This window comes from Prosopis cineraria, unplaced genomic scaffold (genome assembly GCF_029017545.1).
Source record: "Prosopis cineraria cultivar Desert tree isolate PC_DT_omini unplaced genomic scaffold, ASM2901754v1 PC4, whole genome shotgun sequence".
NCBI lineage: Eukaryota > Viridiplantae > Streptophyta > Magnoliopsida > Fabales > Fabaceae > Prosopis > Prosopis cineraria.
Window position 1 is genome coordinate 2,215,597 of NW_026555335.1, and position 51,320 is coordinate 2,266,916.

Genomic DNA, 51,320 nt, shown 5'->3' on the forward strand with positions numbered 1-51,320 from the left:
CTGTTAGCTCGACCATAATGCACATGTGTCGTAAATATGTAAAAAATCAATAACACCTCCATTTCAAATATGAACCAACACTTCCATTTCAAACCTGAACTAGTAAAATCTTCCTTGAGTGAGTTGAAAAATTTTACTCAAGAAAATTCTCATCTCATCCATCATCGCACGCATATTCGATAAGCATGGACGACACACTTTAAGCTTCCCAAACTCTTAAAGTCTAAAGATCAACGACACTTCCATCATTAGAATTCCTACCCACAATTTTCCGTTGACCGAGTCACCAACTAGTCAAGCACTACCTCTGATGTCGTAGCTTCTTTTGGTCAACATTATTCATTCCTTAGTTAAACATTAAACCAATATTTGAAAAGCAGTCAATATTGTAACAAACAAGTGTAATGGGGAAATTAACAACTGTTGTAAGGCAATTAACCACACACATTGAGACGACAAATAAGTCATTCAAATATAAAATCATACCAGCATGGTCATATTTTATCGATATGTTTTACTTGAAATTCTTTTAAACACGTACCGGTATATCAAAGACTAGCTGGTATATCATAAACATACTGATATATCATAGACTTATTAATATATTTTGCTTGAAATTATTTTATGTTGTAACAAACAAGTGTGATAAGGAAATCAACAACTATCATCAAGGGTGGAATCATACCATAAGGATTGGGGGGCCAAATTAAAAAAAATAATCATGGATATTGATATCTCTTTAAAAATATATATTAAAATAATTTTATAAGATAAAAATAATAAAATAAGAATCATTTAGAATTTTATAATTTTGTAAAAATAGAAAATAAAGTTAAGTCCTAGTATATATTTTATACATATAATAGAAACTTAAAAAAATTACATGCTTAATGTACTTAAGCTAATATTAACCTAAAAAATAATATTTTATGTCTATCCTTATTTAATAGAGTATCTTATTTAAAATTTTTATTAATTATGGATATGTTTAAAAAATATTATTAATTGCACATTAAAAAGTTCAAAATATCTTATATTTTTTAACATTTTATCTCACGAAAAATGGCTTATATTTTTAAATAGAGGGATTATATTTTTGTTTAATATACATACAATAGAAGAAATTATATATATGTTGGCAAAAAAAATAAGAAATTATAGATGTGCAAGGGGAGTAATAATCTTTTTTTAAGAAGGGATGGAACACTACATTTGGGCACACAATACACCCTCATGCATGAAAATTGTCATGAGTTGCCATGAGATTGGCCCCCCTTAAGGTACAAGTAGATCCATCCATGATTGTAGTAAGATAATTAACCACACGTACTAAGATAACAAACAAGCCATTCAAACATGAAATCACATCGATATGATCATGTTTTACTGATATATTTTACTTAGAATTCTTTCAAACACATCAATATATCAGAGATATATCGGTATATTATAGACATACCAGTATATCATAGACTTATCGATATATTTTGCTTGGAATTCTTTCATGTTGTAACAAACAAGTGCAGTAAGAAAATGAATAACTGTTGTAAGATAATTAACCACACACATTAAGGTAGTGAACAAGTCATTTAAACATGAAATCATACCAATATATCAGAGACATGCCAACATGAGATGTATATTTTCTCTATCATTTTTTTGCACATTACCTATAGTTCTTCTTCCATCAGATGATTCTTGTATAGGGACTCCAATAATAGAGATGTCGCTTTCAATGTCTTAGATTGAGTTCTAGAGAGATTTAGATCTCTATTCATATATTAATTTAGATTTTAAGTCATTGAAATATGTTAATTAAATAATAGATAACATGCATTAGGTTCATGCAAGAATTTTTCCCTGTATAATTATATTTTCACTGAACGGAACTGGAAGATTTATTTATAATATTTATTTATTGTTGATCTAAATAATTATGCACCTTTGTTAGTCTCCTCCCCACTGTATTTGTTTACACAATATGTTTTTATTTTTTTTATCATTTGTTATATTTAATATGCATAATTAATTACTAACAATAATTACACATTCCCACTATGCATATAGAAGGACACAAATAAGGTATTTATTACAAGTTGTTCTTTTTAAAGAGGATTTCCCTATAAAAATTTGTTATAAAACAATGAATGACGCCTATTTTAAAAAAAAATGTTTTATATAACGCATGCGCGCACGTAATTTATTAGTTATATTTAATTAGTAGTAATATTTCTGTATGGCTAATCAATGGTGATAATATGGGAAACAATAATTGCTTCCATGACGATTTAACGTAAGAGTTATATGTATATATGAGTGATTTTTTATTATTTATTTTTTATAGTAGACGTTTTTAAATAGATTTTTTTAATTTTTAATTTTTTTGTTTTTTAACTAAAAACTGTTTATAAATTAATATAATTAAACATATTTTTGCTTCATTGCATGTCTAGGAACCTTTTGAAAAAGCTGCGGAACATTCACAATGTGTGCCTTTTTAATTGGCATAGTTTAGGATGAGGTGTTCAATTTTGTACTCATCTTAATTAGTTTAATTTTATCTTAAATTTTCAGTCGTATCAAGACTAGTCCTTCTTGACTCAAACAAAAAGAAGACAAGGGCTTTGCAAGATTAGGGTGAGACTTGGGACGTCTCATCCCGTGTAATATTCAATTTTTATTTTTAATTTAAGTAATATTGGGATGAGATTTTTTAAAAATAGAATTCATCATGTAATTAACTAGATGAGCATGGAAAATTAAAAAAAGAGGGGGAGTTAAAGGTATACATTTTAGAAGGAAAAATATAATTATCGGTTTATATAGTTTCATTAAGTCTTTTTTAGTTACTATAATTTTTTTAATATTTTCAATCCCTATAATTTAAAAAAAATGGATGATATATATTTTTTAAGTCTCTATAATTTTAATTTTTTAAGTGTTTTTAGTTCTTCTAATGAATGAAAATTCTGAAAGATTATAAAAATTAAAAGCAAAATTCAATAAAATTAAGGAACCATAAATTATGCCTTTTCTTTTTAGAATAAGAGAAAAATTATAAAGTTAGGTGAGATTAAATAAAAATAGTTAAAATAATGTTTCAATTTATTATATTGTAATTAGTGAATTATTAGAAAATTTATTTAACAAAACACATAAATTTAGTCCAAACTTTTAATTTTTGAGATTCTTGAGAAAAAAATATATTATATATATAAACAAATAATTTTTAATAAAAACACATGGGAAAAGGGAACGATTAAAAAAATAACAAATGAAAAAAGCAAGACAGCGCAAAATCGTGAGAAAGATCGAGATTGAGAGAGAGTGACACATGTGAGAGATTGATTTGATTGTTGTTGAATCCAACAAATTAATTTGATGGATTTTGAAAGTTCTAAAAATTAGACAAGTACTTTAAATCTCCCCTTTTTTATATATTTTAGGGATCTAGTAAGGAAATTTTTTTTAAATTAGATAAATTCTAAATTTGTTAGGTATTTTTAACTTATTGTTGAGCTATTAAAAGAGCTAGCAAGATTAGATTAAAAGTTTTTATGAATGGAGTTTGTCCAAATCATTGATTTTTAGAACTTTTTTAATGTTTTAAAAATACTTACAATAAATAAATAAAGATTTGTTTGTGAATTAATAGGCTATAAAATTTTTCCAGAAGTTAAATTTAATTATAAATAAGTTAAATATAAGGATTTGGATTGAATATGTGAAACTTGAAAATTTGAGGATAAACTTCAGAGATTAAATTTGAGTCTTTTGGAAAAAATTTAAATATAAAGAGGTTTTATTAATTTTATAGACAGAAAAATGGGCAAAATTTATAAAAATTAATTAAATTAAAGGATAAAATAGTTTAGAATTAAATATAGAATGATGGGAACTACTAGAGTTAATGTTGGGACAGAATAAATTAATGAGACTTGTTAAATAACATATTTCTTGTTTTTAATTTTTGTAAAGTAGTATTTGAATTGGTGGTATCAAAAATGTTTTAGCACGTATAGTTTTAATATGAAAAAGAGGCAACAGTGGCTATTCTTTTTATACTAAAAAACTATAAACACTATTAGTCACATATAAATGGTTATGAGAATGTTATGTATATTGAGGGCTCATTTGATTAATTTAAATTAGAAATACATGTTTTGAACTTTCTAGCATATTTGTGTGATGTGTGTTGTGTGTGTTGTGTGCAACTTTTATTCCTTGCAAGCATACTAGCTTTTGTTGAGTTATATCTGAATTATAGAAATAAACTCTTATGACTATTTAATTCTGTCAAATATGCTCAATTGCATTAGAAATTAAAAATAATATGATTTACGAGTATGTGTTTAAGTTATTATTTTTATTAGTTTGAAACATTTAATAAATTATAGTTTTTTTAGTCTTACAAGCAGTGTATTTTTAGCCAGGTATATCCTCAACCGAGACTCTTGTTAGCGAGATAAGGTGGATGGGAGTCACAAAGGAGGGCCAAGAATGACATCACCTATATATAGGTTGGTTTTTTTTAAATGTTTTAAAAATCAGAGTGAATCGACAGGTTGAACTAGCTATTGATCTGATTTGATTGACCTTTCAAAATGGGCCACAAGGGAATTGATCAATGACTGAAAAAACCAATCAAAAACTTGAACCGATTTCCTTAAAAACCAGTATGAATTATTTAAAATTAATTAAAACAAAGAACAACCAAGAATAATTAATATTAATCATATATTCATCAACAATATATTATTTTACCAAGCATTTATTATTTTCTTAAAAAAATATAAACATTTGCATACATTTCTTATTTATTTATGATACATAAATTGAAAATATATCAATTTAATGTCAATTGGTTCAATCATGGTTTGACCAATAAACCGTGAACTAATAGTTAGTTCGATTTAATGATCGGTCTGATTTTTAAAACTTAAATTTTTATATGTACTCCCTCCGATTCCTATTAAAAGTTAGTTTTTATTCTTGATATCATAAAAAAAAAATTATATATACTTTTATTTTTTCCTTAATTTTGAACAATAATATAACAACATTAAATACCTTCACGTTAATCGAGAAATGATAAAATTAAAAAAAGTTGCTTAATTATCATAAGTATTTTATATTTTGGAGCAAGAATTACGTTTAGAAGGTGTCCTATAAATATAACCAGTGAGTATTTGTAACTTGTAAAAAAACATTTCCTTTTGTGAACTGGTTTTGTGAAAAATATTATTTATGTAAATACACATTGTGAAATGAAATTTTGAATTTATTCATTAATATATTTAAAATTCTTATTTGTTACTGAAATGGTTGTTCACACACACGTTACCTCTTGCAATTTTCAGGTGTAGTTTTCAATAAGTCATAAGGAAAGGTGTTGGATAATTTAGCAAGAACTCAATTGTTCTGTGGGTGCCGCACATGTTCAATTCACACATTGCTTATTGCCATGACTTATAAATGTATATTTAAGTTATTATTTATTGGGCTTGAAACATTTAATAAATTATGATATTTTGTATTCTTTGAAGTTTTTTGGAAGATTTATTTTATTTGATTTTGGGCCAAGCCTTGTTCTTGTTTATTAAAGTCTCCTTTTGTTTTTGTTTAATTTATGGAAAACGACTATAAGTTTAAAAAGCCTTCATTATTTTATTGGAATCCCAATATTTAATTGTCAAGTTTTTTATTATATTATATGATATATTTTTTATAAAAATAAGGGCGTCACATCATGTCCCATATATATATATGTATGTATGTATGTATGTATGTATGTTTTTAAAAAATAGGCGTTAAATATATAATTGTATTAATATAGAATCAATTATATTAATTATAATTTCAAGGTTTGCAATCCCTATTCAAAACTAAAATGTGGTGATACTGACTATTTAATGATACATAGTAAGCAATATAAGGTAATCTAAATTTTTTATAATATATTAATTATATTAATATGATTTATTCTTATATTTATTTATTGAATAATTTTTATTCATATTATATTACTTACTTTCTTTTCTAAATAGTCAATGCCTTCAAATATTTCAACTAAATGAGAAGAATAATAATTTAATGTTATATCCAGCGTGTTTGTTGTTGTTAAACTTGTAGTTTGGAAGTTATTAGTTGTTGTTGTTATGATATGTTGTGTTTTATCTTGTGTTATTTTAGTTTTAAACTTTAAGTTACATAATTTAATATTTTAATGAATGTCGAGTAAAATACTAAAAACCGAACATCACTTTATTTAGTCTTGAGTAAGGTAATGAAAACAAAAATGGTCATTGAATTGGTTGATGCAATGGTTTAAGTGTCAGCGGTCCAACTAAGAGTTCAATCCGAAATCAAATTGAGCATAATTAAATAATATATTCTAATTTAAAGATACAAAAAATATTCATATTTAATTATGGAAAACAGTAATATTCAAATAAAGAAGTCTTTAATTCTTTTTTGGCCAAGAAGAATTCCTTAATTCTCAAGTAAATGAAAAATATGTCCACAAAATTAACACCTTATACATGTCCTATAGTTGTATAAGTTTTTCACAATGATAAAATGCAACAACATTAAAATATCGTCTTTTCTTTTTTTTTTCTCCTTGGTTTGTCTTTTGATTCTCTTCACCGCTTCACTCTACCCCTCTTGATCTTGATACATTCGTCATCCAATTCAAGTTATGATCGGTTCAAATAATCCATTCTATGTCTGATTGAAAACCTCCTCCTCCATTCTACAAATTCGTCTTCTTCTCTACCACATTATCATCACCAAATTTCTTGCTTGGATTGGAGCTTGTTTGGAGTTAAAGATGCAAGGCTAGATCACTTAAAATCCAAGGGGCAAAGTGGCTGTGCATGAGTCTTTTATCTTTAAGGAGGCTAAGCAATTTTAATCCTAGTTTTCTTTTCTATTTTAGGTGCAATTTTCCTAAATTTCTTAATTTGGTTTGGAAGATTGTAACTAATGTCCTTTAAGTGTTTAATAAAATGCTTGAAACATTTGATTGAGAAGAACTTGTATTTTGACTATTGGAATGTTGGATTCTTTGTTAAAATTTTGATCTTTATTGTTATATTCACATGCTTGCCTTGTTTTAGAATTGGTCCAATGTATTAAATGGATTGATTGCATAGTTAAATCATTGAAAACTTGATTTGGATTTAATCAATTATTTAATTTCAAATTAGGTACTGTTTGTGGCTATTTTTAATAAGTCCAATGGCAACTTACACATTAGGAGTTTAATGAAGCAAGTATAATTTATCATATGATTGCTAAAATTTTAAGATTACATGATAACTATGTTTGCTAGATTCAAATGGTTGTTTAGGCTATATAAGACTAATAAGAATGAAAGCTCAACCAATTAAATATTTGTGACAAGGATTGCATTTCACTAAACTCCAAGGAATCAACCATCCTTAATTGAACACATTTATTCATTTTTTCTATAGAAACGGAAAATCACAAAATACTAATTTAGGTTAATTTTAATTGCTTTTTTTGGTGATTGAATCAAAACTCTTTGTCACTGTTTATTCACTTAGGAATTAGTTTTAAAATCAATTTCAATTTAACTTGTTGGGAAAAATGATCCACATTGCACCTTATACATATTTAGGTTTTAGTTTAGTTAGTTTGAGGCCGATATAACGTTGGCTTATCACAAGTTCAACTAGTGAGTTCACTTTTTTATACCATGATCTTGGGCCCAATGAAAAAGAGTAGAAGAAAACTAAAAAAGAAAGAAAGATAGAAAAAAACATTCAGGAAATGCCTTAAATTCAAAGAATGTTTATAACCAACAAGCAATGGCTAAGCCACATATAAGTGACGATGGGCATGTGAAAATTACATATAATGGATATAAGATTTTATATTTTACACCTTATCTTTTTAATATTTTGAATATCAAATCTATTTGATTCTTTCTCTAAATTCGAATCCAAATTTTTCGACTTTTTAACTCAAAGTTTTGTAATATAATACTTCATATAATTGACTTTTTAATTATTCAATTATTTCTGAAGTTGTTATTTTTTTTTAAAAGAAAATTGCCCACAAGGCCACTGGTTCCGTCACTGCCAACGAGGTCATTATATTGGCTGGAAGATTTAACCCCACAAGCTTGTGATTATGGTCAAAATTCTTATTAACCGGACCCATCTTTGTCCGGAGGATTGCATGTTGAGATCGTGATTGATTGGGATCATTCTCTCGATTGTACCCGGACACCTCACAGAATTCTTGTTATCGTTCTCATTAACCATGCTTAGACTACGAGGTGTTCAAATTTGACCTCTAATGATCAAGTGTTCAACCCATCGCACTGGATTTTATACAATTTATTTGCCGCTACCACGGGTTGGTAGATTTTAGCCTCACGTACTAAATGATGTAAAAATCAAATATTTTAACAGATTGTTAAAAGCCTTGAAAGAGCAGCTTACAACCTGGCAAGCATCAACCTCCATCTAGGTCAGAAGAATAAATAAACAATATGAATCTGAAATCATCATTGTTCAGCTAAAAACTACCTGAAGCTAGATATGTCATTTACAAGTGTAAGAATGAAACAGAGGGATCATCAACTCAATTTTGCAGAGCTATTGCTACCCATAACTTCAGATTTCAGCTTGTTTTGCACCTCCAATCGCCTTTATCAATAGCCCAAAAACTAATTATAAAGCTGTATATACTACTGCTTGTTACTGTCAAATGAGATTTCTTGCTGACAAAGCTTTCTATTGTTCTGGACATCATACGAGGATGATTTATCACTTGTGAGTCGCATTTTCTTCCTGTAACAAGACTGATAATACAACCAATTAATCAGCATTGTCAATAAGCAGCACACTTGCAGGGTCAGAGGGCCCATTCTCACTCTGCAGTACTTTTCCTTTCCATTTCATATGACCTGTTATTCTCTTTACTCTGGCAATGATGTCTGTATGATCTCTGATAATAACAGTTCCTCCAGGGCGAAGAATGCGATGCATCTCAAGAAGTATATAAGCAATGTCGCACCTGTCAATTGACATCAACATTAATGAACGTATCAGAAAGAAGTTACATGGATATCTTCATTGGTTAACCGATTGTTCTAATCATGCATTACCATGAGAGAACTGTGAGCATTAGAAATTGTAAACAGGCTCAAACAATCTGTTGAAATATGAAACTTACTTGTCCATGTACATACTGAATATGCCAGAAGCGTGTATCAAGTCATATGTTCGAGGGTATGTAGAAAAGGGTTCACACCTGCAAACATGGAAAAAATTAATAATTCCATTTTCCAACTCTAAGAATATATACTCAGATAATATGAACTAACACATGGGAGAGTCAAAATGAATCATGAATCAGCCATTGTGATGTCCACAAGAGGGAAAAAATAAAGTTCAGTAGGGCTGTAGGAAGTACATCAAGGAAAAATGAAAACGAAATAAAAAAAAAAACTTCATTCTTGTCACTAATTTAATTAGCTTGTTCTTAAGTATTGGTCACAAGGAACAACAATGTCATGGCCTAACACAACAATATATTTTATTTTCATAACTTACCATCTGGAATGACAGTACTATAATTCACCATAAGACTCCGTATAAGCATTTAGCTTTCTTAGTGGTCAAAAGGAATAACAATGTCATGGCCTAACACAATAATATATTTTATTTTCAAAACTTACCATTTGGAATGACAGTACTATAATTCACCATAAGACTCCGTCTAAGCGTTTAGCTAACTTAACTTTATACGATTTCTAAAACATCCTAGATTTGCAATTATCTCAGCAACAAAATACGTATTTAAAACTCTGCCTTGCATGGACGAAGATTTTCCAGCGTGATTTTATGACAAACTGTAGAAAGCATACTTCAACAAACTAACTAAATTAAGGAAGTACAGCTAATTAAGAAGCTGTTTATACCAATCCATGTAAGTTCCAATCAGGCCGCGCTCATAGACAACACCAAGATTGCCGTGTGTTGCATCAAAGGGAACAACATTCATAACCCAAACTGGGTGTTCCACCATTGCAGCTGCAAATCCTCCTAAGTCGGCGTTCATATCCATAACATTTCGATACTCACCAGAAGAGAAAGATTTCAGCATGGATTTGTAATACAATAGTCTCCTTTTCCATGTCTGTGTATCTTCATCAAAGTCTCTGACTCTGATCCCATCATTAGCTTCATTCTTAATTCTAGGTGAAGCAGTGTTTAACCTTGCAGGCCATTTCTCAAGAGCACCACCAGATACTTCACGAATATCATTCACGTCTGGAAGAGGAAAAATGCATGCAGTCATTTTTGTATACCTGTTGAATAATTCATTCCTATGAATCAAGGGTTTGAAAACATAGCACAAAGCTCTAAATCCCAAATTTAATGCAGTAAGGACGCTGAAAAGAAAAATGCAAAGTATGAAATTTAGGTGTGACTTGTAAATATTTCTCTATCAAATTTTCTAATTAAAAGTGATGACCATGACAAGCAAGAAGTGTTTACTACTCAACACTAATTGATTGGGCTTTTTAAGTTTTAAAAAATGCTTTTCCAAGTGATGTTTCTTTTGAAAACCTGATAACAAATAGTACCTAATTAATAAACTTCAGTTGAGTTTTTATACATATAAGAAAACTCAATGTGCAGAAAATTAGCTGAACGGAGGATTTCCAATTTTTCCATGTCATCGTCCCTATTCCAAGAATACAGTAACTTGAAATAAAGAAACTTACCAACCAGCATCAGCATCAGTAGAGTTGCAGAAAGCAGGGGATGGCCATATCCTCTTCACTTGGATGCAGTGGACATGATTGGTGGGTTTTTGCCACACTGCAAAACCATCTCTCTCAGCAACTTTTTTCCAGCACATCCTCTTAGCAAGGTCTTCCAAAATGTTCTGTTCCCTTTCAAAAAACTCAGGCTCTCTCTGCCACGCTCTGTAGTTTTCTCTCCAATTTATGGGTGGTCCAGACAGTACCCAATAACCCCCAGGGCGCAAAAGCCGGTCAATCTCTAAGAGATATAGCCCATCTATGATGAATTAAATATCAAAGTATCAGACATCACAAGGCTTGATAACATAGTTAAATCTAATAAGATTCTGTTCAAGCAATAAATACCATAAGCAGCCCATTGGACAAGGCATCTGGAGCAGTGAGCCATATCAAATGATCTTGAAGGGAATGGTAGCCTGTGAACGCTTAGTACTCCAAGCAAGGCCGGAAGTCCCCTTTCTAAGGCAAACTGAACTTGTGCTTCATGTTCATCACTTGGGGCAACTGACATTGTCAAGATATTGTAGTCCATTAACGATGCTCCAAAGCTTGCAACCTGTAATCAGGCACATCCAATATACAAATAGAATAAATCTAAAACCTAATCAAATGCTAAGGCTTCATGTGGCAAAACCATAGAAATAGAATCCTCGATATGAAACAAAAAGAGTAAGCAACAATAGAAGTCATATCTTCTATGTTTCTGCATATATATAAGTCATTCCTTCGCCATATCTGTTTTCTTCCCAGTCTAATTCACTTCATATGATTAATTGTATAAAGAAATTTCCAAATCTATGAGTGATAACAAGAACAAGCAACGTTATCGTTCTTTCAAGATTAGCTGGAATTTGAAGATACAGTAAGTTATTAGGATGGAATATTAAATCGAATCAATAGTCATTAGGACAGGACAATTTTTTTGCTAAAGTACAAAAGTTGCACCACCACAAACCCCCCCCCCAAAAAATATTTTAGTTTAATATTCCTATATTCTGCCATTAGCAATCAACTCGATTGCTCTCCTCTCAAGTTCAAATTCTGAGTGTATATGATTGCGCATTGAGGTAGGTAGTTGTTGCGTGGATAAAGAAATTGTTTTGGCAAACGGGTAGTCGAAGAAATTTTTATATGTTATTCGAAACACCTCACATCCTCCTTCAGTTTCAATACTTCCACAAAGCCGTAAGAAACATATGAATAACAAGTGACTCGTTTTAATATAGTTTATATTGTCCTCATTTGTCAAAAGCGTGGAACCAAAAAGCTTCAATAAGAATCAAGAAGAATAAACAGCAATACAATCATTCAATGAATTTCTCTTAAATAACTATTTGTTTAAACTTCCCGATCCATTAAGGAATAACAACAATACGCAACCTTATCCTTCGCACACTCAACGAAATCAAAGGACGTAGAAGAAAGAAACGTAAAAATCAAATATATGGACTTGGAAAAGTTGTCCCAAAAAAAAATTGAAGAAGAAAACGCAGGACAGATAAGCCAAGCTTACCCCACAACCAACATCAAGAGCTGTTCGTATATCACCAGATTCCAAGGGCAGAATACGGTTCAGAGTATCAACATAACCCTTAACTCCTTCAGGAAACGAAGTGCCGCCACCGGGAAACGCAAAACGATCACCTTCCAATCTGACCCAATTCTGAGACTTTTTATATTCCGCAAGCTTGGGAAAAGGGACATTACTGAACCAAGCTGTGTCCTTACTCTCAGGCCATGTAAAAGGCTTTTGGTAATCCAATGGCTTAGGAATCAAACAGCGCAATCTTTCACTGATGTTTGGGCAATGACGCTCTTTACGAAACCACATGAAATTGGAGAACCGCTTTTGCCTGCGCGGATCCTGACAGGGGCAGTAATTTGTGTAGTTATCAGGGCAGAATTCGAAGTCAACCATTTCTAAGAATTGTTGAGGATGTTCTTCAGAAACACCAAGACTGAAAAAAACAACGTAGAAGAGGGAGCAGAGGATGAAGGCTAAGAAGATTCTGATGAAAGGTCGTCCGACAAAACTGGAAGCTAGAGATTGAAGGGGTATTAAGGTGGAAGCCATTGCTGTTGGGTGTTGAAGATTGATAGGGTTGTGCAGCGAAAACGCGGGAAAGAAATAGCTGTTTGGATTACTGTAACACTGTGGTTCTTGAACTCGTTGGTTGATGGGCCGGTACGTAAAAGCGGGTGGCTTCTTGAACGTAAGAATGGAAGAAAATGGAAGGAAGACGCACGCAAGCCAAGGGATGGTGCATTTTTATAGTGATGATGAGGTCTGTGATTGATTAGTGAAATAAAGAAAGAGGAGAGAGGTAGAAGATATATCGGTTGGTCGGAGGGAGAAAGATAAGGAAAATTGGCTGTTTGCTTTATAGAACAGTGGAGGTGTGAAGTGTCCTTGGGAGAATGAAATAAGGGTGCTACCTTTCACACGATATCATAAATATACTATATTAATTAAAAATTAAATTCTACGTCGAATATATTTTCCAAAAAAAAATATTTAGCTGAGGTATTATCGCAAAAACTTAAAAAGCGATTTTTCTTATAATCTTATACAATACATTAGTGGAGGAAATTAATATTAATATTAATAATTATATAAACGCTCAAAAGAGTCCTTTGATTTATCTGGTATTTATAGGCATAAGATTATACTCCCTCTAATTTTATTGATAGGGTAGAGAAAGAATAAATTTTTTAATTTTATTTATAAATCATGTTATTGAGCTTTCAATATAAGTTTTTTTTACTCTTCATTAGGTGTTAGAGAAAAAAATATATTATTAAAATATGTATATTTAATAAAGATAAAGTTTAAAATTTATTAAATTTTAAAATTTTTTTATATTAATAAAATATATTAAAAATAATTTATAAATAAAATTAGAGTATCTGACCAGCTGTATGTTTTTGATAAAAGAATCGTTCCTAAATTAAAAGCGTCTGCCTGTTACTGCAGAGCAGTCTGAAATTCAAATATTACTATAATAAAGTTTTGTCAGTCTCAGATGAAAAAAAATCATGAAGCGGACAAGACATGTGTGGGGTATTTAAAATTATGCAGAGGATGCATTTAAGTTATGAAAATAAATAAGAGGTGCGTGTGAGGAATAATAAAATTGAAAGCCTTAATGGCTGTTTGGATTGAGTGATTAATTGATTTTAGGGGCCAAAAAATTAATTAAAGCAAATTTATCCAAACACTAATTTTCTTTTAAAATTGATTCAGCTTCTGCGCTTCTGCGTTTTTTGTTTACAAAGTTATATGAAAAATTACATAAAAAGTCTAAAAAATTATAAAAAAGGCACAAAATTTAATAAAAATAAAATAAAACTCTCTTCTCTTTTTTAATAAAATTTAAACTTTATATTTTTAGAAAAATTACTAGCATAAATATAAAAATAGATTGCATTATAAAATAATTAATTATAATTAAAATTTATTATTGAATTAATTATTTTTATAATTTATTATATCTAATTAAAATTTAAACGAGTACTGTCTAAATGTGTATCGTAAACTCGGAAGGAGGGTTTGTGCTGGACAAATATAATTTCAAGGGCAGGCCGCAGGTGTGTCACGAAAGAAAGAAAGAAAAGTACAAATGATGTTACCCTGTAAGTACTTGGTAGCCTCACAGGTTGTGAACGGAATCCCAATTAATGTCATTTTGTTTTTCCTAGGCAATTAAGGCATTAATTGCTCATCCCTGGCATTTATAATTTATAATTACATAGTGCAAGCTGGTAAAAAAAAAAAATCCCACTTTCAAGATGAAATTTAAAAGTTTTTAACTTTTTTAAAAATACAAGATAAATTAGAGTAATTAGTATGGAAATTTTCGTCAAAGATCTATGGATTAGAGATAATAATAAAAAATTTAAATTTTTAAAACTTCATTGCAAGTTTTGAAAAATAAATTAAAATTAAAATTCATTAAAAATGATGAGATTGTCCCTGTTAAAAAAAATTTAATGAGAACAAGTGAACTTTAAATATATAGGGTGATAAACAAGTAAAGTATGATGATGAACAACAATTTGAAGAGTAATGAATAACATACATTAAAGACACAAATAAGTCATGCTAATATGAAAGAAATACTTAAAATTAATTTAAGTGAGAGTGTTGTAATGAACCAATGAAGTACAATTTGAAGGATAATCAACCACATATAACAAGGATATGAACAAGTTGTGCTAATATGAAAACAACATTTGAAATTGATTCAAGTAGAAGTATTATAATAAATAAGTGAAGTAAGATAATAAATAATAGTCTAAACTTTAATAGATAATGAAGCACGTATGGAAGGAACACAAAGAAGTTGTGTTGGGAAATTTTTATAAAGACAATCTTGTCATTTTTAAAAAAAATTTAATTTTAATTCAATACCTTTGACTTGTAGTGAAATTTTAAAAATTTAAATGTTTTATTTTTTATTACCTATAGTCCAAAGACCTGTAGTGAAATTTCTCTTAATTAATATGTTTTTAATTTTATCCTCTATTTATTTATTATCATTTGATCTGTTAACAATAATTTATTATAGCTATTAATAATTACCAAGAATGATATAATTCAAAAGTTACCATTTTTTTTTTTACATTTTCAAAGCCATGCTTAACATTTTTTAATAAGCATGAATTATATTAAGGATTGGAGTGGTACATACTTTCAGATCCTTAATATAAGATAAAGTTTGAAAGTTTTCTTGTCCTATATATCAGACAAAGCTAAGGATAATTAATTTTTTTAAATCTTTTTCTTTATTTATTGTTTATTATTTAAATTTCAGACAATAATTTATTATGGTCATTAATCACAAAGAAGGGTGGAAATTAAAATTTACAATTTTAAAATTATAACTGGCATTACTTAAAAAGTATAAAATTTGTCAACTTCCTCCTACATTAAGACCCCAAATAGCAACACAAATACATGAGTACTCCCTCCATCTTAATTTATAAAATATTTTTAAATAAAATCATACATATTAATAAAATTTATTAAATATAATTTACAATCTTATTTTTTTAAAATAAAAATATAAACTTTAAAAAATTTATTCATTTAATATTATATTCATAAAAACAAATTAAAGAGAAAATATAATGGAAGGGTAATTTTGGAAAGGGTAAACGATCAAATTAGCCCCTAAATTACAAGTCTAAAAGCATTTGAGATTTGAACTCATCTTTTATCTAATGTACTCTTTCAATTTTTGAATACAATACAATCTAATTAATAAAAATTAACTTTAACTATCAATTGATCAAGAGGAACCTCAAAAATTTCAAAAAAGATCACAAAAATAGCAGTAAAAGACTTAAAAATTATCAAAAAAAAAAACTTAAAAATTACAAAAAATGACTTTCCTTGGTCCTTTTCTCTAATTTTTTGTCAACTAATGGTTAAAACTAACTTTTATTAATGATAAAGGTCAAATTGTATTGTTTTTAAAAGTTGAAGGAAGGTGTTACATAAAAGATAAGTTCAAAATCCTAAACAATTTTAAGCTTACAATTTAGAAACTAAGTTGCTCATTTATCTTTTTGGAAAAGCATTATTAATAAAACATTATTACTGTCAAAATATTATATATTTTAAAAAGTTAAATTTATCTCAAAAATATCGAGACAGAAGACAATAGGTAATATGATGAAGCATGAGCTGAAGACCTTTCATCCCCCTGGCCAGAAAAAATAGCTGCAAAACTTTCTAGAATACAATTTTTAATTATTAGTATATATTTTTAATCAGCCAATTAAATGAGTTTAAATAATAGATTTTAATTTTAATAAAAATAAAGGTATTTAACTTTAAATACATTTGTTTCCAATCAAACGGTGACAGGTATGTTTTCTCAGGCATAGCTCAATTTTACAATTAACTTTTATTATTAGTATTTTAAACTATTTTTAAAATATATCTTCATTAGAAAAATTATATTGAGTTTAGGAGTTTAAATCTGAGTTTTCTCTATTTAAAAAAACTATATCCTGGATTTATTGTCGAAAATTTCACGAGAACTTGGATTTACCTTGATAATAAAGCAGGAATGCCAGCATGCCTCAGGCGGAAAAGATAAAAATTGACTCTCTCACTGTTTCTGCCTTTCGTTCTCTTCATCTGCACACAGTAGTCATTCTTCGAAGCATATGCTCATATAGTCATATGATCAGATCTATAAATTTGACCCCAAAAGAAAAAAAGATCAGATCTATAAAATGTTGCACTTCACTGTTAATTAAACAACCATGAAATAAACGAAAATAAAGAACTCTATAATTTTCTATAAACAAAATGAGGTAGTAATTGTTAAGTGTGTCTTGCTGATGGTCTTCTTTGTTGCTGGCCCTGATTCTTCGCTTAATAAATTAAATAAATATATTTTTGTAATATATTCTACACTTTAGAAGAGTAAATCGCACTGCTTTTTCAAAAAAGGTGAATTATCTCTAAAAAGTTGGTGCGATATATTGATTAATGCACAGAAAAAATTCTTAAATGGATCTAATGCAACATGTCATCCATAATTCATTCAATAAAATTTTATCTATACAGTCAAATAAAATTATGAGTTATTATTTTTAATAATTTTATTTTTATAATATAATGCCTATTTAATTTCTTATATTTTTTTCTTTACTACCATTATATTAAAATTAATTTATATTTAATATTACTTTACTAATATATTTTTATTGAATGGACAATAGATGATATGATGCATGGAATCTATCTAAGAATTCCTCAATGTGCATGCCGGGGGGCACAAAGCACATAATCAATTGCATACTCCTCCCATTTAAAAATGTAAAGTATTTTTTAAAAAATTAGATGTTAAAAAATATAAAGTATTTTTAATTTTTTGAGATATAATTATCATCTTTTTTTAAAAGTGTCCCTATTATTAATGACTTTATATTTATTGAATGATGTTTAATTAAAATAAATATAAAAAGATAGGACTAATTAAAAAGTATGTAAGTACTTTATTAAAGGGTAATATTGAGTTAAAAATACTTTATATTTTAAAAGAAGGCAGTATATTTTTAAAATCAAGTTTCAATATAATACATTTCCAATCCCATGCCTTATACATTGGTTCCATTTTTTTTTTTTAATACTCCATCTAACAATAACTATGGACCAATATTAATACCCGCACATATAATATGTAAAAAACTGTCTTACCTCATAAATTGCACTCAATTAATACGCTGCACGAGAAACAATTAATATGATGTTAATTTATATACATTGATTGATTGGTAATGGATGGTATGTGACTTCCATCGTTATTCTAGTGACCCAAAAAGAAATAATCCCAGCCTTCTCTCTGGGTCGACCTTATTTTATAACTCCAGATCCAAAAAGTTAGCTTCACCACTATTGTTTTTTTTTAACCCACAAAAAAGAAAAAACATAAATATGATATGTCAGAGATCAGTGCGTAGAAAGAGGTGGGCGACCACAATTATTATATTTTTAAATTTTAATTTTTAGCACGTTCATCGTATTTTGATTTAAGAATAATGGCATGTTATCTATTCTTAGATACAGCATGCTCCATAAAATAGGCGCTTTTATTTAATAAATAATAAAAGTATAATTTGAGTAGATAAACGAGTGCTTCATTCTTTTCAAAATCAGTAGCAGCAAGCCAGCTGCGTGCAAGATACAGTTTTAGACTTGGAGTTCAAATCATACCTGACTACAAGGCGTTCAAAAAATAAAACAAAAAAATTTTCCACCCTTGCACAAAACTCTTGCAATGGAATTACTATTAGACAAACCTAGATATCTGATTCCTAGATAATTACAGAGGCTAGCAAAATGTGGATTGTGACTCCATGTACAAGAAACGCTAAAATCAAAATATTCAAAAGTTTTTTTTACTACAAAATACTGAACTTAAGTGAAATACAATTACATTACAATATTCTGAATGTTTGCGCAGGGGCATGTTTGTCTTTGTCCAGAAATTTTTCTTTCTTTGTTTTTTTTTTTTGAAAGGCCTTCTCGGATGTTCTGATGAGTTGTTGGAATCTAAAGGCAAGGTGTGGATGGCTGGCAATATATTCTTAGTCGTGAGAATTGACAAAAATAATAATGGGCGCCTTATCCGGGTCAAAAGGTCCCGTCTCATGACCCTGCAATATTTGGTCCATTCTTATTCTTACGTACGCAGCTGATTAGGACACCCACATGATCTCAATTTCTAATCACAACACAGCTGTCAGTCATATAAGAGATGCTTATGAGCTCAATTAACCTTCACAAATCTTTGTTGACTTTGCGCCTCTTTCATTGGTGAAGTCAACCGAGAGGGAGAATTAGAATGAGGACCAAGGAATGTCTCACATCTAATAATTATAAAGTATACTTGGAATATATGGAGTCTGCCATATGCCTAAACAAGTTGCTTAAACTTTTTTTTTTTTGTAAAATAGACAATCCTTAAATGCATCTATTAAAAAAAAATGAACTTAGCATTAGAGACTGTCGATGTTAGACCAAAAACTGAGAATGGAAAACAGGCCAAAAAAAAAAACAAAGAAAAGGAAAAGAATACAGTAGAGAAAACATTAAAAGAAATTACTCACATCTAGCAATTAAAAAGTAAATCAAGAACATATAAAATTTAGGATATATCTAATCAAGTAATTTAAACCATTTTGGTGAGATAAATAATCCTAAAACACAACAATAACAAGTCTTATTTTATCAGGTATATAACGTGAAAAAAAAAAAAAAACTGACAATGACTAGGGTGAAAGGAACGGGCAATAGAGGGATTATGATGGTGTTTAATTGAGAGTGCAATGGATCCAGTAGTTTCGATTACACATGAACTCGCAATGAACTCAACTGAACCCATCACTGTTTATCATATGAGCACATAAAAGAAATAGTAGTACACATCGGAGGCTCGAATTGTATTAAATTATTATTAATTAAAACATAATGGATGATGACATTCACCGAAAAAATAAAGATAATAGATGGCAACATTGTTTTTGTACATGCGCGGGCACCACCGAGCAATGCAGCGATAACATGGCTAATGTCTTTCATGCCCATCGGATGCAGAAACGTGTCGGTTGAGTCAAACTATATCACGGGACAACACTTAATTAATTCCTTTAAATTTTACCTTATAATTATGAATGGAATAACTGCTGTAATTTTTCTTCGTAGAAACAAGCTTCAGATACATTAATTATAAATATGATTTTATGAGAAGTTAAAAACATTTGGGATGGAGATATCTTTTATTTTATTGTGCACCAGTATTTTTTTTTTTGTGGACATAATCTTATTCAAGAGATAATCGAATGTTAAATATAGACACTCCTAGTAATGATAATTTAAATGTTAAGTTAACATATCGTGAGAGACACCGCATCCTCACCTTGATGGTATGCAAAACGCCTTTGCTAATTCTTGGATCTTGGTAATGGAATCTTCTGGGTATAGCCACTCTATCAAAACTGGATTCAACAAGGACAAGTCCAATGTTCTTATGGGATCCAGATCCTCTCATATTCTTTTTCCCTCAACGTCCCTCATCTGTGCCGTTCAATCAATATCCTATGTTTCATGCCTTATCACATTATCCCATATTGAAATGATTTAATTTAAAAAAAATAATTTTTTCAAAATTTATTTCACTACTTTAAATATATTTTTATAATAATGATTTAAACTAATTTTTTATTTTTAAAACCTATTCTAAAAAATTACTTTACAGATTTTTATTAAATGGGTCAGGCTAGAGTTTGCATAAGCACAAACTCTAGCCTGACCTATTTAGCAAAAATATATTTTTTTTAAAAAAATCTATAGACTAGTTTTTTAAAGTAAGTCTTGAAAATAAAAAAAATAAAAAAAGGTTTAAATCACTGTCATAAAAAATATATATGAAATAAAGTATGAAAGAATTATTTTTTAAAAATTAGATTATTTGAACATGAAATGATATGGCAATGCATGGAACATTATATATGGATTGAATGGCCTGAATCGAGATGCTGAGGGAAAAAGAACGTGAGAGGATCCGGCTCCGTTCTTAACTTCTTATGGCGCTTTCTCTTCCTTTTCAAGATGAACCAACAGATACCAAACATTAAGAGTACAACGAAAACAAATGAAACAAGGCAGCGTAACCCGAGAATAGTCCACTTTGTCAATCACAACCAATTTCAATTACCCATCACAAATGTTTCCTTATCTCAAAGCTAAGGTAATTCCTGATTTTTTGGGTTCCATATGTTAGGACATAATGTGGGTAGCCTAATGAATTGATTAATCATGTGTAGATATTTTTTTTAATTGGCTCAAATTATGAGTTTGAAAGGATAAATTCAATCAAGGTCTGCTTGAAATGCCCAAATGCTTTTAAGATGGCCCTAATCATTTTTCAAAATCAAATTAAACAACTATAAAGTTTTAAGACAATTCAAAGCAAGTTATGAAATCTAATGGCTTAAATAGTATCATACAAATCAACTTGTTGCAATTTTCTTTCATGACAACATTTAAAATAAAATCAACTTTATTGCATGCAAAAATTTTCTTCAAAGATGATTAAATGCAAGATGTAATAATATAACTCATGCAAACTTAAATATTAACTACATCTTCCTGCCAAGAATATTTGTTAAGCAACTTTTCAATCATTGGTCATGCACCCACTTCAGCAAATAGTCAATCTATTTAGCTTAGAGATAAAATTGACAAGTAAAAATTAAAATTTTTCATGTGAAATTTAAGCTAAAACAGCTAAAAATGTTTTTAAAAATTAAGTCCAGGACACATTATCCATTGATAACTAACAAGTGAAAAAGTTATCAATATAAGAATTTCTTTTCAAAGTAAACAAGTTAACCAATATTGATATTGATAATAAGGCGACGCGTGTTAACAACATACGAATCGGTAATGACAATGTTTCATAGCATGTCGACACCTAAATTTATATTATAATGGACATTGTCATATACATAATATATCCCATCTTCATATGCATCTTCCATGTTTTTTCCCAACCCCTCCCCAAAAAAACTACATGGGTTGCATGTATTTTTCATGTATATTTTTGTAAATGTTAATGGGCAATGCCTTACTTGTCAAGAACTTTTGCCCTATAATCAATTGCCATTGCCAAGATGTTAATAGGGCCTTGTAACTCGCTCAATTTTAAAAAAAAATTATTGCACCAAATATATTCACACTTTTTAATAGCTAATGCTTCACTTGTTAATAGTTTTTGCTTTGTGGTCAATATCATAGGGTTGTAAAATTTTATAATCTAATGAATTGATATGTGTAACTTGTCAATAATTGTTGGCCGCTTACCAATCACTATTGGTCACATGTCAATAATTAATAAAACAAGATGTTGGCCACATTTATGAACTTGGAATCAACATTCATAATAGCATTTACATAGTTAACTATATAAAATAGACTAACTATGCAAAAGGTTGGCACGAAATTATCCATCAAGTTCTATCCTAAAGTCAGTGCATAGTCACCCTTTACCTTCTACATCACTTTCCTTCTCTTCTTCCTCTTTTGATTTTTCCTCTTCAGTGTTTTTCTCTTCTCCTTTTCCTTTTGCATCTTCATCTAAATCATGTTCTTCCTTAACTCCTCCTTCTCTGGAATCATCTTCTTTTGACCCTTGTTCGAGAATGATGTTCTTATGGAGTTTGTAATATATTTCTCAAACTTCACCACCTTTCTAGCTATAAGCAAGGTGCCTTGATGTTGTCAACACATGTAGCAGACATCACAATTTTATTTGATGTGAAATGAAGAATTAAAATTCAAATGATCTATGGCTAATTTGGCAAAAATTCGAACCAAAGAAGACTTCTCATACCCTGATTGATTGACATATCACGCGGGAAGGGTATAAAATAATAATAATAAATTATTAAAAAGAAGACCTCGCGACCAGACTCATGAATTTTTATTAAAAAGAACTAAAGAAAATAATAATAATAATAATAATAATAATAATAATAATAATAATAATAATAATTGTTAATTGCGATCAAACCAGAAACGAGAAAATAGTGGACAAACCCAAGGCCCTTAAAGAACCAATTATATACAGAACCGGTAAGGAAACAGGTCAAGGATTCAAAACATGAGTTGAGGAAGTCAAATTGAAGAGAGAACAAAATGCACATTGATCGCAATAGACCGGAGACCGGAATTTTGGTAAAGTTTTAGAGACCAGAGATTAAGGATTCAAACCATGGTCAGAGATCAGAGATCGAAATTTTCGTGCGTTAGTGGGAAATCTTTAGAGTGCATTTTCTTATGTTTCCAACAATCGATATTTTGGTAATTCTAATTTCTACCATTAAGTCCCTTTATACCTGACTAATATTTGGATTTTTACGAGACATTAGGATATTTTTAATGCTTTCGCCAGACTTCAAGTTAATTTTTCCTATAATTTATTTACATGGGGACAATAATGGAGATAGGGCTGTGTAAAAGTTTGATAATTCTATTCAAACCAATCTAGCCCGAACAAGTCTAGTCCAGTAAATAAATTGGGTCGAATGACTAAAGAGACAAAAAAGACTAGGTTAACTTTTTAGATTGGATTTGATAGGAGACTAAACTCTCAAATCACTTAATTTAATCCGATCATATAAAATTACTTTAATATAATTTTAATTATTTTTAATATATTTGAATAGTTTGAAGTTTGATTTAATTGTTTTCTTCATTCACATTTTGCCCTTCTTTTTAATATAATTTTAATTTAGTTTGCTATCAAATTATTGTTGTAATATATATTAGATATGTTGCTAAAGTTTGTTAAATGTTGTTATTGTTATTGAAGTTATGAATTTAAATCATTTAAATTGTAATTGAAATATTTTATTGTTATTGTTAGATATTGGTTTGAATTTTTTATGATTATAAGTATCTTTATTATATTAATTAAATTTATTAAAATGAAATGAATTGTGACTTCTCATATAGAAAAAAAAAACTAAATGCATATTAGATCATCGGGACCAATCTTTTAATCATATAGAAAAATCTTATATTATTAATTTTTGAATTACAACTAGTCTAGATCAAATTATAAATTACTTAATTCAGTCCCTTTCGTGAAAATGATTAAACTTTAGTTAGATTAAAGTTCAATTGAGTACTTTGTGCAGCCTTAAATTGAGGTGATGTCGCCCGGAAAAAAAAAAAAATGAAGGTGATGACTTTATTTGAGTGTTCTGGTGCGAGTGTGAAATAGATGTCTTGTGGGCGCTGCTCCCCACTTCCAGAATGGAGAGGCTTTACAAGGGCCGTGAAGAATGCGGAATTCAATTCCATTGTCGAATGTCATTGGCATTCATCTTTCGCAGATTCTCGAGTCAACAGCCCACTCACCTTTCATCTGTTGTCATTAATAGAATTAATCGCCTCATTCCCACGTGCTCAACGGCTGCAATTTTATTTACACAATACTCTCTTCCATTTTTTTTATAAGGTTAAGAAATTTTTTTATTTTATTTATAAACTATATTATTAATTTTTTCTCACAACATTCTACTTTTCATTAAATGCTGGTGAAAACAAAGTTTATTTTTAAACTGTACATATATATATAATAAGGATAAAGTTGATAATTTATTTTTTTAAACAAAATTGATGAGTTAATAAAACGTGTTAAAAATTACTTACTCTTGCAAAGAAGACAGTAGAGTAATATTCTTTCACTCACAAGATTTATAAGATACTCTTAGATATGATTCAATCCCTCAAATTACAAGATACTTTAATAAAAATAAAATTTCACAAATTTTACTTATTTCAATGTTATCCTTTTAATGAGTTTGATTTTAAAAAGATTAGGGAAGTATGTTTAAAGGTCTTTAAATAATTTTTCTTACTTTTTAATTTATATGTTCTTTTTACTAAAACATTATAGTCACGTTTATTTTGAAAAAAAAAATTGATGTATGGGATACACAAGTTCTTTACTGGGTTTTTAAAAAATAAATTCATCAGAATCTATCGCTCCTCGGCCCAACCAAACAAGGATTAGTATAATCAGAGTCAAACAAATAAGCAATGAGGGCGTAAAGTTGAGGGCAAATGTGGGAGGCACAGAACATATTCGAGAGGAGTCAGAAAAATGATCCAAGGGCCAAAAAAACAGAGTGTGAAAAGTGAAATTGAAAAGCAAAAGCGCAGTGCGCGGCCGATACGATCCTTTATAAACCATTTAAAGAAAAAGCTTTCGATTAGTCAGCTTTCTCATTAGTCATGAGATTCCTGGTGTGTGGATTTAGTTCAAAGCTAGAAAGCAACCTTCTGTTTTATTATTATTTTCCAAGTCATCCATGTTAAACAATACGCATATTTTGATATTTTCGGTTTATTATATAAACGCGAGTCTCACTGATTGAACTGAAAAACGACAAAGAAAGAATGGAAAACAAAATGATAATGTGTCGTTTTCATTGCGTCGTTTACTGCGGTGAGAAGCCGAATTCCACGAAGCGACAAATCACTACTTGGTTAGTTTACTTATCCCACCAACACTCGCAACCAGTATTCTCTCTCTCACTCTCATGGTAAAAAGAAAAAAAAAAACAACTCTCATTATTCTTTTTAATTGTTTTGTTGGATGGAATATTTATCACTTTTTAATGAAAACCGAAGACAATATACACAGAAATAGATAATCATGTCATGACTTTTTATTATCATGTCCATAATTTAAGTGCATTATTATAGATATTTTTTAAAAAAATTAAAATATCTACTACATTGTAATATTTTTATTATTTTTAATCTATAAAATATCTCAACAAAATTTAAAATATATTTTAATATTTATTTTTAGATTTTAAGACTAATATAATTTCTAAAAAAAAAGTTTTGAGTCCTATATACATCATTTAAGTATCCTAAGAAATATATTATATATTTTTTGTAAAATAAAATAATTAATTTTAAAAAAGTTAAAGTAAAATACAATTTTAAAAATAAAATTTGAATACCCAGTCACCTAAAATCCAAAAAAATTTAAGTTGGACTTAACTATTTGAGTTTTTCAGAAAGTCAAACTTATCGGGTCAAGTCCAAAGAAGCCCGACTCACTTGAATTTTCAACTCTATTCATAATCTATATATATATATATATATATATTGGTTAAAAGTTGGATTTGGCTAGAACTTTTACTGGGAATTTTATATTTTTAGAAATGGTATGAGAATAATATTGCACATAACATTTATTTTTTTTATATCTAGCGTTTTTATTCATTATATACATGTAGCTCATAATTATCTCGTTCATGAAAAGCAAATAAAAAACACTTTTTCATTCACTTTTATAATCTATACCATATATTTTTTAATATATAGTGTGTATATATATATATATATATATATAAGAGCTTTCATAGCGTTTTGGTGTTCTTTTGCAAAGTATTTTGTATTTATAAATATTTTTGAAGGAGTAATGGACATTCTAGAAAAAAAAGAAAAATTTTAATGACTATAGATAATTAAAAAAAAGAACCCTAAAAATTACCTCAGCTCAAAGGCTATAAATTGAAATTAAAATTGAAAATAGAATGACAACATTAACCTTATTTCAACTGTTAATTCACTTTCCTATCATGACTTGTTCATTCTTATATGAAATGTTATTAATTGCCTTTTTTCAATTGTTTAATACCTTATTTTTATTTAATTTCATTTCAAGTATTACTTTCATTTTAATTTTACTTGTTCATTTGCTTACTATAATTTATTTATTTATTTATGAAATGTTGTTAATTGCTCTACTTTAGTTGTTTGACATATTACTTTCACTTGCTTTCATTTTAACTTGACTTGTTCGTCTTCCCATCATGACTTGTTCATTTCCCTACAAAATATTACTAATTAATCTACTTCAATAAAAAAATGAACAAGTCATAATAGAGCAATTAACAATTGAAGTGGGGTTAATTTTATCATTTTACTTTCAATTTTGATTTCAATTTAGAGCCCTTGAACTATAGTGAAGATTAAGAATTTTTGGGGTTCTTTTTTTAATTATCTATGGTCAAAGGTTTTTTATTAAAAATTTCTCATAAAAAAATTATGGATTATTAAAGTAGTGCACAGTTTTCCCAAATTGGTGCAATTTTATGGTTTTCCCCCTAAACAATGTTGGGTCAAAAAACTTCATGGCTATCATAAACTTAAAAAAAAAACGTACTACACTGTTTTACATTTATTTAAAAAGTGTCTTGCAACTTATTAAAAAATACCTCCAACACAAAAATATATTTTAAGCCATTGATGAAAATAAAAAAAAAAACAAGAAGAATTGCTAAATGATGTGTGGTGCCGGCCAGGTAAAATGGGAAGACAACTATTTTTGATATTGTTATTATTATTGCTAATGTTTTTGCCGGAGTTATTGTTATTATTATCAATATCAATTATCAATTATTAATCAGACATGTTTTTTTACACACATATACTATAGTACACCCTTGGTAATTTAATTTATAAATAATATTTCAACTTGTTATAATTTTTGATATATTATATATTGATATATTTACAGTTTCAATTTGAACTTATTACTTGACAATTTTGATGATTAATTTATACACATATAAATCAAATGGAACAATTATTAGTACTTCCAATGCTAAAGCAAAGTCAACGATTTTAATGGCCAATACGAAAAACACGGATGATCCTTGATACGGTGGTTTGCGCATCAGATGACAGAAAAATTGGCAGTTCAGCGCGAAATTCGTGAAATATGTATGAGTATCAAACTCAGCAAAATGCCCATAATATTCAAATTATATGGTCAGCTCCTAAATGATTAGAGTCATTCCTTTTCTTTTTAATTAAAAAAGGGAACACAAAAAAAGAGGATAAATTCTCTGAATCACTGGGTCACTTCCACCGATACCCAATGCTCGTCAATTTTCAATCACTCTGTAGAATTTGGGAAACTCAAAACAACCGTTGGTTCCAATGTGCGTTTTCGGATGATACATCTTTTCGGCCACTTTCGCTAAAAACATTCGGAAGAGGCCTTTTCAATCTGGGCCACAGTGAGAGAGAGGTTCGGTGGGTAGTTGGGTGCAGAGCTATTTAAACGATCCATTGAGTGATCAGCAGCCTGGTCTTTGCTTTTGGGTATCTGCGATCTTCAACTTTGGATTGTTTCTCGGAGTTGTTTCTTTGTGGTTGCAGCGTACACCTGTTAGACGATGATCAGTTTTAGTGAGTTATGGACCACAAAAACGTTGATAGGCCTCGGGTTGGGACAGTTTCTGTCTCTGCTGATCACTGCCACGGGCTTCGCATCTTCCGAGCTGGCCAAAAAAGGTCTTGATGCTTTTTAGTATGCTAATTCTTCATAATTCTGTTGAATAAATCTTCTGGTCAAGTTACTGGTAGCCATGGATGTTTAAAGATGCAAATTTTCCCAGTGCAGCTGATAATAAGGTTAGGATAATCATTGTTCTGTACTACTCAATATCCTTTTATGTAAGTGATGGTGATGGCAAGTCAGTCGATATCTCAGATATATTAACGAGACTTTTCATTTCCTACTTTCTGAAACCTTCATCCCTTTCTGCAGTACATATTGTCAATTATGATTGGCAGTTTGTTCAGTTTTGGTGGGGTCCTTGTTGTTTTTACGCGGCTGGTTTGGGTCATTGAATCCTGTTTTGCTCTTCTGAGTGCCTTTTTGCCCGTTATTAGAATGTGGCTTTTTGATTCATTGATACTGCCTGCTCAATTTAATAATAGGAATTCCCTATTTTTCCTTTCTCTGTTTTTGGTCCAGACTCTTCATTGTGTTAATTTATCCCCCCCCCTTTTCGGACTACCTATCACAAATTTTGTCCCTTTTTTGCTATTATTTTAGGAATCGATGCACCAACTTCACAGTCTTTTCTGAACTATGTGTTATTGGCGATTGTTTATGGGAGTATTGTGCTTTACAGAAGGCAACCACTCAAGGTTATATTCCATGCTTCATAATTTTGAATTTATTGATATTACATATTGACATTATGATTTGAGTTAGCTGTAGAATTTGATGCGACATCATAGGCAATTGATATTTTAATCTAGTTCTAATTTTGTTGGCCTTAGAGATAAAATTAGAATTTGAACAGTGAAAAAACTTTTCAAAATAATTATCTAACCCATGTACTTTGACCTCCTCAAGGATCTCTTCGCATTATAAAATGAAGCATCTTTTTTGGAGAGGGTGTGGAGCACATCTTAAGTTGAGATCTACTGGATATTGATCTGCTATTTTACTCCATGTTTACATCTTATATAAAATATTTAGAAACGGGTTCGTTCACTACATATGGTATTTATGCAGGCAAAATGGTACTATTACATACTACTAGCGTTGGTTGACGTGGAGGGAAATTTTCTTGGTAAGTGTTTCGTGATGATAAACAGATAAACAGAGGGAGCATCAATTAATATTTTTTATACACGAGGCTCAAGCAACAGTAGCTCAGAGCAGAATCAAAATTTAGTTACAAGTCAAACATTCACTTTAATACTCTTCCATCTAAACTATCCTAGCATGACTCATGATATCTTATTTGATTCTCTCTGTCTAGTTAATTGACTGTTGCATAATATATATATATATATATATTTGGCCAGTTATTACAATCTATTTTGTTTTATTGACAGTTGTAAAGGCATACCAATATACATCACTAACAAGTGTGATGCTGCTTGACTGCTGGTCCATTCCATCTGTCATGCTGCTGACATGGCTCTTCTTGAAGACAAAATATAGATTTAAAAAGATAACTGGGGTAATTGTTTGTGTTGCTGGTCTTGTTGTGGTAGTGTTTTCAGATGTTCATGCAGGTGATCGTGCTGGTAAGTTGCTTTTTGTAGTTGACATTGACACCTATTTCTTACGTGGTTTACTTATGCACCCACATGGACACATATTGTTCTTTAAGATGTTGGCCTAAATTAGTGATTTTGATGTTATCAATTATCATTGGGCACACACATCATTCTTTTTATGGTATTACTCTTATGTTAAATACATTTTATAGGTGGAAGCAATCCTCGTATAGGGGATATTCTTGTCATTGCTGGTGCTACCTTGTATGCTATCAGTAATGTCAGTGAGGTGAGATGACTGCATTTCTTCTGTTTGTTCACTGCTTCCAAAATTCTTGTGTGTAACCTTTTTCTCTCTCTATTATTTGAAGAGCTTCTTAGTGCGAATGTAAAGTCAAGGAATTTTTCCATCTTTCTTTGTAAATGTCCTCGCCTTTATTTGAAACATGTGTCTAATGTCCCAATAAGCTCATGCGTGTCATCATACTATATAGTTCAACTTAAACTTTGTGAAAGTGTTAGCAGAACTACCTTGTCATGTAACTTGTTTCTTCATTTAACCCTGTTTTCTACTATGTTTTGAATGACTGAGATCATGAGTCCTCAAACAACTGCCATGGTGACATGTCCATTGTGGTAAATTTAAGAACTACCATATGTTCCGCGTGCTATTTTCATTCAAACTTAAGAGCTTAGAGTAGAGTTACATTATACATGAAGCCTTTTGCTTTATCATGATCTATTTCCCATTGCAGGAGTTTCTAGTGAAAAATGCTGATAGAGTTGAGCTCATGGCAATGTTGGGTATCTTTGGTGGCATTATCAGCGCTATTCAAATGTATCCTTGCCATTAAAAACCAATAATTCATTTAATTCTGATGATTAAGCATCTTTCTATTGTGGAGAGATTTTCATACAATTTCTATGTCATCGTTTATCAAGCTGTTTATACTTTTAACTTTACTCAACCTATTTTTAACTTTTTCTTTTGGCCACACAGGGGTCAAACTTTGTTTGCACCATTTGCTATCCCTTAAATCTTCACTATATTGCATAGCTGAGATGTCATGTGGGAAACATTTTGCCAAATTCAGATATTGTTTTCCTCCATGGTTGAATCGTGTTGGGTCATAACCATATTGCGTCAAAAATAATCTGATTTTTGGGATTAAGTAAATGTGAAATTTGCAATTTGTCACCAGCGGAAAATTTGAACATAATTCTAAGATCTAGTTTCTTAAATTAGTTAATTAATGGCTAAAAATGAGATGGGTCAAGGATAACTTCTAGAATCAATTTTTCCAAACAGCAGAAAGGTTATTTTTTGTGTATAAATTGGCTTCAACTGTGTAGGAGAAAGGAAAGTGAAAGCTTTTTATCATGCTTAACTTTCTTTTCCATCTCACGGCCTTAATGATTATTGCAGAAGCATACTTGAGCGTAGTGAGCTCAAATCTATTCATTGGTCAGCTGGAGCAGTAAGCTCTCTTACCCTCTCTCTCTCTCTCTCTCTCTCTCTCTCTCTCTCTCTCTCACTCACTCATGCAACGCCATCATTATCATCATCAATGACAAAATCTCACCTTAGCTAAGATCCTGCAACTTGTCTGCCTCAAATATACATCTTGAAAGGTTTTTCATTGAATTTAAGATGGACAGTGGCTTATTTCTTACTCCTGTCCCACTCCCTTGTAGAAGAAACTGAATCTGATGGTTCCGTGGGAAAGGGTGGTCAGAAATTAGGAAATAAAGTTTAGATGAAACCCCTAGGCATTGAATCTGAGGAAATGTCATATTATAGTTCAACTTTCACTTCAAGATATTCTGATTCATCCATGCTATTGTTCTGATATCCTCATCTTACCTACATTATTTGAATTAATTTGTCCAGTTGCAATTGCAGCACAAGAGTGTTTGCCTTGTTGCCTTTATTTTTTTCATTTGGTTATAATAATCTCTCGTTTCAAAAAACTTCTGTAGAGCCTGAAGTGGAATCTGTGAGGATCAACATCCTGTAACCCCTCCAAAAAAAAAAAGAACACTCAAAAACTTTTTTTTTTTTTTGTCTGGACCTGTGCAAAATCTGTTAGCTCTAAATTTCTCCCGTAGAAACTTGAAAGCTTTTTAGGCAGGACAGGAGCAAGTGTCATTATATATCAATGAATCATTGTCGTGTAATTCCCATCCTGTCACCACTGCAAAGATTGACTCCAAACATTCATGAACTGGTCTTTAACTTCTTACCGCCTTTCATTTTTCTCTTTATCTGTTCCCCCCATTTTTGTGCTAGTGATTATTGTGAATTTTTCAGTACTTATAAAATTTATTTATGAGATATCAAATTCTAAGTAACACACATTTTCCGTTGCCTATTCTCTTAAGGCTGATTAACGAAACAACCATATAGTTGTGACCTCTTTTTCAATGTTGGTCTCAGACACTTCCATTTGTTGGGTTCGCAGTGGCAATGTTTCTGTTCTACTCATTAGTCCCTATCCTGCTTAAGGTATGATTTAAGCTGATATAACTCTCCAGAATTCCTATTTTGAAAAATATCTCTGACTAAAATGTTAAACTATTGAAAGTTATAAATTAAAAATTGAATTTTCTTGAAATTCTTGCCTGGTATTGGAGAATTTATGCTTAAACTAGTGACAGTATTTCTCTCATCAGTTTCATTGCTATTTGCTAATGTGTCAGGTCGGTCTCGTCCTTGTGCAGTGTAAATATCCAGGTTTCTACAGGGAAATATCATTTTGACAAAATATGTTCTTTTGTACAGATCAATGGGTCCACCATGCTGAATCTGTCTCTGCTGACTTCAGACATGTGGTCTGTCTTAATTCGGATTTTTGCATACAATGAGAAGGTCTGATAGCAACATATGTCAACTTTGATAATCCTATTAAACATGAATCACATGTTGAATGTGCTAACATATCTGGAGCTAATTTTCATTTCCAGGTTGATTGGATGTATTTTGTGGCTTTTGGTGCCGTTACAATTGGGCTTGTTATCTACTCTGGGTATGTGCTCTAGCGTTTCTATTTCAAAGAACTCACTCAATTTTGCTGGCAGATTCTTTTGGGATTTTCTGACAATAAATGGTTGCAATTCAGTCGGCCAGTTCTAGCATTAAATATCAAAGACAATGAGGCGTGTGTTTATACTAAAACTACATCTTGGCACCTTGGTTCTTTCTCGTTAAGCATTTATATTGATCTATGTGCATATGGAATTTCTCTGTATGCTGATTCAATAGTTGTCTAGCAGACCCACTTTGCCTGTTTCGTCAGAATTTTCGAGAGAAATATCTTCAGTTCACTGTTCTGTATTTCAAGTTTCCTTCCTAAGCACAATAAAGTGACGATTTCCTTCCCCACTCAGCAATGTCTAGCTAGTTAGAGCTGGTGTCTCTTATATGCATTATTAAGAAACCTAGGATTTGATTCTACTCTGACTTTGCTCATACAAGGTGAACTTTTGAATGTATCCTATTCTGCCAAGTAAACTAACAATTCGATGAAAAATCTGTTCTTAACGGTGTTATATATATATGTATGCCCTTGATATCTGCTGAAATTAATGGTTTTTCATATTTCGTACAATCTTGTTGCAGGGGTGACAAAGATGAGCATCAAGATCAGGCTGTTATTGATGCAAATGCAGAGCGAAGTAAACAGGACGAGGAAGCCAGTTTAGGAAATCATAATAGAGGAACTGTGGCTGGAAGCTCAAAAGGTTAGGGAGCTTGGGAAAGTGCAGATAGAAAAGATGGATGAGGAGAGAAACCATGAGGAAATAGTCCCTCAAAAATGAAGAACATTCAAAACTCAAATCCCATTTGCGGATCAAGCAAAACTACTTGCCACGCATCACACATGAAGTCCTTTTCATTTAGATCTCTGTTTTTGCCCAGTTTCATGTCATTCCAAATAAGAAATGTAGATGGAATTTTGAGTAAATTATTTTGGAAATGAGTTAACTATTTGTCCACGGATTGCTTTGTGCCTTACAGCATTCTTTCCTATTTCTGCCGCACTGGCCATTGTTATATATGTATTAATTTCAGGAACGTTAATAATATAACGCTCCTTTAAGATCTTTTTTTTTTTTTAAGTTTATTTTATTTGTGGCAAGTTTGGTCAACTTAGGAAGATATTGACGTTTTGAATCACCTTGGGACCAACAACTCTTTGATGAAAACATGAATTGAAAGATAAAAATGCACTACCAAAAGCTCAGATTAATTGATATAGGAGTTGATTTTTCTTAACTGGAAGTTTTTAGTTTGAATCCTGAATATGCCATGGCCATAAAATTTTCAGTAGGAAACATGCCTCCTAAAGAAGTGTCAACAACCTACTGATCAAAATTAATCTGGATCAAAGATTTGGGATAATGGAATTCATGCAAAAGGGGGGGGGGACAAAAATGCATATAATTGTTCAAGAATATACATGAGCCCCATAAGTCTGGGATTAGTTTGGATGGGTGAGGATAATGCCCTCATGTCTTCCAGATATCGGATTGAATCCCACAAAAAAAAAAAAAAAAGGCATGAGAAACGAGAGTTGAGAAGATTGAAATTGAACAGACAAAAGGAGGATCAAAAATCGGATGTGCAGTTAAAGCAAGGAGGATAATGATTCACGCTTTGTTCAAATTCAGAAAAAGAAGGCACCTACCATTATCCATCAGTTCTTTCAATTCCACTCACAATCACAGGTCGCTCTCGCCTACAAACAAAAAGCAATGCATGCAAATGTGGTGGTAGGTAGAAATTTTCTCTAAGGCTAGCTATATTGTATAATGCCATTAATCATCTTCCGCAAAAGTGACAAATAATTATATATATATAATGGAGGGCGTTGCTCTGTGGGTTAGTTTAGTGTGGGTTGTTTTGTTTGAAATGGGATGTCATGTAACCAGAGATTAGAGTGTGAATGTGTTGGTTTCAAAGTCAAATTAAAGAAAGAAGCCAAAGCATGAAAAGCCGTCACTCGCCATTCTAGGCTCGTGGCCCTCTCTTTTCCCCGTCATACGGCCATCACATTGCTTTCTTTATTTTCTTTTTTCAGAATTTGCTTTTCCAAAAGACCTCTTGCATTGCATGCCTACCTTTTATCTTCTCTTTGCTTTAATTTGTCAGCAACCATGCTGCTCCTTCTCCGTCTTTCTCTCGAGTTTATATATATAATAATTTTTTACTGCATACCGGTGTTTTCTTGACACAGACAATCTTGTTTGAAGTACTGCTAAGGAATTTGCTTCTCTGGTAAAACTTGTTTATTGGTGAGATTCGCAGACACATTTGGTTTTAAATCAGTCATCACTGCAGCATCACCTTGAACTGGCGAAAAAGCCGGTCATCATTAATAATTAATAATTCACTGTTAATTAAGAGCTCAAACCACATCAGTCATATAAACTCAAACTGGTTTTTTGCGCTCACGTGAGGCATTATTGTTTGTCATTAATTAAGAGCTCAAACCACGAGTCATGAATTTATTCTTTTTTTGCCCAATTAGGAAAAGGCTGCTCAAACCTCATGGGGGAGGAGTAAGGCTTGTCTTTATAAACCATAGATATTGTCTCTACTTTTGTTTTTCTTTTTTTGGTGAGGTAATATCTCTTCTTTCTTCTTCCTCTCTAGCTCACTGATCAGTTTCTTGGATATATCAGTGTTTGATGGATATTGATGTCCTCTGGATCACTTGGGGGGTGGCTTGTGATTACTCAGCAACATTATTATTCAATGGCAATCATCACTGCTCAAAAACTTCATCATCTTCTTCTGTGGCTACTCATTGGGATTCTCTTGCTTCTTGCTCTCTCTGCCCACCATTATCCCCCGCGCTCAACAAAACTAGCCCACAGTAACTCCACAACTAATCCTCAGTTTCAAGCTTCTGCTCATAGCGTCCCTAGCGGTCCAAATCCTGAATCCAACTAGCTAGTGAGCAATTAATTCACGGCCTTTCTTAATTTGTGTCTCCGTTTGGATATGTACAGTGCATCAGCTTTTATATATTATGGACAGTTTTATATTGCCATTTCCTAGCTCTTGTATCGTTACTATATATGGTTTATGGATGGTGGCACAATATAATCTGTTGTAATTATTGTGTGAGTGTGTCAAAAGATAAATTCTCATTGATCACATGAGAGGAGAGGTCCCAGCAATTTTTGTGAAAATATTTTTGACAAAAATCAAAAATATTTATTTAAAAGAGTTTTTCAAAAAAGCCTTTATTTACCTTATTTAAATTTAAATTCAATAATAAACTTGTTTTCTTAATTACCTTGGCAGAAAACGTTAGTCCCTCCTTAACTTCTAATTATCATATTTGAATATGTTAACCATCTCATTTGCAACGTCTAGTCTTAATGTTTTATTATATTCAAACCATAGCTTTATTTGGTATTAATTGCACCTTATATTTCGGTTGAAATTGATTTTCTTTGGTTGAAAAGGTGGCTTTATCCCTTTTTAATATTTTAATGGCCAAAGGAGGTCTTCTCTTCCAACGTCCAGAAACGCCATTTATCAATAATATTTTATTGTGTCAAAACGGTGGAATAAAGCAATGGGATGATGATCATTTATTTATTTAATAATGGTGTTGATGGAAAGGTATTTTATTGTGAACTGATGATGATTTATTTTAGCGATGGTGCTTGAAATGTTTTTGTTCAATGTGTGGCTATATATACGGCAAAGTGTGTGCATGAGATTGATGCTAAGCATTTTTTAGTTCTTGGGCACTTTTCTTCCTCTCATGTGTCTTGCTTCTTAAGTTCAATTTTTCCTCTGAATTATTTCTACTGTTCTGTCACTTTATTCAATTTTACAGCAGGGTTTTACTTAGTCTTGGGGAGTTTCGGCAATTGTGCCGAAATTACTTTTAAGAATAGTGTCCTTGAGACCACTCGAAATAAATTTTACATTACTACCGCCAACAATCTTAAGAGCAATGGAGCATGTTGAACAACATGGTATTCCTGAGGGTGCAAATGTTGCAACTAGTTTTGGTAGTAGTGGCTCCTATATTCTGAGTGCAATGCCCTTGCTAAGCCATTTCCAGACATCTCTAAAATTGAAGTGTTTGATGGGAAGAATTTTAAAAGATGGCAGGAACGAATATTTATTATCCTTGACATGCACAGAGTTGTTACTGCTCTAACCTAAACCAAGCCTCCTTCAAATGCTCCTCAAGCCCAGAAAGATATTTGGGTCTATTCGAATAAGATATGCAAACACTATAATCATTTCTTTATCTAATGACTTGTTCAATGTCTACTATGTGTATAAGGAGGCCAATAAAATTTGAGAGTCTCTCATGAATAAGTACACTGTCAAAGATGTTGGGAAACAAAAGTTTGCAATGGGTAACTTGTAACACACCAAATTTTTTTTTTAATAATTTAACTCAACCATAGTTGGGTTACAGCCACCCAACACATTTTTATATCAATAATTTCGATATAAAATATTTTATAATTGGCTTCAACTCACACACTATAATATTTCAGATAAATTTTTACCTCCCACATGCCATTAGGCTAAATCACATTTGTCCATCCTTATACTCCCAACAAGTAAACTAAATCACAAATTAAAAGCATGGTTACCTTGTGGCTTTTTCAATAAATTATTCCTTAAAATTTCTCTCTCACCACAATCTTCATCAGTAATACAATCTACAAATAACATATTATTTATAAATATTAGTTTCAATTTTTAAAACTAATAAAATAATTCTAATAATAGAATTAAAAATATAATATAATTCCTAATTTCAATCTTAATACAAATCTATAGTTAATACTATTAAGTAAAATTTTTAACTCCTCTTTTAATTATCAATAAACATTGATAATCTAAAAATCAAGTTTTAAACTAATTTCTATTATCAAAATTTTCTTTTTATTTTATAAATTCGTACCTAAAATACCAAAAATTAAAAATTGAGTCTCTAGTTTAGAATCATAATCCTATAACCATAATAATTCATTTTTCATCCAAATAATCATCTAAACCTCAATAAATCAACATATATTTTCAGATCTAGTCTAGAATTTGATCCATAAGCCACAAATTCAAAGATCATCAATAAATTTATACTCTAGAACATTTATTATACTACTGACAACCTCAAAAATTATATTTATTCAACATAAATTTATCCCTCTTCCAGATCTTAAATTTTCTACCACTACAAACTCAGAAACCAAAGAAAAAGGATGACTAAGAAAAAATTTTAGAACACTTACTTAGTCTTGAAAAGCTTAAAATCACACCCTAAATATCCTATTAAAAACTCTTACCTTAAAACCCAGCACCGGTGAATTTGGCTCACAGATGCTCTCTCTGCCGAAGCTCACGCACGAAAGAAGGAATGAAGAAATGAAGGAACATGTGAGTTTTTATAAAAATTCAGTGGGTCCCACACATTTTTTTTATTCTTTTCTCTCTCTTCTTTCTTCTGCTTTTCTTTTTTTTATTATTTTATTTTACTATTGTTACTATTGAGGCGCTGCACGTTTTCTTCCTTCCTTCTTTTTTTTTTTCAAACCTTTTCCTTTTTTTTATTATAATAATAATTTAATAATATTTTTTTATTTAATTAATAATAATTTTTTAAAAAAAAAATTAATTTAGAATTATATCCTAAGTTAGATTTAATGATCATTTTCTACTAATTTATTTACCTCTAAATATTTTTTTTTAAATTTTTATTAACCCAAATTAACTATTAAAATTTAAATTGGGATGTTACATAACTACTATAAGTGGGAGATGAAAGATAACAAAGATATCAAGTTGCAATTAATAAGTACCATAAGTTGCTAAAGGAACTACGTGCTGAAAAGATCAATCTACCATATGAGTTCGTGGCTGGGGTCCTGATTGAGAAGCTGCCAAGTTCATGGAGTGACTACAAACAACAACTTAAACATAAACAGAAGTAATTATCATTGTTTGACCTCATCACTCATATCATCATCGAGGATACCAACAGGAAGGAGGTTTGAGCTACCAAAGGAAAAGAGATAACATCAAAAGCAAACTTGGTGGAAACAAAATTACGCAACAAGAGGTATGACTCTAAGAATAAAAATCCTGATTACAAGCCCAGGAATTCTAACCTTGAGTTCAAAAGGAAAGGCAATTGTTATGTCTGTGGTAAATAGGGCATCATGCTACTCAGTGCAGAAGACGAGCCAGAGGAGATAATCCCCCTAAGCCAAATGTTAATTTGGTTCAAGGAGATGTGAACAATGATAACAAGATCATTGCTGCTGTGATTTCTCAGGCTCTTATTGTTTCTGATATGAAAAAATAGGTGATAGACTCTAGAGCTACCAAGCATATTTGTGCAAATAGGGAGATGTTTTCTTCCTATAGTCCTATCAAGGAAGGTGAAGATTGAGTTTACCTTGTTGACTCTCAAACTGCAAAAGTTTAAGGGAAGGGGAAAGTTGATCTTAAGCTCATATTTGGAAAAGTGTTGTCTCTCAATGATGTCCTGTATGTGCCCGATATTAGAGCAAATTTAATTTCTGTGGTTCTACTAGGGAAGGCCGGGGTTAAAACGTTATTCAAATCTGATAAGTTGTAATGATAAAAAATAATGTATTTATAGGAAAGGGCTATTGTAGCTAGGAACTATTTGTGCTAAATGTTGTTGATGAAATGAATAAGAATGCATCCTCTTCTGATTATTCTTATGTCTATATGGTTGATTCTTTTGATTTATGGCATTCTAGGTTAGGTCATGTTAGTAAAGGTTATATAATAAAAATGCAACATCTTGGATTAATTTCTAAAATTAAAGATGATGATTTAAATAAGTATGAAGTATGTGTAGAAACTAAGCAAATTAAAAAATCTCATTTTTCTACCCAAAGAGAAACCGAGTTACTATCTTTGATACACACTGATTTGGGAGATTTAAAACAAACAATGACTAGATAAGGTAAGAATTATTATATTACTTTTATCGATGATTTTTCAAGATATATCAAAATATATTTATTAAGAAATAAAGATGAAGCTTTTGAAAAATTTCCTTTATACAAAGCAGAGGTAGAAAATCAGTTAAATAAAAAAAATTAAAAGAGTAAGCTTTTGAAAAATTTCCTTTATACAAAGCAGAGGACTATATTTCGTTAAATGATTTTTGTGAAAAAAAAGGCATTATTCATGAAGTAACTTCTCCTTACTCGCCTGAGTCTAATGGTGTTGTAGAAATAAAAAATAGAACCTTAAAAGAAATGATAAATGCTATGCTTGTAAGTTCTTCTGCACTAGATAATTTGTGAGGAGGAGCATTATTATCTGTTTGTTTTTTACAAAATAGAATTTCTTATAAGAAGTTGAATAAAACCCTTATGACCTTTGGAAAGTTTTTCTTCTAAATCTTAATTATTTGAAAGTGTGGGGGTGTCTTGCAAAAGTTTTATTACTTGACTCTAAAAAGAAAAAATTGGGTTCTAAAATCTCTAATTGTATGTTTATTGGTTATGCTGAATATAGTGCTGTTTATAAATTTTTAGTTTTGAAAAGTAATATTTTGGATCATAATACTATTATAGAAACTAAAGATGCAGAGTTTTTTGAAAGTGTTTTTCCTTTAAAGGAACAATCACCTCAAAGAGGAAAACGTTTTCCTTCTTCTTCTAAACAAATTTCAAATGAAAATTTAAGTGAAGGTTTAAGAAGTAAAAGGTAAAGAAAGGAAAATACTTTTGGAGATGATTTTTATACTTATTTGGTATAAAATGAACCATATAATTTTTATGAGGCCATTTCTTCTCCTGATACTCATCTTTGGAAAGAACCTATAAAGCTGAAATTGATTCTCTTAATCAAAATAAAACTTGAGTTTTGGTAGATTTGCCTCCAGGTGCAAAACCTATTGAGTGTAAATGGATTTTTAGGAAAAAAACATTTTCCTGATGGTTCTATTGATAAATTCAAAGCAAGGTTTGTTGCTAAAGGTTTTACACAAGAAAAAAATATGATTATTTTGACACCTTTTCTCCAGTAACAAGAATTTTTTCTTTAAGAATTCTCATTATTTTAGCTTCAATTTACAAGTTATTTATTTACTAAATAGATGTTAAAATTGCATTTTTAAACGGTGATTTAGAAGAGGAAATATATAAGGTGCAACCTGAAGTGTGTGTAGTTTCTAGCCAAGAAAATAAAGTTTGTAAATTGATTAGATCTTTATATGGCTTGAAACAAGCTCTTAAACAATGGCATGAAAAATTAGATCATGTTTTGATAAGTGGTGGGTTTTTAACTGTTGAAGTGGAAAGGTGTGTTTATACAAAATCTATAAATAATGATTGTGTAATTATCTATTTTGATGTGGATGATATGCTTATTTTTGGTACAAGCATGGGTATTGTTTTTGAAACTAAATGCTTTTTTTCATCAAATTTTGATATGAAAGGTATAGGTGAAGTAAAAGTTATTTTGGGTGTTAAAATCATAAGGAAGGATGATGGTATTTTTCTTTCTCAAGAACATTATGTTGAAAAAATACTTAAAAAATTTGGTCATTTTAATGAGTCTCCTTTGAGTACCCCTTATGATTCAAGTATGCCTTTAGTTAAAAACAAAGGTGATCCAATGGTTCAATCTAAATATGCACAGATCATAGAGATTCTGTTGCATTTGATAAATTTTACTAGGCCAGATATAGCATATGTTGTATGTAGATTGAGTAGATATACACATGGTATTGAAACCCGGACCGGACCGGCCGGGTCAACCCGGAAACCGGTGACCCGGTCCCTTGTCCGGTCTGGGTTTACTCCTAAACCGGTGAGAGAATGAACCAGTGTAACCTGATCAACCGAGTTCAACTCGGTATAACCCGTTAACCCGGTGGGTTGACTGGGTCAACCGGGTTATTTTTTTTGGAGATTTTTTTTTTCATTTTTGATTTTTCAGAGTGCTGAGTTCAGAAATAAGATAACAAAAAAAAGTGAAACTAAAGTCAAAAAATGAGAAGTTAGAGGTAGAGCATGCTAATTCCAATCCAGATTTTCAAATAGCATTTAGTTCAGCATTTCATCTGTGTCTCTCCTCTCTCGCCCTAACCTAATCAGCGTCTCTTCTCTGGCTTAGTCTCCGTCTCTTCTCCAGGCTCCAGCTCTATCTCCGTCTCTTCTCCAACTCTATCTCTGTCTCTACTATCTCCATCTCTTCTCTAGCTTAGTCTCTGACTCTCCATCTCTTTTCCAACTCAATCTCCGTCTCTTCTCCAGCTCTATCTCCATTATTTTAATCATGACCGGTTTGCCACCAATTCAACCTCCGGTTCAACCCTAATTGAACCACTAACCTGTGACCCAGTGCTATGACCGGTTCAATAACCAGTCCGGTTTTACGTACCTTGGATATACACACTACCCAGGTAAACATTAGATGGCTCTGATAAGAGTAATAAATTATTTGAGAGGTACCATAAATATTGGTATATTTTATAGTGGATTTCCTACTGTATTAGAAGGGTACAGTGATGCTAACTGGGTCTCAAACTCGAAAGAGACAAAATTTACTAGTGGGTATATATTCACTCTTGGTGGTGGTGCAGTAACTTGAAGGTTAGCCAAACAAGATATTGTAACAAAATCCTCTAGGGATTCTAAATTTATTACTATGGAGCTGGTTGGTACTGAAACTGAGTGATTGAAAAACTTTTTGGCAAATATTCCTTTAGGTGAAAAACCAACACTATCAGTGTCTTTACATTGTGATAGCCAATCAGCAATTGCTACGGCTAAAATAAGACCTTCAATGGCAAGAGTAAGCATATTTGATTGAGACATAATATAATAAGACAGATGCTTAAAAATGGGGTCATCTCAATCGATTATGTAAGATTAGAAGTGAATCTAGCGGATCTGTTAACTAAACCCTTAAGGAAGAAACAAATTATAGAAACATCGAGGGGAATGGGACTTAAGCTAGTTTAAAACCAACAGTGATGGTAACCCAACCTTTATAATTGGTGATCCCATGAAGAAAGTTTATATGGGTAAGAACAAGTCATCTATTAGTTCTGCTAGCACTAAAATTAATTTTGTCCCTTTTCCTATGGTGTATGAGAAAGTGCTAGAATGCATTGTTGGTGAGGCAGAGCAAAGCTCTTAATGATTTCATGTTCCTTGTGGAAGGTGTATCAATTGTAGATACATTTGATGAATTCACCTAGATAAATGTGGAGTGGGGCCGCTCCTACAAGATTGTGGCAAAATTTCTAGAGCATTTGTTGAAATACCAGGCACGTGCATAGCCGTCAAAGTGCTAAACCGCCATTACTAGTAAAAATTATGGGGGTATAATCTGACTGATAAAGCCTCTAGTATACACCCAAGAGTTGTTGGTTCATAGAAGCATGCTTCACTAACTTCTTTGTGTACTAAGCAGTATTGGTCTAGATCTGGTTCATAGTCTAAAAGACACCAGATTCGATATGGTTATACTTATAATTGTAACTAAAATGATAAGGTTCTTTTGACACTTGCGGAGAATTGTTGTAATTATTATGTGAGTATGTCAAAAGATAAATCCCCATTGACCATATGAGAGGAGAGGTCTCAGCAATTTTTGTGAAAATATTTTGACAAAAATCAAAAATATTTATTTGAAAGAGTTCTCAGAAAAGCCTTTATTTATCTTGTTTAAATTTAAATTCAAATAATAAACTTGGTTTCTTAATTACCTTGGCAAAAAACGTTAGTCCCTCCTTAACTTCTAATTATCACATTTGAATATGTTAATCATTTCATTTGCAATGTCTAGTCTTAATGTTTTATTATATTCAAACCGTGGCTTTATTTGACATTAATTGCACCTTATATTTCTTAATGGTTAAAACTGATTTTCTTTAGTTGAAAAGGTAGCTTTATCCCTTTTTAATATTTTAATGGCCAAATGAAGTCTTCTCCTCCAACGTCCAGAAACGCCATTCATCAATAATATTTTATTGTGTCAAAAACGGTGGAATAAAGCAATGGGATGATGATAATTTATTTATTTAATAATGGTGCCGATGGAAGATATTTTATTGTGAAGTGATGGTGATTTATTTTAGCAACAGTGCTTCAAATGTTTTTGTTCAATGCGGTTATATATATAGCAAAGTGTGTGCATGACATTGATGCTAAATATTTTTAAGTTCTTGGGCACTTTTCTTCCTCTCACGTGTCTTGCATCTTGAGTTTAATTTTCCTTATGAATTGTTTCTATTATTCTGTCACCTTGTTTAATTTTATAGCAAGGTTTTGCTTAATTTTGAGAAGCTTTGACAAGTGTGTGGGAGTTGCTATTAAGGACAATGTTTTTGGACGCAACTCGAAACAAATTTTACATTACTATTGCCAACATAATCGCAATCATCGTACCTTTATTTAGCCTGAGAATTGAAACTATGTGTAGCATAGCAATAATAATGTTGCGACGACTATAATTGCAAATCTTGTCCTTTAATATATATTAATATGTAATCAGTTATGTATATACATGCAGTTTGCTGTATCAGTAACAAGAACGAGATACTGTTTTTCTTCATGTGTCCTCCAAAGTCCAAGCCCAAGCTTACATTTAAGAACGGGTAATTTTACTAAGAATTTCACTATATATTATTTCAGGTTTTGATGAGATGAAGGATTTAATTTATCAGTTAGATCTAGAGCAGCTAGATTAGAATTTTTGTTTGAACTGTATATATTATTAATAAAGTGAGATTTTTTTTTTTAAATAAGGGAAGCTTTTGATTTGTTGCGCTGTGTTACCGGTTTAGTTAATGATGAACTGAAGTAACCTTGCTAATTAATTATCGGTGCAACTTCAAACATGAAGCAGGCAATGCCAATGGTAATGCTAATGCAAAATCAAATGTTGAAAAGTGTCGGTACGTGTACGTGATTCTCACAAGACAACTGAGTAATTAATTAATTGGTGCAGTTAATAGCATATACTGAGTTAGGAATGTTCTGAACGCACAAACACTCTATACATACATGGTGTAAAGAGAGCATTAAATCCTCTGTAGTTAAGGATGTACATTTTGAAAATGGAACAACATTTTTGTTGAACTGGACAGAATCCTTACAAGGAAAAATGTGCAAGACACAGAAATCATCCCTATATTCTTGCATCATGCTTTCAGAATTCAAACATACTTCCACATGATGCTGACAATGGACACGGACTCGCTTCTTTTTCTTGTTTCCGCCAATAATTGATCAAATGCATTCACATGCTCTTTATATATGTGCATATATATGCATAGATGCTGGCAGGACTACTGATAGATGCGTGACAGCAAAATTGATACGCACGCACACACATGTACAGAGTACAGTCAAAGGAACTGCTCCTTTATTTTTTGCTTCTTAAAGTTGGTTCCTTTTTAAACTAGCCGTGATTTTCCAAGTGGCTGATATGAAGAGATTTATCACTTTGACTTCTTTTCAAACTATCATTGTTTGATCATTAACGTGTGTACGCGAGTTTCTCTTCTTTGTTTGGATCAGCGAATTTGAGGAAATTCTATTAGCTTGGTTTGTAATTCAGACTTAAAAAGTGGACTACATGCATGTATTCCCCCAATAGTATTTCAAAATAACGTGCATTGAATATTGCATTCACCATAATGCACTATTTATTCATTAAATGTTCGAATTTAATGTTATGTCTCCCAGGACGCGAACGCGGATTACATTATAGCCAACCAAACACGACAGCACAGAACCAATGCCAGCTGCTATGGCATCAATTATTTATCTGCTGAGCAATAATAAATAAATAGCTAGTCACAAAGTACTAAATAAAAGAGTGAGGCATACGACTCGAGTCATTTATGCACTTATAGGCTGGTTGCATTGCACAGTTAGAATTTAGAATTTGGAATTATGATTAAATATCATTTCATCATTAGAAATAGAAAGGGACATTACAGGATGAAAACGAAGCCTACTGAGTTTTGCATGCAGGATCACAAAACGTACGCTTGTAACAGCACGTCAAGGCCCATAAACATATATATGGAAACACGCCAATTAATTGAAAACTTGGAACTTACTCGTTTTAATTAATTGCATTTGCTAATCAAATGTGACGAAAGAATATGGATGACCCTAAAATACTTGGCACGTCAGAATCACCACTAGTTAATCTATTACACTGTTACGTAATCACTTCAGTGGCCGCCGCCAGCCCCGACTCCGACCCCAACGCCGCCACCTCCCCCGAACCCTCCTCCAAATCCTCCCCCTCCTCCAAACCCACCTCCAGCTCCTCCACCTGCGCCACCGCCAAACCCGGCGCCTCCTCCTACACCTCCTCCTCCGCCAACGCCCCCACCAAACCCTCCCCCTGCGCCTCCTCCACCACCAAGTCCTCCGAGACCGCCCCCTGCACCACCTCCGCCCCCTAGCCCGCCACCTGCACCTCCACCTACTCCTGCTCCAATGCCATGTCCTATCCCTCCGCCTGCACCGCCGCCTAAACCACCACCGTGACCTAAACCTCCGCCTGCGCCTCCACCTAAGCCACCGCCGTGACCTAACCCTCCACCTGCACCTCCACCTAAGCCGCCACCATGTCCTAGTCCTCCACCTGCACCCCCTCCTAAGCCGCCACCATGACCAAGGCCTCCACCGGCACCGCCACCTAAGCCACCACCGTGACCTAGCCCTCCACCAGCTCCGCCACCCAAGCCTCCGCCACCACCTGCCCCTCCACCCAAACCACCACCTGCACCCCCACCTAGACCTCCGCCAGCACCACCACCTAGACCACCACCATGAGCTATCCCTCCGCCTGCACCCCCTCCAAAACCTCCACCACCACCTGCCCCACCGCCCAGGCCACCACCCGCACCACCCCCGAAGCCACCCCCTCCACCTAAGCCTCCTCCGCCGCCTAGTCCTCCTCCTGCTCCACCACCTAAGCCACCTCCAGCACCTCCACCAAGGCCGCCGCCGCCACCGATACCACCTCCCCCACCAAAACCAGCGCCACCTCCGAACCCTCCATGTCGAAGGCCTTTCTTGAAAATGCCACGCCCTAACAAATGCGGTGGATGAATGAGATGCTTGTCCTCCTTATCAACGCCAACATCAGCCACCCCCACCAAAGCAGTCACGAAAAGAAGAAGAAGAACACTGACCCAAGTAACTAAATTGTTATTTGAAACAACCCTCATCGTAATGCCACAATCTTACTTAAAGAAGAAGGAGAAGAAAGTGAAAGTGCATTGAAGCAGGAGGAGGAGGTGGCATTATATAGAGTGGCATAGCAAGCAGAGTGCAGTGCAGAGCGAGGAGCAAGACCTTCAATTACTCATCTGTCACGCTTGAAAGGAGTAAATGAGGCTCACCTGTCTGTGCCCGAGCTTCTTTATTTGGCCAGCTGTCCTCCTCTCTGGTTTAAGCTTTGAAGACTCCGTTCCCCAAGTTATAGACCCCGTAGCGTTTTGACTAGCTTCCTTGGGTTATGGTTTATGGCTTCTTCTTCTTGCCCATTTACTATACTTGCTTAGTGTGTCTTCTTCAATATCCATACCTGTTTTTCTTTTCAAATCCAACTGGTCAACTTGGCTGATACCATCAAAATTGTTGAGTTATTTGGGGCTTTGCTTCCACTTGGACTCCATTAATGCTATCTCTTCGTACCCTTTAATGCACCCACCAAACCAAGCTTCTTTACAGTCTGCGCTAGCTCTGCGTACTTCCCCTCTCCCGCGTTTTATTTATTGAACCTCTTGTTTCTTTTACATATTATAATCAATATCCACTCCACATGTGCACAACATTGATTAATATTATTACTTTTAGGATATGTTAACAATTGTAAGTGATTGACATTGATAATATAGCACTCCCTCTTACTTATAAGGATAAAAGTGAGAATTTTTTTAACTCTATTTATAAGTATATCATCAAATTTTTATTATAAATTTTCACTTTAACCCTTCATTAAATATTAGTAAAATAAAGTATGCTATTAAAGTATATATATTTTAATGGGGATTAAGTTGAAAACTTATAAATTTTTGGATAAAGTTAAATAAATTTTAAGATTTTTTCTTGCTTCAAATTAAACTAGTGATCAGAGGAGTATACTCCATTGTCATTGGAGTCATGTATATCGTATAATAACTAAGAGTATAATCAGCAATATACTATTTATATCTATATATTTATAAAACAAATATCAAAATTTTTTTGGGATTTATGCCATGCTTAGCATATCGCACCTAGTTTTGTTTTAATAAGTTTCATCACCAAAATTCAAGGGTTCTGCCAGCTGTACAAACGAGTAATTGTTGCTTTATGTGTGTGTGTGTTACTCCAAATTAATTCCAACTTACTTATATCTAGTCTAATTTCATTCTAAGTTCCCATGTAACCTATCTCAGGCTTTTTTAATATAGGCTTCCAGCATGCAGTCGTTTTTAAATAGAATGCCAACTGCGATCGCGAGCTCGTGTAGCATAATAAGTTTAAAAAGTAGTGCAATTAGAGGTTGAGAAGCGTAAGAACCATTACAGTGTACGGTATCATTTAGTCGTTGAGACTTGGAAGGGAAAGATAAGGTCGTGTACGCAAAAGGAGTAGATCGATAACTTGAAACACTAAATATTGCATCACTTTTTTCATAATTTAATGGAGGCAACGGAATATACTTAAAGGTCAGGATTGGTTATTAAAAAGAAATATAATAAAATGGATTGAAATAATCAAAATAAAGATGAACTAAATAACCTTTTTTTTTTATAATAAACATGATAAAACTTATTAATACATATTATAAATGTGAAAATCATTATGTTCTCTAAAAATTTCATGAATAATGATTTCTAATCTCATGATCTAAATTATCCCTCTTCTTTGTGAATGTGCTCACTTATTTCCTTTAATCATGTTATTTTTATATTTATTTTTTAATATATTTCATTCTATTAAATTTTAGTCAGCAAACGCGACCTTATTTCTCAAGAGAAAGAGTGTCACGTTTAAAAACTGGATGGAATTTACGTTTTTGCTGAACAAAAGAGTGTGTGTGTGTGTAGCGCTATTGAAAGCGAGGGAAAAAATTCATCTACCCCTTTTGTTTTTCATAATGGACCTTCGTCCCATTGTTTTGACATTAGTAATTTTATGGCGTGGCGTGAGATATGGAGAGTAAAGGAATCAGTATAAGGAGATACATTAACAACACGTTCGCCCAAAGACAAAGTATTTTCTACAAAGAACAATGAGATACACTACTAGAAAAAAATTATTTAGCAAAAGATGTACCTATACTTATTATATGAAAAATTAAATATATGTTATTTAACTACACACATATATCAAATAATATATTACTAAAAATACACACACATATAATATTTTATTTTTAATTATTAAAATGATAAAATAATTTGCACCTATATTTATATGACTATTTATATTATATTATATTTTTAATAAATTATTTTTTTCAAAATGAACTAAAAATGAAATAAATATTAAATATTAAATAATTTTATTATATATATATATTAGTTAATTTTTATTTTTAAAATAACAATAATAAAGCATATAAGTACAAATCATCATCTAAAAGTCAATTTTTTTAGTAATTAACAAGGGATAAAATCTCTATCTAAATCCCTCACAAATTATTTATTTTCAGAGAGGTATACAAATGTATTAATAATTATTTTATTATTGTGAGAAGTACAAAATCTCTCACTAATTTTTCGTTATTTTTTTCTTTTTAACTAAAGAGGAATTGACAGCTTATCATTAATTTTAAGTCAAGTTATGAGATTAATATTGCTCACTAATTTGACATTTTAGAAAGGAACAAGTGATCTTTCATTAATCCATATTTTTCTAGCTATGATATGTACTTAGAAAGAAAATGTAATAGGTGCATTTCACATCTTTTTTTTAAAAAAAAAAACTTTTCTACCTATCAAATATTATATAAGTTCATTTGGAGTGCTTCTCTGAACTAGCCACAAGAGATGGGAGGGGAGATTTTAATGAACTCTTCTTTAGTTTAGGAAGGGAGAGGAGTTTAATAAATGAACGATTTTATCCCTGTCAAATTTAAATTATTTTTATTAGAGTTTATTAAATTCTCTATTTAGGAATCTCAATACCCTGCACTTAAACCAGTGACATTTTTTTAAGAACTAATATATCAATATTACCACTTATCGATGTGCGTCTAGTGGAAAATATAAAATTTTATACATTACTATAGAGAAGAAGGAGAAAAGACATGATTTTTGAAGTGTTAAGGATGGTTTGGGATTTAGTTAACATAAATTTTCTCCATCACTTTCCCTCCCATTTTAAACCAAAATAATGGCTTCCTCTCCTTTACCTCCGCTTGATACCGACCAAATAGGATGGGGAGCTCCCTTCCCCTTCAAAACCCCCCCAAAATCTCTTCCATGATTTATATGTATTTATGTATGTGGCAATTTTAATTTTTGGCTAATTTTGACCATTTTCTATTAAAAATAATAATATAAATAAAGTATTTCACTATATTAATATAAATACAAGAAAACCATTCCCATCTCGCGCCCTCGCACATAAATCAGTTAAAAGAAAACCCATTTGTCTATATCTCTCCGTCACAACAATCAAATAAGCTAACTTGGTTGTGTCAGACATTTTTATTCATGACACGACCCACCATCTCATGTGTCCTTCTAAACCCCCCCCCCCAAAAAAAAAAAATTTCTCATGGGTCCCATTCGAGGTGGCAGATATCGTGATCCGTAATCTTCTAAGGATTTGCAGTATATAGAAACAATCCCGACCATTCACTTTGGTCTAAATTAATCTCTACCATTTATTTAAATCAATGTTTAAATTTTTTTAGCATTACATTTATTAACGTAAAAAATATAAAATTTTTTAATAAATATGTTCATTTTCAATTTTATAATTTAATTATTTTGATAGTTCAAATATAATCTAAATATCATAATTTAATATTAAAAAAATTTATATATTTTACAAATTAAACATTTAAGTGTACTTTAAATAGTTCATATTTAATAGTAAAATTTGATATATTTTTTTATTTTAATAAATATAATATTAAAAATATTTTAAAATTAATTTAAAAAAACAATAGAAATTATTTTAGGCTGAAGTGGAGGGCTAGGAGCAAATGAGCACCAAATGCGGATGCAATCTTCGGGTAGGAGCCATTGACCTTTCAGTTTGTTCTACAGCTTCAAGGTCAAATATCATATTTGACTTAATTACAAGGCTAAACTAGTACTTACTCCAATAAAAAATATAAGACGTTTTGTAAGAAATTAAATGTTAAAAAATATAAAATATTTTTAGTATTTTGAAGTATAATCATTATATTTTTTTTATAAGTATCCATAATAAATAGGTTACTTTACATTTATTTTAAAGTAAAATATTCTATTAAATATAGGTAAATATAAAAAGATAGTATAAATTTGAATACAACTAACTACTTTATTGATGGATAAAATTTAATTAAAAATACCTTATATTTTTTTAATGGGG

At 31.4% G+C, this 51,320-nt stretch overlaps 3 protein-coding genes across 5 annotated transcripts; 1 reads left to right on the forward strand and 2 right to left on the reverse strand.

Moving 5' to 3' along the window:
• Nucleotides 1-8,417: 8,417 nt before the first annotated feature.
• LOC129308056 (probable methyltransferase PMT19) lies at nt 8,418-13,168 on the reverse strand. The gene is made up of 6 exons (XM_054949036.1): nt 12,324-13,168; nt 11,156-11,366; nt 10,769-11,066; nt 9,959-10,348; nt 9,211-9,288; nt 8,418-9,051 (listed from the first exon to the last, which is right to left on the reverse strand). The coding sequence occupies exons 1-6, from the start codon at nt 12,882-12,884 to the stop codon at nt 8,853-8,855; spliced, it is 1,737 nt and encodes a 578-aa protein (XP_054805011.1). The 5' UTR covers nt 12,885-13,168; the 3' UTR covers nt 8,418-8,852.
• Nucleotides 13,169-27,802: 14,634 nt separating this feature from the next.
• LOC129309029 (uncharacterized) lies at nt 27,803-33,833 on the forward strand. 3 transcript variants are annotated; one of them, XM_054950372.1, is made up of 11 exons: nt 27,805-28,220; nt 28,768-28,862; nt 29,236-29,293; nt 29,562-29,756; nt 29,942-30,018; nt 30,485-30,567; nt 31,156-31,207; nt 32,167-32,235; nt 32,512-32,598; nt 32,694-32,755; nt 33,349-33,833. In XM_054950372.1, the coding sequence occupies exons 1-11, from the start codon at nt 28,103-28,105 to the stop codon at nt 33,473-33,475; spliced, it is 1,023 nt and encodes a 340-aa protein (XP_054806347.1). In that variant the 5' UTR covers nt 27,805-28,102; the 3' UTR covers nt 33,476-33,833. The 3 variants fall into 3 exon arrangements, with proteins under 3 accessions (XP_054806348.1, XP_054806349.1, XP_054806347.1); XM_054950373.1 differs by lacking the exon at nt 29,236-29,293 and having other exon boundaries at nt 27,803-28,220; XM_054950374.1 differs by lacking the exon at nt 29,236-29,293 and having other exon boundaries at nt 27,804-28,340.
• Nucleotides 33,834-45,958: 12,125 nt separating this feature from the next.
• LOC129308336 (glycine-rich cell wall structural protein-like) lies at nt 45,959-46,966 on the reverse strand. Its single transcript, XM_054949420.1, has one exon. It carries the CDS (start codon nt 46,964-46,966, stop codon nt 45,959-45,961), a length of 1,008 nt encoding a protein of 335 aa, XP_054805395.1.
• Nucleotides 46,967-51,320: the final 4,354 nt, after the last annotated feature.

What these genes read in the sequence shown, in the direction of transcription:
- LOC129308056 (XM_054949036.1), bottom strand. Translation starts at nt 12,884, where the DNA reads ATGGCTTCCACCTTAATACCCCTTCAATCTCTAGCTTCCAGTTTTGTC. An exon ending in TGTCCAATGGGCTGCTTATG is followed by an intron (nt 11,067 to 11,155) that starts GTATTTATTGCT and finishes AATTCATCATAG; the next exon opens with ATGGGCTATATCTCTTAGAG. An exon ending in TTCAGTATGTACATGGACAA is followed by an intron (nt 9,052 to 9,210) that starts GTAAGTTTCATA and finishes GTCAATTGACAG; the next exon opens with GTGCGACATTGCTTATATAC.
- LOC129309029 (XM_054950372.1), top strand. Translation starts at nt 28,103, where the DNA reads ATGATCAGTTTTAGTGAGTTATGGACCACAAAAACGTTGATAGGCCTC. An exon ending in TTCCGAGCTGGCCAAAAAAG is followed by an intron (nt 28,221 to 28,767) that starts GTCTTGATGCTT and finishes CTATTATTTTAG; the next exon opens with GAATCGATGCACCAACTTCA. An exon ending in ATTATCAGCGCTATTCAAAT is followed by an intron (nt 30,568 to 31,155) that starts GTATCCTTGCCA and finishes TGATTATTGCAG; the next exon opens with AAGCATACTTGAGCGTAGTG.
- LOC129308336 (XM_054949420.1), bottom strand. Translation starts at nt 46,966, where the DNA reads ATGAGGGTTGTTTCAAATAACAATTTAGTTACTTGGGTCAGTGTTCTT.